Raw genomic sequence first — 72089 nt, forward strand, 5'->3', positions numbered from 1 at the left:
AAAAATTCCATTTTCAAAATTCTTAGTCTATGTCGGCTACTATAGAAACATCATAAATTGGGAGGTTTATAAACAACAGAAACTTACTTCTCACAGATCTGGAGTCTGAGAACTCCAAGTTCAAGGTGCAAGCCGATCTCTCTTTAACAAGGGCACTAATCCCTTCATGAGGGCTCCACCCTCAGGACTTAATTGCCTCCCAAAGGGCCCTACCCACCTCCTAATGCCATCGTCTTGGGAGGGAGAATTTGAGAATTTTTTTTTTTTTTAAGAGAGAGAGAGAATTTTTTTTTTTTTTTTTTTTTTTTTTTTTTTTAGTTTTCGGTGGACACAACATCTTTATTTTATGTGGTGCTGAGGATCGAACCCAGCACCCTGCGCATGCCAGGCAAGAGCGCTACTGCTTGAGCCACATCCCCAGCCCGGGAGAATTTTAACATAAACATTCAGACCCTACATAGCACTTGATATGGGGACCAGTAACAGGGGAAGACCAGCTCATTTTAGGAGGCACCTGAAAGGCTTAGGTAGGAAATAGCCCTTAAGTGGATGTTGAAGAGACACACCTGCCTCTCCATTTGCCAAGGAAGGAAGGATTGAGGACTCAAAGTTGTGCAGGTGGTGGAAACAGTCACCAGGTAGAGGGGGCACCTCTCTGAACACCCTGATGCGACAGACAGCAGACAGTCTCCTGAATTTGAGAAGCAGGGTCCAGGGAAGGGAGAAAAGTCAGGGTGGGCACAGAAATGCACTCTCTTTTACCTTCAGCCGGAGGCTCTCCCTGGTTCCTGCCTGACTTTGGCCTCGCTGCCGTTGGGTAGAGGGTCCTTGCCAAATGCAGCGGCCCTTGGATGTCTGGGTGATGATTTATGGATGAAAACTCAGCCCTCCTGAGGTCAGAGTCCTTGTGAATAACAAAACATTTTGTCCCGCTGCGCGCGTTGCGCTTGACATGTTCTGAGGCTGTCAGTGCCTCATCAGAGAGATGAGAGAGAGAGAGAGGGAGAGAGAGAGCAGAGGAGGAGAAACAGCTGGGTTCAGTTACACTTAAGATACATATAGTTTAGAAATAAATTATCTGTCAAAGCATGTTTTGTTTCTTGCTTATTCCAGCATGTTTGAAAACCTTTGAATTGTTTGCTTGAGGCCCGAATTCTCTGAGGATCAAGAGTTTCATTTTGCTGCGAGTGTCTATTAACACTTGGTGCTTTTCTGCTTGGCTTCCTGTGATCCAAAGCAAATCGAAAAAATGACGAGCTTCCCATGGATCCGATGAAGCCCTAGATCTCCTACATGAATTCTAGCTGAAGTGTCGTGGTGTATCCAACGTCAAATTCAGGTGGCTGTGTTCTCAGAGAGAGAACAGGATCAGTGACTATAAACTAAGAAAAACAAGAGAGAGAATTATAGAGGATTTAAGTAAAGCAAGTCATAGAGGAGATTTAATAGATAAGCTATTAAACAAAAATGGTAGGGGCTATGAATTCTGATTATGATCCTGTGCTCTCTCTAGAAGATACATTAGCTTCACAAATGTTTTTTTTTTTTTTTTTGCCGGGAAAAGATTGCAAATGATTGCCCTATACATCCCACCCTCCTCCTTTCTTATCTCCTCCCTGCTACTAGCTGGATCTAGTCCACCATTAACTCTTCCCTGGATTATTGCAACGGCCCCCAAGCAATCTCTCTACTTTGACCCTCAACCTCTCGAGGCTATGTTCAGCACAGAGACTAGAGATTTATTTTTCAAGGATTGATCAGATCCAATTTCTGCCCTATTTATCCCTCTCCTGGATCAATCAGGTTTTTCTAGAAAAAAAAGAACCACAACGAAGCGTCCTTATATACAGATTGATTTGAAGAAATTGGCTCCTGCAACTAAGGAATCTGGCAAGTCTAAAAAGTGCCAGGTGGGCTGTCCGGGCTGGAGACCCAGGGGAGAGCTGATACTGTGGTTTAGGAGTTCAAGTCCCAAGGCCATCTGCTGGCAGACCTCCTCTTGCTCTGCAGCAGATCAGTCTCCTGATCTTTCCAGGTCTACAACTGGTTAGGTGAGGCTTCCTCACATCACAATGGGCCACAGGCTGTACTCAGATTCCACCAGTTTAAATATCCATCTCATAGAAACATCCGGAATAGTGTTTGGCCATCTCACCTCCGGATAGCCCAGCAGGCTTCCTCCTTGCAGGTTCTCATGCTTGGTAGCTACATTGGAATCACTGGAAGGGGCTTTTAAAACCATTTATCTCTGGGTCCCCACCCAAAAGTCTGATCTGGAATAAGGCTTGAACGTCAGGGTTTTGGGCGTTGTTGTTGTTGTTGGATTTTGTTTTGTTTTGTTTTAAGCTTCACAAATGGTTTTTAGGTCCAGAAAAGTTTGCAAATGATTGCCCTATGCAACCCACCCCCTCTCACCTCTATTGTTGGTAAAGATGGCGCCAGGAGTGCCTCTCTTCCGGGAGCTCAGGTCCATGACGCACTGAATGGCGTGATCCATCACCTCCAATCCCTGTGAATGGTGCGAACTTTGAATGGCGCATCTCCAATCCCTGAAGTGCCGAGAACTCTCAGCCAATGAAGAAGTAGCAGCCCACTCGCCTTGCTCCTCCTCATCCTGTGTTAAGCCCATAAATATCAACACCCTGTGTTCCCTCTCTCTTACTCTTACTCTCTTACTCTTACTCTTACTCTCTCTCTCTTACTCTTACTCTCTTGCTCTCCCTCTTACTCTCCCCTCTCTCTCCCCCCTCTCTCCCCCCTCTCCCCCCTCCTCTCTCTCCCCTCCTCTTTCTCTCTCTCTCTCTCTCTCTCTCCCCCCTCCTCTCTCTCTCTCCCCCCTCCTCTCTCTCTCCCCCCTCCTCTCTCTCTCTCCCCCTCCTCTCTCTCTCCCCCCTCCTCTCTCTCCCCTCTTCTCTTTTCTTCTTCTTCTTCTTCTTCTTCTTCTTCTTCTTCTTCTTCTTCTTCTTCTTCTTCTTCTTCTCTCTCTCTCTTTCTTTCTCTCTCTCTCTCTCTCTCTCTCTCTCTCTCTCTCTCTCTCTCTGTCCTCCCTTCTCTTCTGCGACTGGCTGCTACAGTCCTGCTAATAAAATCTCAGACAGGTAAACGGTTGTTTTGGCTTGTTGAGTTTACGGAGCTTTTCCATCGTCCTATACAACTGTGACCTCGACTCCTCATTGGATTCCCTGTGGTCACTCTGGCCTATTTCTCAAATACTCTAAGCAAACACACATACACACACACACACACACCCTCATACCACAGACTCTGTGCGCATGTGTGTGCCCATGCACGCATGTGCATTGGGTCAGGAATGCATGGCTCACCTCCTTCAGAGCTCTTCTCAAATGCCATTTGTGCCAGGTGCTGTGACACAAGTCTGCAATCCCAAGGGCTCGGGAGGCTGAGGCAGGGGGATCACGAGTTCAAAGTCAGCCTCAGCAATTTAGTGAGGCTAAGCAACTCACTCTCCAAATAAAATATTTTTTAAAAGGGCTGTGGATGTGGCTCCATGGTTAAGCACATTGGGTTCAATTCCAGGTACCAAAAAAAAAAAAAAAAGAGCCATTTTATCTTGGACACCTCCCTTGACTAGCCTATAGGAAACCACACCCTGCTCCTCACTCTGACTTGTTTTTCCCCATCACACTATCCCCCCTAAACCACAGTTAGGTTTACTTATTTGTTGTGGTCACATCTTTCTCGAGTTTATGTGTCCCACGATAGTGGAGGCTATATTTGTTCTACTCATTGCTGGATCTTCCTTTCTTAAAACAATGCCTGGCAAGTGTCAGGGACTGTGTAAACATTTGTTGAATGAACCAATGAGTGATGGATGAGGTGTAGAATTTTTTCTCTAACAGTTCAACTGTTTGATCCCCTGGAACATGTCATTGTTATGTGCTGAGCCCAGGCCTGCTTTCCCCCAGCAGAGGATTTCTCACATAAGCCAGGTCAATCATGTGGGTACTTTGGACAACCCAACTATTTGGTATCATAGCCAGACAACAAGATGCCATGCCTTTAAACTGGAGTCTTAGATTATTTCATCGGTACTTATTTTGGTAGGAACTGGATCAGAGACAACTAACTTTTTCAGTACTATGCCTGAGCACCACTTTCTTCAGTTCCAAAGGAGACACATGGTTATGTAAATGTTATGTTGTTATGTAAATACTCACAAGTGAAGTCCTAAATTAATAAAAGGCCATATTTGCGTTTCAATCCAGCATTGATTGGATTCTGTCAGAGACAGAGTGGTTACTACAAGAACTCAAGGATCCAGTTTGGTTATCATAGTTGGGAATCTCCAGAGGTAGCAGTGTTCAGTTCTGCAACAACTTCTTCAGGTTCTTATCCTGTAGAAGGTTCTCTTTGTGACTTTGTTCAAATTATATGTTATATTACCTGATTGTTTCAAGAGATTTCAGGAAAGTTTTGAGAGAACTAATCTAGAGTTGGACCAAAGCTTCTTGACTGTCAGTTTCTTGCGTCTTCAAAACAGAAAAGGAAATTTCTGTGCTAACATAACCCTAGAACGTCCACTGAGCTTCTCAGAAACTCATAGAATCTACCTCTGGCTTCAGGCTATGCTGGGAAAACGTTCTTAAGAGGTGCAAAAAAACCCTTGACTCGGGTCTTCTCCAGGGAACCTAATTTAAGACATCCAACAGCACATACAAAACTGTTGTTCAGTGTATTTCTTGTATATGAATGCACAAATAAATGAATGAGTCTTTTTCCTTAAAACAATATCAGTGTCCCCTCATAATAGAATTCTTCTGCTTCTTAGTTGGCACAGCTGGGCGCGGTGGTTCATGCCTGTAATCTCAGGGCCTGGGGAGGCTGAGGCAGGAGGATCACAAGTTCAAAGCCAGCCTTGGCAACTAATTGAGGTCCTGAGAAACTTAGCAAGACCTTGTCTCAAGATAAAAAATAAAAAGGTAAAGCACCCCTGGATTTAAGCCCATCTACGCCTTCCAAAATGTTGGCATATATGATTATATACTTATAATCAAAGAAGAGGTACTTTTCTCACAAGCTGCTCATGAATAGGTACAGCTTTCTTGGAAATTAACCTTCTCATTCTATCCCTTGTTTGCTCTTTTTTGGTGCATCAAGCAGGTACTGAAAGGTCTACATAAAACTGTTTATTTGCCTGAGGAAATAACTGAACTTGTGAAGCCTAAAACTTTCTGGAGAGTTGTAAACTACTGGGTGTTGAAGGTACCTGCCTTCAAATGCTTGCTCCCGTGCTCCTCTGATCTCCTTTGATCCTAAGACTTCAGGGAACCGTCTTGGACCTTTCTCCCACTCTCAGCTCTTGATGTCTTTAAGCAGTAGCAATTCAAGTCAGATAAACCTGGATGGCTCCAAAGTCTACCCCTGTGCACACATGTGTATGTTGGGGTTGATGTGAGGATAGTTAACAATGCACGGGGGGAAAATGGCTGAAATGCAGAGACTCAAGGTGACCAGAGAGTATGGAGAACAAGCCATGAATTCTTGATTGGGATCTTGAAGGAAAAGATGATGTGGGTAAATATAAAAGGGAGAGGAGATAATTTTTAGGATGAGTAATGATATGAGCCAGGATTCAGATGCCTAAGGGTGACAGGGAACTTAGGATGGGATAGAAGAAAGATTAACTAGAGTTACTCATAGTTTCATTTCTGTTCTAGTAATCCATTCTTTTCCATCTTAATTCCCTCCAACTACTCAACTCCACCTTTCATTCTTACCTCCCCACATTCAATTAAGTCAATATGGGCTGAGCACACATTTTTTAAAAACCATACCACTTACGATGTGGCCCAGATGACCCCTTCTGGCTTCTCAGCACAAACCCAAGACTCACCTCCACTCACGAGGATAATGTCCAGTATCAAATCCATATGGAAAGAGAGACAGTGTAGAATAAAAAATGGAAGAAGAGACCAGCCAGAAGTTTGCAGCTATCATAAGTTCAGATGTACAGTAAGATCTAAAAAAGAGAAAACCCTGGTACGTGAGAATGCAGAAAAAGAAGAGTTTGGTATCTAATTGGAATAATCATAGTAGGAAATTAAGAAATGACATGACTCCCAATGCAAGCTTTCTCGGGATTGAGAAAATGAGGGGTGATTAGAAACGAATACAAAGCAGGATGGTGGACCTCCCCATTTCCTACATCAGGAACAGTCTGAGGAGTAAAAAGTGAGAGAAAGAAAAAAAAGAAATGAGATGCAGGGAATGGCGGTGCTTCTTTAGTAGAGGGCATCAAAGGACTGTAACTTGGTGTGTCCATGATTTACAAATACCTGACAGAGTAATCCAAAACTCAGTGGCTGAAACAGCAGTGCATCCATTGATTTGCTTGCAATCTTCAGTTCGAGCAGGGCTCAATGTGGATAGCTTGTTATGGATTGAATTATGTCCCCCCCAAAGATATGTTGAAATCCTAACCCTCAGAACTGATGAATGTGACCTTATTTGGAAATAGGGTCTTTGTAGATGTCATCAAGATGAGATCATGAGGGTGGGCCCTAGTCCAATGATGGGTGTCTTTATAGAAAGAAGAATCTTGAGACACAGCTAGAGAGGGAAGGTATCCATGGGAAGATAGAGGCAGAGATTGGAATTTTGTTTCCACAATCCAAGGAAGAGCTGGGGCTACCTAAAGCTGGAAGAAGTGAGGAAGGATTCTCCCCTAAAGCCTTCAGAGGGAATAAATCTCTGTGGTCTTAGGTCAGCCATTTTTCGTGTCTTTGTTGTAGCAACCCTAGCAATCGGGTACACTAGCCATCTGTTCCACATGACATCTGTTGAGGAGGCTCCAGTGGAGCCCTGGGATCCATTTCCAAGATGGTTCCACTCCCGTGGTGGAATAGTTAGTGAGTGCTGAGTGATAGCTGTGAAATGCCTCTGTCGGTTGACTGGAGACTAAGTTCCCTTCCACGTGAACTTTCAACATGGCTGATTTGATCTCTTCTCAACAGAATGGTCTCAGGTCCTAGGAATTGTGGCTTGCTGAATGGTTTCCCCTCAGACATGCAAGTTTCTAGGCCCTCTGAAGACACAGGTGGAGAACCAAACCAGTGTCATTTCTTCCACATATTATTGGATAAAGCAGGTTTCAGGGTGGCCATAATTTAATGGGAGGGGATACACTAGCGCTGGGTTTCTGTTCTCACGACTAAAAGGCTCAGGGGTCACTCCAGGGAATCTGGGCTGACTGGGCTGTGCAAAATAACCACACAAGAGACACAAATACCTTTTTATTTGGGGTCGATGTGACGGTTCCTGTGACCTTAAGGGTCTGCAGGAAGAGAGAGTGAGAGAGAGAGAGAGAGAGAGAGAGAGAGAGAGAGAGAGAGCGCACGCGCTGACCCCTTTATTGAGGAGAAGCTATTTAAATGAGGCAAGGGGTCAGGTTTCAGGGGGCTGAGTCTATCTTCATGATGTCCACTGCCAGCAGGTTGACTGACACCTGGGTAGGCCACACCCAAGGGTACAGTAAGAGAAGGGGACACACACAAGGCACTTCCATGGAAGATTCTATCCTAAACAGGGTAAGGGATTACATTACAAAGGAACAGGTGAGCATAGCTCCACTCATGGGGCTGTAGGAAGACACAAGTCATTGGAACCCTAGAAGAGCAAGGCAGTCTAGCAACATGGATGTCTGAGACCACATCGCCCAGCAGGGGAGTTAACTCAGTCACCTGCAAGGTTGGTCTCCCACACACTAGGACATGGAATCCAGGACCCATCCAAGGAACAGTCTACCACACATGGATTTCAATATACTAATAAATACTATTCCTTATATCTTCACAGAATTTTAATAGCTTACAAAATAAATCCAAATCTCTGCAAGCCCCTCTTTCATGCCCCCACACTTGAGTAGATAGGCTATTAATAAACATTTTCAACTGATTAATCTTTGAGGGCTCCTACTTAGCTGGTATAAATATATTTGTATATGAGACACTCATTGGAACTATTACTATCAGTACTTCTTTAGGATTATAAATAAAAAAGTATGTTAGGGTTGGCCTGGTGGATCAAGATGAGAGGTCTGTGAAAATGGCAATGAATTAACTTTTTTTGTTGTATTGATTTGTTTCCAATAAGAAAGAAGATCAACCATAGAGCTTACATAATGAGAAGTTTCTCCAATAGTTGGCATTTTTAATCAATGCCAAATGATAGATTTTGGACTAAAGAATGAGAATTCATTGAGTGTTTCCCACATATTGAGCTCTACAAATAAAGAATTTGATTTATTGGGATAGTTTGAAATCCATGATAATTGTCATCACCTATTTTTTTTTTCTGGGGGATAGGGCTGGGGGGCGTGAAGCATCAGTCCTCCAAAAGAGATACCAGCATCCTTGATATTTTTTTTCTCTCGTTTCCTGGGGCCTGTTCTCCCAAGGTGAATTCTGAATTCGATGTCAAACAAGAATCATGCTCTTTTTAAAATTTCCAAGATAATTGAAGAAGAAGTTTTTTTCATGGTTTTTGTCAACTAAATTTAGAAAACATTCATTGCTAACAACGAGGTGTCAGGTACCAGTATATAAGCTCTCCTTGGCCAAAACAAATACACAAATCCTGTCTGCGGTGGCATCTAGCATCCTCAGAGTAAGAAGTCCATAAAAATTTACTTTTCTATGTGGTGATTGCCTTCTCCCACCAGCTCATAAAAAAACCCATTTAACATAAAATGTGTTCTTGTTCCACATGAGTGACTGACAGACAAGTACATTTTTGGCAGAAGTCAGGGTTTGCCTGTGCTGAGAACGGGCCAGGCCAAATGTTTTTGAACTCCTTGTCTCTCTCCTCCCAGCTCAGCAGGACCACCAGAGACCCCCAAAATGTCTGTTCTTTCAGATCCTGACAACCAAGTGCGGTGTGTTCCCAAAGCCTGGTACAAATGCAAGAGATGATTTTTCAGAGGTACGTGGACAAACATTTTCTATTTTGATAGTTATGTACTTATTTTAATGTTTACCAAAAAAAATTATTACTAGAAATTTAAGTCAGTTTTATCTGGAATAGCATTATTTTGAATGAGGCTAAGGAAATTTTCAGATTTATACCAAGAGTCTCTTGAAGGAAGAGCACTGACAAAGTAATATTATAGATGGTACACACATCAAATCAAGAAGATAGCATATAAATGAATGAATCCTGGGAATCGTAGATGTGAGGATTTATCAAAAGTTGTGACATGATGTTGGCATCTCTCACAGGGTCCCTGTGATAAGAACAGAAATATCTATAGTTATGGTCATTGTTGAAGACAGATTTTGTTGAAATGTCTTGATCCCAAATATTCTGTGTATTGTTTCCAGACATTACTGAAGTGTTCTGGAAACTTTCCAGCATTTCTGCAACTAAACCGTACTTCTGAGACCATCTCTGAGGCAGATGTGCCAAGTGGCACAGGCACCTTTGAAAAGATCATGCATCCTGCATTTTGGAACTAGAGGCACAACCATCCACATGATGCCTTGAGACACCTCTTGTGAGGTCTGGAAATGAAGTTCATTCTCGTTGTGTGTGTGTGACTAAGCTTCATCTGCTCATCCTGGGAGTTTGCTGCATCTGCTCCTCTTATGCAGAAGATAAAACGATTTTAATTCTCTTTTCTTCCAATTAAAATAATATTTGTTTTTTTCTTATTACAAAAGCAACAGATAGTCAGCATAGAAAAATGAGACAACCCATATGGACAAAGAGGAAAGAAATTATTTAAGCCACCCATCATTCTAACACCCATTAACCACGTTAAAGACCTTGGTGATTATTTTTTTGAGATCTCTCAGGGCACATATATTTCATATGAATGTATTCATACAGATCATTTTAATGAGGCCCCAGTGAACTTGCTGCATGTAACTGGCATTTTTTTTTTCATTCAACAAAATATTGTGAAACTCTTTCCATGTCTTTAAATATGTATGTATAATAGATTGATGCCTCTATAATATGGGCATACCATAAATAATTTAAGCAGTCTCTCCTGTTATCGAATTCATTTCAGTTTTGCCCTATTATAAGCAATATGTCAGCTAAATCTTTGCATCCCTACTTATTTCCTCTTGATAAATGCCTCCTTGTACGATCTCTGAATCAGAGGTTGTGGTGGGTTGGGTTCCCTGGTAAATAGACTAAGAGAGTGATTGAAGCCGAAAAAGATGATGGGGGTGTCTTAAAAATCATCCCATTTCGGGTGTTGAAGAGTGAAGGCAAGTAGGATGGGTCAAAGGTAATTGTTCAGCTGAGATGTCGCCACAACAGAGGTGTCAGCTGAGTTCACAGGGATGACCTTGCCAAAGGACCCCCCATTGAGGCAAGATGGTGGGCCTTCATACTGACTTCTCTCTGAACAATCGGAGGGTGTGGGATGCTTCCAATGAGAGGGGGCTCTCTTTAACTGAGGATTCTTCCCAGAGAGCAACTCCTCTGAGAAGCAGCCATGGTGACAGCTCTCCAAGCAGCCAGGGAGCTGAATGCTTAAGTCCTGCAGAGGTAGGGGTCGGAGGTAGGGGTCTTTGAGCTGTGCACTGCAATATGACCAGATGGAGGAATGCAGATATGTTGGAAATTTGACCTAGTCCAACTGATCCCCCAAAGCCCTGTCAATTCCCATTGAAGTTAATTAGAGTGGGAATATAGCCTATTCCCTGTTCCCCTATATCATAGTATAGATAGATAGGGTAGAAATACACCCAAGGAGAAGACAGCAGGGGATCCTAACCTGCCAGTATCATTGACTCCACTCTTGTGTCTCATTCTTTCATGATTGCTTTGTGAGTTCTACCTACTTTGCTTAAAAAAAAAAAAAAAGGTATTTATGACCATGAGCCTTAAATGGACCCTGCATGAAGTTTTCTGGCAACTATACAATTTTCCACTGGTTCATTCTCCCTGTCCCTCTCTTAGGTAAATGTCACACCTCTGTCTTCTCAACATCGACACCAAGGCCTTGTGTCTGTCTGCACCGAGGAAACTGAAGCAATCGGAAAAGACGTCCACAAGCTCCTGTCAACACATCTCTGCCTCCTGCAGGATCTATAGCCCATATCGCTCTTGTTAAAATGATGAAATACATTTTTCTGATCCAAGGCTACAATGCTCCTCAAGATTTATACCCGTCGCTTCTTGATTGCAGTCAGTAGGATGTGGATCCAGCAATTCTCCTCTCTTCTCTATCTTCTTTTTTTGTCCTCCTTCAAAAAAGAAATGCCAGATCACTCTCATCAGTAGAAAAATTATTATCACTCCTCAAAGGAAAAAAAAAAAAAACAAAAAAGACCCTCCCTTGTCTCTACTTCCCATCTAGGGGCTCCATGTGTCAGCAAACTACCTCCAAGTAGTTGCTTTTAATTCCCTCTCTCAGATTACTCTCTTCCAATTCCCTCTTAAGTCGCATCCAATCTGGCTTCACAGACACAACTTTCTCTTGGCCTCCCCGCCCTTCACTGGCCACACTTTTCTCCATCCGCTCTGTTGGCCTCCTTTTCTCCCTGACTTAGAAATGTTGGACGGCCCCAGGGCACGCTCTTTGGAGAGCTCCTCTTCTGCTGATCTCATTCAGTCTCCTGGCTTTGAAGCCTGTCTGTAAAGCTAAGGGTTCCCACAATTGTATCTCCAACCCCGGCTTCATGCTCAACTCCAGATTCGGATCCGGATCCAATTTCCTCCTTGGCTGCTCTTTTTAATTTTTTTTAACACCAAATATCCACTTCAAACTGTAAATGTCCAAATGTGAACTCTGATCTTTCTCCTCCGATTGGTACCTTCTCCTGCCTTTTCCATCTCACTTAACAGCAATTATATTGTTCTACTGGTGGAGACCAAAATACTCATACTCCACCTTCCCTTAGCTCATGGTTCGTATCCAAGCTACCAGGAAAACCTGCTGGCTCTACCTTTGGAGCATCTCCTAAATCCATCTCCTCCTCACCAGTCCACAGCTCTACCCCGATCCCAGCCAACTCATCACCCTCCCCCTTACAGTCCATTCTCGAGTAGCAGAAAGAATAATGGATTTTCATCTACGTTAGGTCTCTCCTCTGTCCAAACTCTCTAATGGCTCTCCTGTTCTTTTATGGCAAAAGCCAAAAATCATTACAGTAATCCACAGGTGTACGTGATCTGGTCCTCTGCCACCCACTGACCTCATCCCTTATTACTCTCATTCATGGTCACTCTATCCCAGGTCTATTCCAGGTTCCTTGACTGTGCCAGGTGTTCTCCAATATCCTCTCCCACGGGGGCTTCCAAACTGGCTCTGCATCTGTCCAGGATGCTGTTTTATCCAGAGAGCTGCTAGGCTCACCCTCACCCTCTTTCATATCACAGAGATCTACGGGGACGTCCCTATGCTAGGTCAATGGCTCTGGGGCACTGAACTCAGCATGCTCTGGCCATCTCTGCAGCATCTGGTGCTAAAAGCATGTACCTGGCAACTTTCTGTTTTTCTGCTCTGAAGCACAGAAAACTTTCACTCTATGCAGACACAACTTGAAAGTTTAGGGATGTGGACACTCCTCAGGATCAACCTTGAACCACTGAAGTCCTAAGCTTCCCAATATGCTGTAGGACATATGTGTGTTCTAGGTAGTTCTTTAGAGAATTTCAAGGGAAACTGAGACCCAGTTGTCCATCGTGATTAATCAGTTCTCTAATTTGTCATTTATGGGCCTTTCTCCCCCCTGCATTCTGGATCACTTCTTCCCAAATAGACTACCCATTTCCAAGATCTTGTTGTAACTCTGCCGAGGGGAACCCAAACTAAAATAACCCTCCTATGACATTCCTGAATCCAGAGCTAGTTCTTTCACAGCAACCATCCCCTACATACCTACAAGATAACTTGTGTGTTTATTATTTATCGTCATTCCGTTGTGCTAGGTAAGCATATAAGTGCATCGCTCTGCCTTTGTTATTGCATGAATGCAAGCTTCATGAAAAATTTTATCTGTTTTGTCCGTTGATCTATCCTAAGTACCTAGAATGCTTCCTAACACCTAGTAGGTGCTCAGAAACAAAATACTAGGTGAATGTTAAGCTACCTCCTTCTCTCTTAAGAAACAAGGCCGCCACATTCTAATACAATGTTGGAGACAAGCCTCCGTTCAAATGCCTGTCTTATTAATTGGGCAACTTCAAGTAAATGAAAATCTCTGAAACTTAGTTTCCACCCTGATGAATGAGGACAGTGATGTTCCCTTTCTCATCAATGTCTTAATCTGAAAAAAAAAATCATCCAGGACAGTTCTGCCCCAGTAACACAACCAACAGGCTTCCCTGGATCAATGAATCCTGGCTTAAGCCAGCTAAACCCATTAGTCAGCATCTTCTCCTCCCTATGAATCTCCACTCAGGGAAGATTCTTCTGAAGCATCTTCTTACGCCCAGTGGGAGGTCAGGAAGCCAGGGCTTCTTTCAATCCTCCAGCAAAATGCCAATTAGAGGGACATTACCAGCAGGAAGAGCTACTGGAGAAAACCACACACTTGTTCCAAAACAAAGTTCCCTCTGCATGTCATAAAAGCTCAGCAATGTCTTCCAGATGTTGTATACTGGGCTTGCACAGATGTTTCCGATGTCAAACCATAAATGTTGGAAACATAAAACATTTGTGCCCCACAGATGTAGAGATTTCATTATACAATGAATGTGATAAATCTTTGGGTAATAAAAGGAGACCACAAACTGGCCCCATTACTTTTTTTTTTTTTTAAATCTGATATTTTTTTCCCCACAGTGAATTTCTACTAGGCTACTCCAAGTAGTTTTTGTGGTTTTTTTTTTTTTTTTTGGTTTTTGGTTTTTGATTGTGGCTTTTAAATTTGACTAGACCCATTCACAGAGGAAAAAAAAAGATCTACATGAAAATATGCGGTAATAACAGTTTCGAATCCTTCTGGTTTGATGTCTACATGGTCATTGACAGCTGGGAAGCCACATCATGCACTGATGATAGATGGCTTCTAGGCTTCTCCTTCTGTCAATGTCCCTTAGAAGGAGTGCTGAGTGATGCATAGCAATCATCCAAGTGAACTCGCTGGGTGCACTAGGAATGAATTCCAACTTGAACTCAACACGGCGGCTATTGATTCCATGTTGAAGCAACTCTTTTTCTGGCATCTGAAAAATGAGAGCTTTCATCATCTCCAACTGTATTAACATGTGTGTGTGCCTCTGAGGAACAAAGAGAACAAAAGGGTATGTGGCGTTTGGGTGTGCCCATACCCACACAAACACACTTGCACACGTACAAAGGCTCCACTTGGAGCCCAAAGAGCTAAAGAAATTTTACCTGCTCTGTATTCATAGGAGGGTGAAGACAGGTGTACCAATACTGTCATGTGATCTAGCACATTTTCCCAGGATTCCCCCTCTATCACAGCACATTCTCTTCTTCCTAGGCAAATTTAGTAGGCCTAAAACACCCATTAATTTTTATGTGATGTTGTACAAAAATAGTTTTTAAATAGTTGATATTATATTGGTAGCTGAAGGAGACACCATATGTACCCTCAGAAAGGTTCGATCACAAAAGAAGCATCTAATGAAGGGGCTTAAATGTCTATGGTCCATCACAAGCCATATTCAATTTCACTTACAGGGTTTATGAAATAGTCAAAAGTAAATAAAGTAAAAGGCTTACTGTAATTTTGCATACGGAGCTGGGCGCCGTGGTGCGTGCGAATCATCCCAGTGGCTCTGGAGGCTGAAGCAGGAGGATCCTGAGTTCAAAGCCAGCCTTGGCAACTCAGTGAGGTCCTAAGCAACTCGGTAAGACCCTGTCTCTGAAATAAAAAAATACAAAAGAGGGCTGGGCCAAGGATGTGGCTCAGTGGTTAAGTATCCCTGGGTTTAATCTCTGATACAAAAAAAAAAAAAATTACATGTGGATTTTAGGTCCTGTTTCAAATCTTTTCAATGAGCATAATTTTAGGTCACTCTAAGCATGTCTAAGAATTTGCTGTATTATTTTGTACTTAGAAGTATGTCATTTGTTTCTTTTTATTCTAAGTAATCAAAAATTTATCTTAGAACATTTATTCAAGGAAAGAAAACCTTTTGATATAAAGTGGACCACATTCAGTAAACATGTTTGATGATATGAATGAATTTTAATTTTTTTTCTCTAATTTCACTAATTCCAAAGGGAATTAATCAACATGCTTATGATCTGGTTCTATTAGACTTAGTTATGTTGACTTGCAGAAAATACATTTTTAAAACTGAAGAGAAAAAAAAAATGTGTAGCTGGGAAATGTGAATGAGCCTTCTCTCCACCATGAGAATTCTATTATTTTAATTTTGGGTGTTTATTTAAAATTGGATATATATATATATAAAATATAATATATCTCCAATGAAACACACATATAATACACATATGTATTAGGTACATATAATGTGTATAATATATTATTATGTAGAGTATGTATAGAATTTACATATCATACAATAAAAATAATATTAAATATTCTTAAACATTAATATATAATGTTAAATCGAACATGATATTAAATATAATATTTATATATTCGTACATGATATGTAAATATATATTATAATATAGAACATTTATATACTTATTGGCATTTCACATATATAAATCTTCAATGGAGATATATATATATATATATGCATTTAATTTTAAAATCCAGAATAGGAAACATACCTTTTCAGTAAATTTTATTAATACAATGAAAATAATTCTCTTGTTTTTTTATTAGAGTAAGTTATATGGAAGGAAAAGAGAAGATAGGGAGAAATAGAAAGGATATGTAAAGGATGGGAGAAAAAAATTTAAAAATCTATAAGAGATAACAGTAATGTCTGCCATGGATTGTGCCAGGCACAATGGGAAGAAATGAATAAGAAAAATCTCATTTATTTCTCCAAAAGCTCTGATTTAAGGCATGAGGAAAGCTTTTTACAGAAACTGAGGAACATTACCTAATAAAAAATTGAATAATTTGCCTCAGTGACACAGTTGAAACAAAAAAGTGGGACAAAGAAAGATGTCCCAAGAGACAGCCCTTCTTGTAAAAACATCCATATTCGAATATGTTTTAGAATATGTTAGCTAAGAACTTTCCTTATTGGGTCCTAATAATAGGAGTCAAGGAAGTTTGGCAGTCCCCAAGGTTTATGACCTCTACCAGGACTCTTCCTGTCTGTTATTCAACAATTCCCATTTCAGTAGGTTGCACATAATAGTCACTTAATAAATAATCATTGAATGAATAAAGTACTATTTTTTGGCCCTTCTTAAGTCTCTTTCAGTAGTTCTTGGTCCAGTTCTGCCAATCCTTCAGTAGTTCTTGGTCCAGTTCTGCCAATCCTTCCTTGGATATCCCTCAACTCGGATTGCATTTCCATTGCTATAGCAATCTATAAAATGGCAAGACCTCAAGGGTTCTGCATTCCGTTAGCCAGTAAAGCAAAGGAGACCACAGTCATGTGTCACTCAACAACAGGGATACCTTCTGAGGACTGCATCCTTGAGTGACCTCATCATTCTGTGAACATCGTAGGGTGAATTTACACAAACCTACAGAAGATGAACACAAGGTCACTAGGCAAGGTAATCTTATGGCACCACAATTGTACTTTCCAACCATCCTTGGCCAAAAACATTGCTATACAGCATAAGAGTGTATTTGATAATGATAAAATTATTGTCCTTAGAGTCATTGTTTCCCTTTTGGTTTGATCATGCCTGGAAATGGCTAACCAGATTTATATAAGAACAGAATCCAAGAAAGCTGTAAGGGCAGTGTCAAATATGCAAAGAATTCCTTGCACTTCCATGCTAGGGCATTCCCCCATCTCCAACCCACATACCTCAAGGTAGAAACTTAAAATCTTAAGTAGATATTAGAAAAAAATAAAGGCTAAAATTCAATTATCTATTCATACCAACATGTAAAAATATATACCAATAAATTGAACTCAAAGACAGTAAAGACTGGAAGTACTCAAGATAAAGTCAAAAGATCCTAAGTCAAAAATAGAATACAAAAAAATCACATTAAAAAACTTTAAGGAAAAAGGGAGAAATTCCTAGCAAAACCAAAACCTTCCAAATGCTTATAAGATATGCAAAACATTTTCTATCAACTAAGAAAACATCTTTTCTATCCACTAAGTCTATAATCTTCCAACAAAGAAACCCCCAGGCCCAGATAGATTAAGCATTTAATATTTCCAAATATACAAAGAGGAAATAGTACTAATCTTTCCAATTCTTACAGATAATTGAAATTTAATTACTTATTTTAAAAAAATCAGCAAAAGGTTGCAGATAAGAACAATGTCAGAAGAAAAAAATATAGGCTAATATGTTTCATGAACATTGATATGATATCCTAGATAGAAATGTTAGGGAAAAATAAGTAAACAGTTGTACAGACAAACAATAATAAATTTTAAACAAATTGAGTGTATTTCAGAAATATAAAGTTGATTTAACATTCAAAAGTCAATCCATATTAATCACATCATTAAATTGCTAATTTCAAAAGATGCAAAAAAATTGTGATAAAGCTCAATAATCCCTCTTGATTTAAAAAAAGAAAACTTGACAAGCTTGACATAGAAAGTGATGTTCTTAATCTAATAAGAGGTATATATCAGAACTTACAGCAAGTATCAGACTTAATAGTGAAATAATGAAACTTAAGAATCAAAAATAACCCAGCGGCTCGGGTGGCTGAGGCAGGAGGATTATGGGTCCAAAGCCAGCATCAGCAAAAGCAAGGCACTAAGCAACTCAGTGAGATTCTGTCTCTAAATAAAATACAAAATAGGGCTGGGGATGTGGCTCAGTGGTCGAGTGCCCCTGAGTTAAAAAAAAAAAAATCAAAAACAAAACAAACACATCTGTTAACATTGTATCAGGGGTCCTCTAGTCCAATAGGAAAAGGAAAAATAAGATGCAAAGATTAGGAAGAAAGAAAAGGCCCATTTATAATTTTAAACTTAGAAAATCCCAAAGGATCTGCTTCTATACTGCCCGAATTAAGAACTGAATTCATCAAAGTTGTTAGGTACAGGGCTAACATGTAAAAAGTTAAATATATTTCCAAATGAGTAACACAACAATTCAAAAAGTAAACTTAAGAAAATAAGGAATATACCATGTTCATGTATCAGAAGACCCAAGAGATCAATTCTTATTAAAGTAATATATAGATTTATTGCAATCTCAATAATACCACAGCCAATTTTTGTGAAAATAAGCAACCGTGTTTTAAAACTCATTTAAAAGATAAAAGGTTAAAGGTAGAGAAGACAATCAAGAAGTACAAAGTTGGAAGACTGTCACAGCCAGTTATAAAACAACAAGATAAATTAGAGATCCAGAAAGAGAGTTATTCATATAGAAACACTTGATGTATGATAAAACTAGCATTGAAGACCAATAGGGAAAGAACAGTCTGTCTCTTCAATTAGTGATTCTGAGTCAAGCTGACGTCAACACGGAAACAGTGATGTGTTTAATGAAATTCAATATCCAAATCTTTTCCTTTATGGTAAGTGCTATTATATCCTGATTAGGAAATCATTGTTTATGCCAAAGTTAATGAAGCCATTCTCCTGTGTAATTCTTAGGAGAATTGTGAGATGTCCTCATTGTGTGAACATCACAGAGCATACTTCCACAAACCTGGAGGGAAGAGGCCAGTCAGTTGACATGACCACTTGATATAACCAAGAGAAACAATGGCAGGATGATTGCAAGTTTGAAGTCAGTCTCAGTAACTTAGTGAGGTTCTAAATAACTTAGCAAGACCCTGTCTCAAAATAAAAAATAAAAAGGGCTGGGGAAGTGGTCCAGTGGTTAAATGTCCCGGGTTCAGTCCCCAGTACCCGCCCCCCCCAAAAAAAATTATAACCCTGAAGGTAAGCTTGCTTGATTACAGCCTTACAAAACCCTAAACCAAGGACGTGAGTGAGCCAAACCCAGTTTCCTGACCTACTAAAACTGAGAGATAATGTTATTTTAAGCCACTGTTGGAGGTAATATTGTTGTATAGCAATTGGTAACTCCTATGATATGTGTTCCAAAAAGACAGGACTACAGTGCAGCACTATCCGTCTCTTGAGGTTTATGCATGTATCAGTTTTGTTTTAGACAAATAAATGTACACAAATGATAATCAATGAAGCTTCACTAAGAAAAAATGGGGAAATTTGTCAAGAATAGCTGACATACCCCTTCTACCTGCTTGGTGGCTTACTAAAAAGATAGAAGTGATTTTAAAATAAAAAAAAATCACACACTGATGATAGCAAAGGCTACCCAAACTGTCTTTTTATTTCATACTGTCACATTAATCTTGTCATTCATTTAACAAACATTTAATGAGCACCTGCTTTGTACAAAGGATAATGGATATAATTAAGTCTTAGTCCATAAAAGTCAAATCTTGGAGAGACATGTCACCTTATAGAATGGTGTGTTTTGGGGAGAGAATGCACAAAAGAATGCAGAAAACATTGTAAAGTTAACCTTAGAGGACAGAGCAGGCTTACCTGAGGAGGAAAATTTTGAGACGTGCATGATAGATGGGCAAAAAATTGCCAGGTGATAAAAAGAGCATAGGAAGGACACCAAGCAGACAGAAGAGTATGTTCAAAGGCATAAAGCATGATGCATCTTGGAATGATAAGCTACATCCTCATCCTGTCTGTAACAAATATGGAATTCTGCCAGGTGTTTCCTTAGTAGGTACTCAATAAACATCTGATAGCTTGACCCACAGTGAGTAGGAATTCTCTTAGGAATGTTCACTTAAATAATGTTCCACATTAACTAATAACATCTATTCTCCAAAACATATTTATTGATGTCCATGGCACTATGAACTCAAAGATTGTAACATAGGACTTACTATTGTCAAGTGTCATATATTGTATATAATTATATGTGCTGTGCTTTGATAGGACAGGAAGCACAGTAGGTTTGTTTCCCCCAGCATCACCACAAAACACTTAATAATGTGTCGCGCTCATGGTCTACAATGTTATAATGTCTAGGACATCACTAGACAACAGGAATTTTCCAGATCTATTATATCTCAAGGAGAAATGCACTCTCACTGAAATAGTTAATTTTGTGGGTTGACTTGAATGGGCCATGGGACGCCCACATTTCTGACTAAATAGTAGTTCTAGATATAAATGCAAACCTTAACTCTTTGCAGTTAAGAATAGCATTTATTCTGATGAACTCACTGTGGAATCTTCTTCTACAAAGTCCTCCTTGACTGAATTTTACTAGGAAAACATTGAGCGAAAGAAGACAGACAGCAAAAAATCTCTATGTTGTGACATTTATAGAAAGCTCAAACACAGATAAAACCAATCTGTGTTGTGTTAAGTGAGAATAGTGGCATTTTGGAGGAGAAGATTTGAGATAATGATTCAAAGGGCTAATGGTGCTCTCAGATGCTAGCAATTCTATTTATTGAATACCATGATCAAATGGTGATATAACCTAAATTTTTTTTTTACTAAACTCAAGCCATTGAATTTTTAGTTCTCTTTATTCCCTGTAGTTTATCCCAGCAAACGAACTTTCCTAGTGTTTCTTTGAAAAGAATTAAAGTTTTTTTTCTTTTTCTTTCCACTTTTTAAAAATGATCCGTTCCTCTCTCTCCTTTTCTCTTTTTCTTTCTCCTCTTAGCTTTTCTTTCTTCTTATTATTCCTCCTTCTTTTGTTTTGTTTTGTTATCACCGCTGTGTTGCACTTTTCAAAGATCTGATTTATAAAACAGTTCATGAACTCTTCCGTCACATCTAATCTGCTATTAAATTCACTGATTTAATATCTTATTTCAGTTATTTTATTTTTTCTTAATTTCCAGACGTTCTATTTTGTTCTTTTTAAAGCTGTGTCCTTTTTTTTTTAGTGTTTCTTATTCCCTGAAGCTATTTCCAATCTTGCCTTTTTTTTCTTTAAACACAGTTGAGAACAGTAATTTTATTACTGTTCCCTGTCATTCCAGTATCTAAACACAAGTTTGTACCACTAGTTGTTTCTGCTCCTTGGTCCCTTATTTACTAGCATGCTCAGTTACTGCTACCGTAAACTCATTTTCCCTAGAAAATTATTTGTGAAACTTCTGTAAGGCAAAGACAAAGAGAGAATTTGCTCTTATCTCTGTCAGGTGCCTGCAGACATGGCCAGTCCTGGAGAATTAGCAGATCAAGTGTTATTGACCACTGGGTATTAGAGACACGTGTGGAAAATCTACACAAGGGTAAGCTCTGGTTTACAACTTCCCAGGAATACTTTCCTCCCCTCTGCTTAGTTCCAAACAAACAAATGAACAAAAACACAAATAGAACAACAGTCAAAACAAAATAAAACTTTCCCCTGAAGTTCCCTGGGTCCAGAGCAGAGTGGAAAGTTTATATCTGATTCACCTTCCTCTAAGGGCTTGACACTTTGGGATTCCCACTTTATGACGAAGCATCTTCTTTTAGATTGAGGAAACCTATTAGTTGGCTGGGGGGTTGGTTTATTTTCTTGCCGTCTTTTCTATTTTGAACACTCAGCAGTTACAACCAAAGCAGGTTTGCCTGACGTCAAATGCTTTCAAGGACAAAGTTGCTCCAGGGCTCTTCTTACCTCTCCTGTCCCTTGAGTTGGGGATTCCTAATGCCTTACTATTTAGTAATTTATTTGATGCTGTTCAGAAATATATATATATATATATATATATATATATATATATATATATATATATATATATATATATTTTTTTTTTTTTTTAAACAGGGATTGAACTCTGAGCACTCAACCACTGAGCCACATCCCAGCCCTATTTTTTTTTCTTATTTAGAGACAGGGTCTCACTGAGTTGCTTAGTGCTTTGCTTTGGCTGAGGCTGGCTTTGAACACGAAATCCTTCTGCCTCAGTCTCCTGAGCCACTGGGATTACAGGTGTGTGTCACCGTGCCCAGCTAGCATTAATTTTAATGAATATGTCCTCCAGAAATTTTGAGTTCCAGAAGAAGAATGGGTTCCAATAACATACCCTCCCATAAATACCAAAAGGGTTAAAAAAATTCTTTGGAAAAAAGCCAGACAATAAGAAGAAATCTAATACTGAACTGAAGTTTAAAGATCTAAAGTATCTTATAACATAGGAGTTAAAGGATGGGGGGAGAGAAAAAATAATACATATTCTAATTAGCAATGTGGAAATAAATGAGGTATAGAATATACTAATGGATAAAAGTAGGAATTTACTGCTGTAGAATAGTGAAAAATATGTTTGATTATTAGAATTAAAAAAAATGAAATGGTACCACAAGCAGAATGAAAAAATGGCAAACTTTCAAACTAATAAGAAAATAATACACGAATGATAGTTAAAATCAGCTAAAAAGCAAAAATACAAAGGAGAACCACAAATTCTAAATAAACAGTAAACATAAAGATGGGTATAATAAAATGAAGTGTCATTGTGTTAAACTAAACATGAACAAGATGAAGAATCCCATTAAATTATTGAGACTGTCATATTGTGTTAAAAAAAACAAAACCCAGATATATGTTGTTTATAACCATCACACTTGAAAATGGAAAGGAAACATTGAAAATATAGGGATGAGCAAAGAGATGTCAAGCAAATGCAAACAAAAAGACAGCAAGAATGACAATATTAATATCAGACAGAGTGAAACTTAAGGTTAAAAGCACTACACAAAATAAAGAGGAACATCATGCAACAATACAAGGCAATTTATGAAGAAACAATGATCATAAACTTGCATATCCTGTCAAAATATAACACCTGAGGATATAATATTAATTATTGAAGATTCAGAGAACCTTGGATTCCTTAAAAACAATTATGAAGATGTTGATGTATTTCCTTAAGAATCAGAAGTTCTGGTATGTCAACAACAACAAAAAAGTTTTTGGACACAAGATAATTGAATATATACATTGTGTGTGTGTGTGTGTGTGTGTGTGTGTGTGTGTGTGTGTGTGTGTGTTTCCTCATAACCCTTTACAGAAATCAATTTTCATGTTCAGCCACACAGAAAGTTTCACAAACTTAAAGAAGCAGAGGGTTTGCGGGGGGCAATGTCTACGATCACAGGATCACAATCCAGCAGTTGAAAAATGTATGATGGAAAAAATTTTTACTTCTTGGAAAGTAGTAAACACTCTCCAAAATAATTCCTGGCTCAAACAAATGGGAAATCAAAATTGAAAATAAAAGCTACCTAACTAAATGAAAAGAACACATTATTGCAAAATATGCACAGCAGTAGAAGCTATACTGGAAAAAAAAATAACTCCCAATGATTTTATTGCTGCAGATATATATTAGAATTAATTTATTTCAAAATAGAAATAGAAGTAAAGTAATAAATAAGTCAGCAAGTTTGATCTTGAGGTAAAAATAAACTACAATAGTCCAGCTTCTAGAAAATCTAATTGGAAGAAATGCAGAACTTCAGCAATGTGAAATTAGATTCGGTATGAAACATAGCAATAAACATGGAGTATATGTAAATAACCACATTCCAATCAGTCCCTGAGATTTCTAACTCTGATGAAATCAGCCATAATATGAAAACAATAGCATAACTAAAATTTTCCCTTCAAAAGCCCTGGCTAACTGAATAGACTGGGAAAAAATTGAAAAGGTTGCAAAGACTTTACTATCTAACAAGGCTCAGAGCTAAAAAATAAATTGCCAGGTGAACATGTTAAAGACCCAAACATATGCATTTCAAGAATATATAAGTATTTCACAGTAATGTTTGAATTTTTTAAAAAATACTAATTATTTATAGCAAATAAAGAGAAATTATTGGCCCACCTAGTGTATAAAGTTTAAAAAATTCTTAATAAAAATAGAAAAGAATTCATCAGAATGTTAGAAGGTTACTTTTCCTTAACTAAATAGGATTTGGTTTAAAAATATGCAATGATATAATTTTTAAGTCTAATGATTAAATTCATCCCTATATTTCTGAACAGTGATAAGATGATCATAAAATTAACACATACAACTAACAAAAATAAAATCTAGTAATGAAACGGTTTTTCCTTCATAGGCAAATAGTAAAATGCTCTATAAAGATTACAACTCTCTGGTTACTTGGTAAAAATCTCTGCATATGTTGTGAGTACCCAATAATGTTGATCTAATTGAACTAAATGCTTAATGGCAAATGAATGGTCCATACAGTGAACAGTGGTCAATTTCAGAAGAGAGAAACTCACCAAAGATTACATTGGTCAGAGATGGGGGAAGAAGTCTGATTTTGGACATTAACAAAGCAAAGAGGATGAAATTAATTAGAAAGGTGTATCAGAAGCACAAAATTCACAGTAATAGAATCTAGAAACAATGATGAGCCACTGTGTGAACCAGTTACCCTACTCTTCGGCATATACCCATAGGACTTAAAATCAGCATACTCTAGTGACATGGCCACATCAATGTTCACTGCAGCTCAGTTCACAACAGCTAAGCTATAGAACTAACCTAGGTGCCCTTCAATAAATGAATGAATGAAGAAAATGTGGTACATACACTCAATGGACTATTACCCAGCCAAAAAGAAGGATGCAATTATGGCATTTGCCAGTAAATGGATGGAACTGCAGGCTATCATGCTAAGTGAAATAAGCCAGTCCTAAAAAAATCAAAGGCAAATGTTCTCTCTGATATGCAGATGCTGACTCATAATAAGTGTGGGGGGGTGGGGCAGTTGAGGTTCACAGAATTGGACAGGGGAGACTGGGAGGGGGAGGCAGGGGAGATGGGAATGGGAAAGACAGTAGATGAATCAGACATAACTTTCCTATGTTCACATGTAAATACAGGACCAGAGTAATTCCACATCATGTACCACCACAAGAATGAGAGGTTATACTCCATGAATGTCAGATAACATACAAATACGTTCTACTGTCATCTATAACTCTTGTAGTTATAAAAAGAACAAATAAAAGAAGAATCACAAAGCCAAAACAAACAAAAACAACCAGGAGACAGTTACTAGTTACTTATCCTGCCAGTACTGAAAGCTATTGATATTTTTGGTCTGGGTGAAAAGAACCAATGTCTATATTAGGGATACCCATTTGAAAGGTGTACGGATTCCAACACCAACTGGCAGCATGATGTACTAAGAGTATCTATTTTAATAGTTCAGGTCAAATTTAATGGTTGAAAGAAGAGTGCAAGGGTTTGAGTGTATTCCCCAGAATGTTTTTGTGACTACCTATTTTTATCGGTTCTTCTTAGTTTTCTAGTGACAGTAGAATCCATTCTTACAAAATTACAAAAGCATGGATTATATCTTGTTCTAACTCAGTCCCCAGAACCTCCCCTTCCCCTCTCCTCCTCTTACCTCTCCTCCCTCCCTCTTCTCCACTGGTCTTTCTACCATTTACCCATAGTTTTTTTTTTTTAAATTAGTTTCTTATCCCCCAAATTATTTGCTGATGGTATTTGGAGGTGTGGTCTTTGAGAAGTAATTAGGTTTAGATGAGGTCATGAGCATGACCCCCCCCCATCAAGTTTTTAAGTGGCTTTGTGAGAAAAGGTTACCTGACTGAGCCAGCATGCTTGCCCTGTTTCACCCTGTGATCGGCTCTGCCATGTTATGGCACAGCAAGCAGGCTCTCACCAGATGCGGAGCAGATGCTGGTCCATGTTCTTGAACTTCCCAGTCTTCAGAACCATAGGTAAATTAACATCTATTCTTTATAAATCACCTGATCTCAGGTGTTTTGTTATAGCAATAGAGAAGGGACTAAGACAGAGCAAGAAGAGAAAGGGAAGGGTAGAGGAGGAAAGAGGGGTGCATGTGAAGAACTGGGTAGAGTCTCTGGAAAAGGCTATGGTGCTCTTCCTCACTGCAATTCTCTGCCTCCATTTTTCTACATCAATTCAAAAAACAAGCATCCCAACACTTTCCTTTCTGGTTTCTAGAGCCATGCCTCACCAAGTCTTGCTGTCTTTATTTTCTAAATCTCTCTCAAATCATCTTCCACTTTTCTTTATGTCTTACTACCTACATCTTTTCCCATCTGGGAAAAAAAAAAAAAGTTCGTAATTCCTTTTCCATATCCATTCCAGTCCTCTTAAAATCTGTTCTTCAAACCAAAGGTGGTATAATTTTAACAGAGACTATAATATTTCCCTTCTTCCTCTCTCTCTCTCTCCCCCCCTTTCCCTCTCCCTCTCTCTCTCTCTCTCTCCTACTCTCTCTGACACACACAAACACACTGCAACTAGGTTGTAGCTAGCAGTAATTATTAACAAATATTTGAGCTACTAGTCTATTAGTCAACTTTCCATTACTGTGCCAAGCACTGAAAGTAAATCAAAGAAAGGAAAGGTTTATCTAATGACCCCCACTCTGGAAGTTTCAGAACATGGTCAGTTGGCCCAGTCATTTTCGGCCTCTGACAAGAAGGAACATCATGGCGAGAACATGAGGTAGAGCAATGCTCCTCACCTCCTAGCAGCCAGGAAGCCAGGTAAGAGGGGACAAGGGCTCAGGTCCCAGTATCACCTCCAAGGGCACACCCACTGACCGAACCTCCCTCCACTAGGCCCTAACCACTAAAGGCTCCCGCCATCTCTCAATACCGCCCGGAGCAAGGGACCAAGCCTTTAACACACAGGCCTCCTGGGGACATTCAAGATCAGAGCTGTAGCAACTGGTATGTTCCAAGAAAAATTCTAGACACTGGAAATTGCATTTATTTTCCTGCTTCACAGAAGTCATATCTAATAGAGCAGCAGTAACTGAATCAATGAACATGAACTATTCATTTGTGGATGGCGAGAGGGATGAGCAGTCAAGCAAGACAGAGGAACTGAGCAGGGTAAGAGACATTCTTTTGGACTGGGGACTTTGAGGTGATTTCCAGGGGGTGATGTATTTGAACCAGGGTTAATTAAATGCTTAATCAGGAGGTAGACACAGATGGAAAGAGAAAGGAAACTGAGGGCTACAGAAGAATACCCATCTTTACTTTCCCGGTGGAGAACTTGTGGTTTCGTAAAGGGATCACCTGATATCAAGAGATTTTTTTTTTTAAACCTACCGCTTGGCTTCAATCGCTATAACTTCAATTATGTTCTGAGCACAGAAAAGATCAACATTCTTGTGGGGATCAAGTGATCAGGTTTGTCTGGTTAATTTTAGAATGCTAAAAAAAAAAAATGTTGGACTACAAGAATAGGAACTCTATTGCAAACCGCATTCTTAAGTAGACCCTTTTTTAGGTAAATAAAAGTCACTTGGCTCTTGGTGACTGTATTACACATAGTTTCCTCGGATTTTTCTAGTACTAAACCCTTTGGAAATAAATATAACTGGCTTAGAAAAATAAAATATGGCTTTCATTCTGCCTAGCCCTTTGTTGTTGTTGGTTTGTCCACATCCAGAAACTTCTATAAACAATTCTCAGGGCAATTTAAATTAAATAGAAGGTGCCTCAGCTTTCCGTCTAATTCAAGTGTTAAAACCAATTTTTGCCTCCAGGTATATAAGTGAAATATAAATTTGAACACTTTATGTGCAAAGGTCTTGAGAGTTTTAAAAATCATCTGTTATGCAAAATAAAAGTAGGACTTTTTTCCCCGGGAGTTGACCTTCGAGTAGATAACATCACAATAAAACTCAATATTCTATTTTTTAGAATATCCCCCCAAAAGTCCCTTCATGGAGTTTATTCAAGTACCAGAAAAAGAACCATAGTAAGACATTGGGTTTAGTTTTTTAAAAAAAAGAGAGAGAGAGAGAGAGAAAGCAAAGAATGATTGTGTGAAAAATTCATTAATATAAGGAAATTTGGAGGCTGTTGTAATCCTTTATAGCTGGGAGGTATGTATTCCAAAAGCTAGGGTCTTCAATAAGTTATTCCAGACCTTGAGAAGAAAGGCTAAATGAGAAAGAGATTTTATAAGTGGAAATACAAATGTGGACAACAGAAAAAAAAAATCTCCAGAGGTGTTGTCTTATAGTTACACGGCCCTTTGCAGAGCAAATTTTATCTTAAAATAAAAATATTTATGATTGTGGTCTGTGGAGAGGGGTGATCAGTTTTTTCCGTTTTAGAAGCAAGTCATTTTCTGAGTTTAAATTTGGATATTTTTCTATTAATATAGTATCAGTAGAAAAGTTATTCCAAAAATAATTTTAGGAACAGTTTGTAAGAAAGACTCCAGAGCCAATAAGAAAGTGTGATTTTTTAAAAAAACATCAAATTAGTCTGCCTTTTGGAGGAGATGAAAACATTCTAGAATCAATTGTGGCTGGTGGTTGCCTAATTCTGAGATTATACTAAAAACCATCAAATTATATACTCTTTAAATGTTTTTCAATTAGTGAATTGTATGATCGGTGACATTTATAGCGCATGTGCATTCATTGCAACTGATTTTGTTTTATTTTATGACTATTAATTGACAGTATTATGGGCATTCAAGATGTATAGCACAAGGATTTGATATAGGTATACAGTGTGTATTGATTATCACATGAAAATTAATTCTTCCAACACCACCCATAGTTACCATTTGTGTGTGTGTGTGTGTGTGTGAGAGAGAGAGAGAGAGAGAGAGAGAGAGAATACAAAAACTGCTCTCATGAAATTTCAAGTAAACAATGAAGTATTACTAACTATAGCTACCCGTGTACACTAGATCCTGAGAACTAACTGAAAGTTTGTACCCTTTGACCAATGTCTCCCTCATTTTTATATGCTCAGAAGCACAGACTGGGCTCTTACCATTTCAAAAACAGACAGAGATGAAATTTTAGCCATCCTCTGGGTACAGCAGATATTGAAGGGAGGTGGTTGGAATCCAGAGACTGGGTAGGACTTTTTAATCTCTTATTTTCTCTGTGCTTTGCCTTCTTCTTTATCCTGGATATCTTTCCTTCACTGCACACCAATGCTTTCCACAGACTTCCAGTTAACATGTGGTGCTGACTGATCTTGTCTCTTAATTGTTCATAATATGGCACTGAATCTGTACCATTTGTTACAATTCTGAAGTTCTCAATTTCCTAGATAAAAACTTTTGAGTTGAAAAAACTTTTATGATCTTGATTTTTTTTAAGTGGAAAAATTATGTTGTCTTTTTGTTCTGGAAAACTAAAAAGAGAGAGAGACTGCGTGTATGTGTGTATGTGTGTGTGTGTGTACGTGTGTGTGTGTGTGTGTGTGTGTGCGTGCGTGTATGTGTGTGTATTTCAGGAAACTGCCATATTTAACATCTCTGAATTTAATATGTTTTTTTAAAATCCATAAACCAGTTATGTCAGCTGGGGAGTTCCATTAGGAAAGCAGAAACAGACCGGTCATTTTTTTGATTTCTTAGAAGATGTCAGAATTATTTCTGGGATTGAAAGGCTTGTGGAGAACCATGAATATTTGAGCTTTGGCTACACCAAACTCATTTTGTATTATACTAAAACCTCGTAGGGCTCCTCCTTAAATAGGACCATCCCTTAAAAACCCAGAGTTCAAGTTGAGAGAACAATTTCAACCCGAGGGAAAATACTTATGAGGTCAAAGAGACACAATGTCATAGGCATCTGGGGTAGTGAACTTGTTTTTATAAATCTTTGTCATGTAAATGAAGTCACTCCACTTACTGGAAAACATCGCTCCAACCCCCTGTTTTGTAAGATTGTGGTAGATTTGTTGGAAGGGGAATATGAGGTTGCTCCTCTCCCTTTCTCCTCCTTCCCTCCCTCCTCCAGCTAGAAGAAGCTGGCTCCAGGAGAAGCACTCCCCAAAAGTCCATCATTTCATTAAGCCTTTTTTTTTCCAGGCATGAGCTCATCACTTTCAGTTAAATGGTCATAAATGATTTGTAAGAAGCAACTTACATCAGTCCTTATAAATAACCACCGACGGTTGCATTGGACTGACTTCCTTGAAATGTTGACTCAGACGCTGGATGTGCACTGGGTACCAGCCCTGCATTCTCTCAATCTCTCTGTGCCAGACAAGTTAGAAGAAGCCCATGGAGCCTGCCAAGGATGAGGGGGCATTGCATTCACCAACCCAGAACCTCTGTAGGCAATGTCACTAGGCTCTGGGCAGGACAGACAAAAACAGAGAGGACCCGGTTCCTGGGGTCATTCAATCCCCAATCATTTTTTTTTTCCATATGGATTCTGTTGTGAACAAGTGAAAAGGAATCTTCTTTCTACTCTCTAAGCCCTTTGTTTACAACATTCCTTATAGGCTGCTCTCAAGAGTCCCCAGATGTAAAGGGGAGACTTTATCACTGTCTACTATTTACATATCTTGGTTTGGATATAAGATGTGCCCTAAAAAGCTCGTGTATTAGGCAACATAGGAATCTTAAGAGATAAAGAGATTAGATTATGAGAGCTGTAACCTCATCAAAGGATTAATCCAGATTGACATAGAATTAATAATTTGAATGGACCCCTGGATGGTAAATGTAGGCAGGTGGGATGTGGCTGGAGGAAGTAGGTCACTGGGAGTATAGCCTTGGACTATAACCTGTCCCTGGCCCATGCCTCCCTCTCTCTCTCTCTCTCTCTCTCTCTCTCTCTCTCTCTCTCTCTCTCCCCCTCCCCATCTCTCTCTCTCTTTCTTTTACTGGCTGCATGAGCTAAGCAACTTTCCTCTACTATACCCTTCCACCATGATGTTCTGCCTTACCTCAGGCCCAGATCAATGGAGTCTGCTGACATGGACTGAGACCTCTGAAACTGTGAGCCAAAAGAAACTTTTCTTCTACTAAGTTATTCTTGTCAGATATTTTGGTCAAAGCAATGAAAAGCAGACTTCAGGAAGGGATGGGTGTCCTTGTTGGCAAACAGAGCTAGAATTGGAGGATTTGAAAGGACAGAAGATGGCTTTTTGGATTAATCCTATCATCCAACAACCCCTAACTTTCAGCAAAATAAATTATTATTTAGAAAGAATGTAAATTATGGAAGCTGAGAGCCAAAGGACCCTGGCTTGAGATTTGTCTTCACCCTTTACAAAGCCAGGTTCTCAGTGGGCTTACTCCAACTTGTTCAAGACATGTGAGTCTTGGACACATCATTTCCTCAACTCTCAACTGAGATTGTCTCCTACCCATCTCCCAGGCTTACCGAAGGAATCATGTGAGAGTAAGAACAGGCTTTAGATATATAAAGTACTATACAAATGTAAATGGAAAGACCACATACCTATGCAGGATGGGAGGTCATCTGAAACAGATAGAGAATTCCTAGCCCTGAAGTCATACCTTCCACCCTGTGTTCCATTGAATTATCTGCCCCAATCTCTTACCCATATCTCTAATCTGTGGTCTCTATTATACAACTTTGTGATTCTTCCAAGTCAAATGGTCCCCAACCATTCTGACTTTATCAAGACAGAGATTTCCTAGGAAAACTTTCAGGGCTAAAGTCAGAAAAGTCCCTAAGAAGCTGGGATGGATTCTTCAGTATAAAAGACTTTTCCCAGTGTATGAATTGCCAAGATCATTGTAATGTCATGTGTAGCTAATAAAAAAATTAAATTAAAAAAAAAGACTTTTCCTCCTCTTGCCTTTGGGCTTGCTCATTTAACTTGCTGTGGCCAATGAGATTTTAGCAGAAATGGTACAAGCAGAGTTTGAAATATGCTTGGGTGGTGAACTTTAAGCTCTCATAGACCTCTCAGCAGTCCCCTGTCCATCATACAGAAGAAAATGACATCTTGGTGGTTACTCACTCTGTGATCTGAAAGAATGAATGTATCTGTGGATGAATGTCAATTTCAAAGACACTTGGTGGTGGTATAATATATTCTTCTTAAAGAACTATTCTAAATATTGGAGATCAACCCTGATACAAGGCAAGCTTATGTTTTCCAAAAGTGGTAGAGGCTAAGGACACATGCATTCAACCTCAACTTTATATCCTTCCTAAAAGGCCTAAGAAATGTAAAAAATATGGAAATTTTCTCCTGAGGAGCTACAGCCCCAGCCCTCAATTCTAGCTTTAATAACAAATTCCTATAAACATTATTTAGCATTAAAAGAGAATAAAATCATGGCATTTTCAGGTAAATGGATGAAGTTGGAGAATATATTGCTAAGTAAAGCAAGCCAATTCCCAAAAAACCAAAGGCCAAATGTCTTCTTTGATATGAGGATGCTGACTCTTGTAATGGTGATGGGGGGGGGTGCGGAGGGGGGGCCATGGGAGGAATGGAGGAACTTTAGATAGGGCAAAGGGGAAGGAGGGGAAGGGAGGGGGCCAGGGGGTAGGAATGATGGTGGAATGAGTTAGACATCATTACCCTAAGTACATGTATGAAGACATGAATGGTGTGAAAATACTTTGTGTACAATCAGTGACTTGAAAAATTGTGCTCTATATGTGTGATATGAAATGAATTGCATTCTGCCATCATGTATAACAAATTGGAATAAATACAGAATTTAATTTAAAAAAATTTTCTATAAGTCTTCCAGTACCTAGTAAGCATACAATACGATTAATGATGACCACCATATTATTACTAAATCATGCCTTAAATGCAAATGAAATAATGTTTGGGGATATTTATAATATATTCAGAGAAAAGTAGATTATAAAACAGTACGATTTCATTTGGAGGAACTACCTGTGCGTGCACATAAGCACAGACACATTTCAGTTAAGCATGGTTATTACTGGGAACTCTTGAATTTATGTCATGCTTATGTTCTTCTTTTTATATGATTTTATTTTTAAGTTTTCCAAAAATTATGAATTTATTGTCTAGGGGAAAAAATGAAATAAAGCATTTTAATGAGTTAAGATCAACTTCTTTCTCTTCTTCAGGATTCCTGGAGGATGGGAACCTTCCTGCACACCTGCCTAGTATCCTAGGTCAGGCCTCTCTCTTAAAGATAGGGCTCCATTTTTCTTAACCTCCCCAGAGCAGGAGATCCTGAGCTTGCCATAGCCCAAGACAGCCCAGACCTCAGACTCCCTTAGGCTTCTTGATGGAACTGAAAGCCCGTGTGCAATTGCTGGCGGGACTCTCTTGTCGATGGAATGGGATGTGGCAAGAGAAGAGAATATGAGAGACGGGACACTCAGATCCTGGAATGAAACATTCAGGCTACTGAGAACCTAACGCAACGAATCCAACCAGGACCTTTGTCTTTGAAGGTGTGTGTGTGTGTATGTGTGTGTATGGGGGGGTGGGGTGGAATGGTGTGTGTGTGTGTGTTTAGAGGATTAATTTGGTGTCACAGAAAATTGTTAACATTGGCTTTGTTTCTGGGTTATTGGATCCCCAACAAAGAGAAAGGGAAAAAAATCTGTAAAGGCTCAGCTCAACTGTGTAAAGAAACACAAATTACAGGCATTTATGTGATCCGGTCACCATTCATTCGTGAGAGCCTCCCAGCACAATAACAATTATCCATATTGTTAAATATGTGGATGCTGCCAGATGAGCTCTGTTGTAAATTTTAATTAATGGCAACCCAAGACGGTTGGCGTGGGCTCAGTCATCAGAGTTGGCTGTCCCTGAAGCATTATCATTGGCTCCCAACTTTGAGAAACTTCAGAGAGCATTGGTCATGATGGTGAGACTAGCTGAAATGCTGAAGAACTCCGAATGGCTTTCTGTGTGGTGATCACGACGGTTCTGACCCGGTACATTTCTCCCAAGTTTTAAATAACAAAGCTGTTACTATTTCTTAAAAAGCTGAAGTGCCTTTCTTATTATTTTCAACATTTCTCCCCATTTCTTATTGTCTTCATCATTGTGCACCAATATACCAACCAGATGGCTTATATTCATCTTATTTACACTATTTTTTTTCCAGCCAAACAGTATTAATCCAACAATATAAACTGATCCATGTAAACTTCTTGCTGCCCAAGACCTACAGCAGCCTATTCTCTTCCGACTTGTCCCTGGTTGGGTCACCTTGTAGTCCTCTATCCATCTGTCCAGTCTCTTCATCCTCGGAGTCTTTTATCCTTCTCCAGTGTCTACTCCTCTTTCCACTAAAGCCTTGTGGGTGGTCTTCAGAGTCTAAGCTTGGCATCATCTCTATTTCGGAACATGTCCTTGTCTTGATGGGGGCTATTAAAAAGATTGTTTGCTGAAACAGAATCACCCACATGTATAGATGACCTGACCCAGCAGATGGATGATTCTGCAGCTCAAAATGTCTATTGTTCCTTCTCTTATGTATTTACTGCCCCTACGGATTGTGATGTTTAGTACATTGGTCAATCCATCCATTGATATTTACTGAGAGGTGTAGATGTGCCTAGTCTTTTGATTAGACTATAGGGGATACACTAAAGAACTAGAGGACCATGTGTTGATCTGGGATGGGGAAATGAGAGATGGGGAGAGGTTGAGAATGGGTTTAACCTTTAAGAAGCAAATAGAGAAAAACAAAATAACATACACACTTACACTCTACCTTAGTCAGATTGACTATTAAATAGAGTAAGATACAGTGACATGGGATCAGACACTGTAAAAGCAGGTGAGGTGTGGGTGGGGAGGAGGCTCTAAATGGACTCTAATGGATGAGTAAGATTTAGATGTGAACTTGCAAGGGGTTCTCTCTTGATAGACATGGTAACAAGGCCACTGTGGACCCTCTGGAGAGTAGCAAGGATTGGCATATTGAAAGCTGTGTCTGAAGATTTCTGTGATCATTCTCTACCCATTAACCTAGGGGGTGTAAGAGTTAGGAAAACCAACTTTAGACAAACCCCTACTGAAAAAAATTCTACCTGCTTCTCATTGCCCACCTGTCTGAACTCTGTCTCCCAGCATTCAAGATTGAGGGAAATTGAGTTTTTTTTTTGTTTGTTTGTTTGTTTTGTTTTTTTTTTTGTGGCTTGAGAGTGAAGCAATTAGACTTTGAGCTTTTACAAAACATCATTTAAACCATAGAGATTTGGCATTAAAAAATAATCAACTGACGTATTCATCTTATTTATAGTGTGTAGAGGCCTAGGGGATCCTGTACCCCTCCGTATTCCCAGAACAAGTTAACCTATGAAAGAACTTTCCTTTCAGAAGGGAAAAGCATTCTCAAGCAAGAGTCCTCTAGTGGATCCCTATCACAGAATGTTTATTGGGTTTTCATAATTGAAAACCATCCTACGTGTTCTCCAGGAAAAGGCAACAGGAATTGCAAGTCTGTATAAGAAGAGAGGATTTTGATGTAAATACTGTTGCTTTGCATTAAGATAAATACACACAAGCCTATATCCAAGGGTTACTTCTCGAAAAGAACAGATAAGGGAAACAATTTTCCACCAACCACCGCCCCCCCCAAAAAAAAAAGGAGAACTATAGATTAAATATGAGAAAATGTGGAGGGTTTAGACAAGATAAAGTATGACAATTTATTCTTATTAGTCGATCAAGATGATGACAACTTATTAGTACCTTACTCCATTTTCTATTACTTTAATACTTGAGACTGAGTGATTTGTAAAGAAACCAAGTTTCTTTGGGTTCCTAGTTCTGGAGCCTGAGATGTATAGGATTAGGCTGCCACAGATGATGTGGGCTTCTTACTTCTTCAGAAAACTGAATACCAAGTGGGCATATGCAGAAGAGAGAAACCACAAGAGCTGGTCTCATTTGATAAAACCCACTCTTGCAGTAGCTAATCCAGTCCTGCAAGAAATCACGCACAAGAGAAAGGCATCCATCTGTTTGTGAGGTCTGTGTCCCCAGGAGCCAAATACCTCCTGCTAGACCCTGCCTCCCAACACGGCTGCTTTGAGGAATCAATCTTCAACACAAGTTTTGGTGGAGACAAACCATTTTCAAATGATAGCAGTACTTCACTGAGACAAAGTGCCAAGAAGTAGAATTTTTCTCCTGTTAGCTACTCATTCTAGACCAGAGCACGTTTGAAAATTGTTAAAAATTCTGGAAATCCAAACAACAAACTCACCCTACAGGCAAAACCTCTCCTGCATCTGGCTGTATATCACCCATCTGCCCATATCGCCTCCAAATACCCCATTGACTCTATCCTCCATCCAAGCCAGGGCTTGTTACCTGACTCCACCTGTGGTCTGCTTATGTTTCTAAGACTTGGTCTTCTCTTCCCACCCTGTTCACTCTCTCCACCCTGCCTCTCTAAAGCTCCAGCTTACAGTCCAACTGAAATCTACCACATTGGTTCAGTTGGTTTAGTTCTGCCATGCTGCCATCTTGCATTACCCTTTGCATAATTCCTTCTGTGTTCATCTTTCCTGCCCAGCTTCTGAGCTCTTTCAAGGCTGGACGAATAGCAAACACAGTTTTCTAAGTCCCCTGTATCATGGAGCCTGGTATTAGCCTTTTAATTCGCTCGGGTACACTCCCTCACACAAATCCCCTCAAGATCTCATCTCATAGGTACTCTCTAAACAGAAAGAAATGAAACTCGAGCAGTCTTTAGTTTGCTGGGTTTTCCTCGTCTTAAGCATGGCTTATTGCAAAACAAATCATTGAACTGGATCCTTTGTTAAACCTGTTTCAAATCTACTAAATTATACTTGGCTCCTTGTTCTGGATTTACAGAGAAGTAGCTGAATTCAAATGTCCTTTCTTTTCTCTGCAAGAGAAGAAGCACTGTCGAATGAAAAGAAGATAGTATTTTGTTGAGGGCTGTGTTGAAACCCTTTTCCTAAAGGTCTGTTTTTGGATGGCACTGATTTTCTGTTTAATTTTTTTTTTCAAATGTAGTCTGTAGTTTTTTCAACTTTAAGTGTGACTTTTTATATACATGCATCTTTAAAAAATTGAGAGTATTATTATTATTATTTGATGGAGCAGCAGAGTTCCTGATTAATTGTTTTAATAGAGAGAAGGAGGCAAGGAAGGACAATATATTGTAAAGGGGGCCACGTGATAGGCAGCAACTTAGGACAGTGCAGGGCACTGAGACCAAACAGAACTGACCACCCAACAGTCAAATACAAAACCCCTGGGGAATGGGAGCAGACATGGGAGCCTGGAAAGAGAAAGACTTGATAAAGGAGGGTTCATTAAGAGGGAAGAGAAACATTATGTCAATATTTAGACTACCACAGAGAGACAGTTGAAACCTGGAAGAGCCGGGTAGATTTGTGGTCCAGAAGGAAGGAACCAAGCCACCCAAGGCCCAGCATGAAAGGAATTAAGTTGATTGTGCTGAGGGTGACTTAAAGTTGGAGCAGTTCCTATCCACACGTTCGTCTACACTAAATGAGTTCAAGTGCTGACGCTATGGGGCTACTTTCTACCTCCAAGACTTTGACTTACTAAAATGCAAATATTTTCTACATCCTCACTAACAAACTCACTATCTCTGGAGAAGAAACCCCTGGATCTTGAGATACTCCAATTTGGGGGTTCCCTACGGAACATAACAGCCATTTCCTCCTAGAAGTATCTGTTCAGAGCAGAAATAACAGCTGCTGTATCTCTACAATGGTATTAATGTTCTAAATATTGTTCTGGCATCGGCAATTAGGGTTTTAATACCAAAGAGGACCCTGGGCTGCTCCGTGTAGCCCGCATTGGGGTGTCTTCAGACTGGCTGGCCCTTGTCCGGAGAGGAGCTGGGCCTTAAGAGCAAACTACACAGGCTTTGGCAACCCAGGCTGGCCACCCCAGGGCAGAGTTCTGGGGGAAAGAGTCTGTGATGAAACCACTATAAATCTCTGTTTAAAAATCCTTGTTAAGTTTTTTGTTTTGTTTTGTTTTGTTTAAATGTTGTTTAAACATCTCTGGTTCTGGAAGGGAGGCAGAGCTCTTAGAAATCAGTTCTGAGGAACTCCTTCCTGAAGCCGAGTGGGTCGGATGAAGTATTAGAATCTTGATAAAGGAAACATTAAACAGAAACTAAAGTGTTTCCAAAACCTGGCAGCTGTGGGTTCCTTCTCCCTTGTATCTACCTGTGGAGAGATGGAGGTTTTCCCTCTGTTTCGGTTGGAAAATTTTTCTGATTGGAAAAACATTGTCACAAGGGGATATTTTTTTTCCCCCGGGGGATGTTCAGTATAGAGATCCATCTCCTTTACAGTCCTGTGTCCTATTACACAGGCCATCTCAGGAACACTGGGACATAACTAAGTGCCAATTGATATCTGCTCTAACTTGCAGGTAGAATGGGAAAATGCACCCAGAGCTAAGGAATAGGAAAACATACAGGCAGCTATAAGAATAAAATCAAAACAGTGCAAACTCTTTCTATGCCAAAAGGAGTCTGGTGGTAAAAAGTCAGGAGTCAGTGGGAGAACCCCACAGAGCATATGGTGGGTGCTCAATAAATGTGTGTGCATGAGAGAGGTTGATGCCTGAGCATGGACTATATGATGTCATACTAAGCCAACGTCAATAGAAATGCGTGAGATTCTCAGAAAACACTCTGTATATCCTCATGTGTAGAAATGCTTCCCAAATGTTTCCATGGGGAGGCACACACAAAGCAATAATAATAGCATACTGGGCTAGAGAAAATGTAATTCATACAGACAAGGGCAACCATCCCAGGAAATGCAGCCAAACCCCAACCATCACCATAGGAGCTAAAGATCCACAGCCTGACAGATGTCTATCACTCTTCTGCAAAATACCATGTATACACAGCACACTGTTGGGAAGAGCCAGATCATGATGGGTCTTTAGCTATTGTATTGGATGTAAAAAAAAAAAAAAAGAGAGAGAGAGAGAGATTATAACCTTTTGGTGCCTAAATCCCCATTACCACCTAATAAATGCTTCTGTTTCTGATAGGAAAAATATCTTAGAGGAAATTCATTGTCTCCCAATATGAAAACATACTAGTTCTAATATTATTTGGGTAATCCCCCTCCCAACCATCCAATTTGCTGTACATAACATTTTTACCAAGAAAAACTTTAGGATATTTCTACTTGTAACCTTCTAAACCATCCTTTCTATTTCAAGTCTGAGCTTCTGGGTTAAGGTCTGAAGCCTCTGTTTTTTCATGCCTAGTACTTACTCAACTCCAACAAAGATGTCCGTCAAATCTTGGTTACTCTTCCACCTGGCACCTAGCTGGTCCTCATTCCCCAGCAAACTCTCCTGTAATTAATGTGGCTCCATGACTGGATTTTCACCAATGTGAAATATATACTCAGCTGATTTCATCTGGTCCCAAAATGTTCAAGAAATCGATGTGCCTCCTCTCTTTGTGTGAGCTGAACTGACACGGCAAGATAAAATGAACCTAGAACCCTGAATCACCACATGGATGAAAACTGCCCACCAACTAGAAATAACCACCTTCAACTATCATGTGAGTGAAAAATCCTGCCTTGGAGCCATGGAACAATGTGAGGTTTATTTGTTATAGCAGCGAGCATTGCCCTAACAAATTCAACTCTCCTGAGCCATGGATTTCGAAGCCCCATTCTCTGGGTGACTTCCATCCATTATTCTCTGGGCCTCTCACAGAGCATTTCAGCCATTCCACAGTGTACCTTAACAGCCTTCTCCCAGATGTCCTGGACCCAAGGGCCCACTGTTTAGACCAACCACAAAGGGTGACTGCCTCAATTGCCCCTGTTACCTGGGCCAGAAGAGAACTCCCAGTCTTCTGGCTCCAACGACTGACAGCTTTATCCCAGGCCCATTCAAATGAGTGGAATCTCCCATCTGCTTTATTGGCTGACACTATAAAATGTCCCGACCTCAAATGAATTTTATGTATTTCTACAAACATAACATTTCTTGCCATTGTTTAATTTGAGATGTCTTAGGGATTTATTAATAGTTTCATAAAGATATTTTCTGTTTTATCTGACTGAAGTATTTGCCTTGGATAAAAAAAGTATTCTTTTTTTCCATGCATTTTTTATTCTCTATTTGCTCTTGGCATCCATGAGGATTTAACCCCTCATTTGACTCTGATCCCAGGTAGAACACTTGTTCCTAGGAATGTGAAGCAAACAGATCAGACCTCAGGAGGAAGGAAACAATGAACATGGATTACTTATTTTTGTAGGATCATAGAACCACATGGAAAAGATATCAGAACTGGCTGAGTCCTCACTACTCAATGTGGACCAACATCACTGGAGAGCTTGTTAGAAATGCAGAACTGAGGCCAGGCTCCAGAACTGATGAATTAGAGTTTGCCTTTGAACAAGAGCCCCAGGCACTTTGTGTGTGTGTTCAAGGTCTAGAAGTACTGGTCCACCTATCATAAAGAACTGGTGGTGTAACTCTATCTGAGTCACTTCCTGTCAGACTTTTTTTGGGGGATGGGAGGGTATTGGGAATTGAACTCTGGGGCGCTTAACCACTGAGCCACATCCCAAGCCCTTTTTGTATTTTAAATTGCTGAGATGGCTTCGAACTTGAGATCTTTGAGAGGCTACCTCAGTCTCTTAAGCATCTGAACTCTCAGGCATTTTCAATCTGACCCATTAAAAAAAAAAAAGAAAAAAAAATGAGGCCAACTCTTCCATAATTTGACTGATTCTTGCAAAACTTAACTCTTTTGTGGATGCCCACTTTCTGAGAAACTTCCCTGTTAGTCATTTAGGTCTGCGTTTGCTTCTTAAACTTACATCCACCTAAAAATGCCAAGTGACTCATTCAAAGCCAGATCTCCCATGTATTTGCTGTCTGTATGAACTTGCCAGAACTGTAACCCAGAGCTGCTGAGAGGGGTGGGGGTGGAAAGAAAGGAGGGAAGGAAGTATATACAAACATGGTAACTTGTCTTTCTAATGTTTTTCTCATCTGAATCATTAAATGGCTTAAGATGTACATAGTGTTTAAATTATTTTTTTTTTACTTGTTGATATAAAACTAAAAATTCCCATAAATAATTATAATTTTTTAGTGGCCCAAATGGTATTTCAACCTGTTGACTATGATTTCTTAATCCACACCTTTAAGTTACTAATTTTTCACTATTATAAACATGCTTCCTAGCCAGGTATGGTGGTGTGTACCTGTAATCCCAGCAACTTGGGAGGCTGAGGCAGGAGGATTGCAAGTTTGAGGCCAACCTGGGCAACTCAGTGAGACCCCTGCAATTTAGTGAGATTCTGTTTCAAAATGAAAATGGCTGAGGATAAGTAGTAAAGGGCTCCTGGTTTCAGTCTCTAGTACCAAAAAACAAAAATTACAAAATAAAACAAACAAATTAAAAAAACTTCCTGGATTATCCTTGTAAATAAATTTAAGGTCCATACTGCCGATATCTACTTTGAGATAAATGTTTAGAATTCTTGATAGCAAAATCTTAAAGCTATATGAGATTTGCAGTATGGAATAATCATCAAGTTATTTCTGAAATGCTTGCTCCATCACTATTATGAGATAACCCATGAAGTTGAATGACAGTCACACACCGATTTCTTATTCTCTTCCAACTAACTTTATGCTATTCCCATTCTGGTTTACTTATTATAGATTTGTGACCCATTTTAATTTCTGATAATTATTCATTCATTAGATTTTTCCCAAAATATTTTGGCTATTTTTTTCAACTCCTAAAAATATTATTAGAACTTTTCATAAAATTACATTAACTCCACCAATGAATTTAAGGTATATTTTAAGACTATACCTTCCCATCCAGAAATGTGATATCCCTCAACATAGTGAAAGCTATCTAACAATATGTGGTTGTTTATATTTAAAAAATTATTTGTTTTAATTATTTATACATGACAGTAGAATGCATTTATGCACTTTTATATATCATACATAGATGGGATATAATTTCTCATTTTTCTGAGTGTACATGTTGTACAATCACATCAGTCATGTAGTCACATATGTACATACAGTAATAATGTCTGTTTCATTCTACTATCCTTCCTATCCCCACATTCCCTCCTCTCCCCTCCCTTCATTTCCCTCTACCTAATCTAAGGTGACTCTATTCTTCTCTAATGCCCCCCTGCTTATTGTGAATTGGCATCTGCATATTAAAGAAAACATGCAGCCTTTGGTTTGGGGGGATTGGCTTATTTCACTTAGCATGATATTCTCCAACTCTATCCATTTACCTGAAAATGCCATAATTTCATTCTTCTTTAAAGCTGAGTAACATTCCATTGAATAAATATACCATATTTTCTTAATTCATTCACCTACTGAAGGACTTACATAGTTTAGCTATTGTGAATTGAGCTGCTATAAACATTGACATGGCTGTATCACTGTAGTGTGCTGATTTTAAGTCAATTGGGTATTAACCGAGGAGTGAGATAGCTGGGTCAAATGGTGGTTCCATACCAAGTTTTCTGAGGAATCTCCATACTGCTTTCCATAGTGGTTGAACCAATTGGCAGTCCCACCAGCAATATATGAGTGTACCTTTTCCCCCACATCCTTGCCAACATTTATTGTTGCCTGTATTCTTGATGACTGCCATTTTGATAGGAGTGAGATGAAATCAATTTTAGTTTTGATTTGCATTTCTCTAATTGCCAGAGATGTTGAGCACTTTGTCATATATTTGTTGATTGATTGTATTTCTTCTGTGAAGTGTCTGTCCAGTTCCTTGGCCCATTTATTGATTGGGTTGTTTGGTTTTTTTGGTGTTAAGTTTTCTGAGTTCTTTATATATCCTAGAGATTAATGCTTTCTCAGAGGTGCATGTGGTAAAGATTTTCTCCCCATCTGTAGGTTCTCTCCTCACATTATTGTTTCGTTTGCTGAGAAGAAGCTTTTTAATTTGAATCCATTCCATTTATTGATTCTTGATATATATTTTTATGTATCCTGGAGAATCCTTCCTTAAACTTAATCCTAGATGTTTTATCTCTCTTCTGCTATTGGATATGAGATTATTACCTAACATTTAATGCTAACATGTAGAAAAGATGCTGATTCTTAATAGTTACTTTATAACTTTAGTGAACTCTTTTCACAAATGTAATTGTTTTTCATTTGTTTTCCCAAATCTCCTGTAAATCATTCCAACCTGCAAAGCAATGACAATACCATTCCTTTCTAGTGTTTAACACTCTTCTCACTTCCTACCTTTGCTTTTCTCAGTTTGCCTTTCACATTTTCACCATATTTATTTAATTTGGTTTTCAGAAATATGATTTATAACTGGATAGGGCATGGGTCATTGTGTTTGTTTTTCAAGATTTGTTACTAGGATTTGGGTTTTATTGGAAACATTTCCACTTTTATAAGCTTAAAAGTGCATGGCACTAATATGAATTTCTTTTTTTTATTCATAGAACATTGGGAAGGAATTGTCCAAAATGTCATTTGTCTGTATTTCAGACATGGAAAATGGGAAATTTCACATGTAAAATGTTATTTATGGTTTCAGTCCCGGATTCCTCCACCTCAATGTGGTTGATAGAGGTGGACTCTCATCTAAATGCATTTGCACAGTGACCACGATATATTTCAGTGTCCTCCATCTGTGGCTCATTCCCTTGACCACAACAGTCCTTCCTCTTGCCCTCCTCTCACCGCCTGTTCCTTGCATTCTTCTTCTCTAGATCTTTCCTTTTCCCACAACCCACCATACATTTTTATTTGTTTGCATTTATCAGAGGATCATGCTTAGTATTTATTTCCCTTATATTTTACACATGAAATATTAACTTATACCATATATTTCAATTATGGATTCTCTTATATTTTTGTGACATAAAGTTAGTTGTATTATTAAATGTACACCTTACCCTTCATTGATTCCCCCCACCATCCCCAGGGGAATCACTCTTAATAACAAAAGAATTTCTACCTTCATCGAATTTTCTAGGCTCCTGGGAGAAGTACCTGGGCAGGCCCACCCCAGATCCTTTTGTACTCTTGGTAGCCTTCAAACACTTGATTTACTCTAACCACTCAGCTTAGAGCAAGCTGTTTATACCTCAAGGTCAAGGTTTTTAGAAAGCAGGGCCTCCTTGGTCAAGGTCTCATCAGGAATGCCGTAACACCTCAAGTGAATTAGCAAAGGGAATTTGACATGAAGAATCCTCTGCAAAGTGATATTAGTTCCTTCACAACACCCAGTTAGTATCGCAGGGAGCCAAGGACAATCCTTCCTGGAGAGACACAGGAGAACGTGGTGATCTGGGAGGAAGTGGACCCCAGAAGGTCCATCCAATGAGATCTAGAACTGGGGGAGGGTCAGCTTTAGAGGTCAGTCACTCTGTGATGGGGAGTGGAGGAGGCCAGAGACCAGGAAAATATCCAAGGGCAGACAGGCCCAGTACTGGCACAAGGCCTTAGCAACAAAAGACTATTTTTGTGTTTTTGGCTTTCAATACTTAAGGGAAGGATTCCGCTAGATACTAAATCAACTCGTAGCCCATTCTGCTTGATGCAATGAAGTCAGAAGTCAGTTTTGCTCTTTTCCATTAGTTCTGCATTACATGGAACCAAACCAGGGAATATGCGTCAAGAAGCTGCAGCTCAACTAAGCAACCATTACCTAGGCAAGCTCCTTCCCCCAAGTATACCTGGTTGCTCATTTTATGATACTGCAAGCTCCATCTGCGGCACACTGACTTCCCCATCATCATGCTGGATGGTGCTGAATGGTACTGGCTGGCATTTTTAGAATAGTGCTAGAAGGGATTTAGTTGGGTTTGGTTTCTATTTAGTGGGATGTGTTTGTGAGGTCTATGTCACTTGCTGGCCATCCTGGTGTGGGAATGGCTTTGAAGACTACTACTGCTGGCTGACATCCTACTCCCTCAGCATCCTAATAGGAAGGCATAGGACCAGAGGTTGTATCATGATGTATATCTGTGCTACGACACTTGACACAGAAATAAGTAAACAGTGAAGAGAGAGAAAGTCTGAAATGTCTGTGCAAACTTGAACCTTCATGTGTGTCAAACTGTGAGAGGATCCAATAATCTTGAATGGGTGGTCCCAACAGAAGTCCTCTCCTGTCAGAATTATACAAATGCAACATACCTATTTGTTAACTTATTTTATGGGCATGATGTGAAGAATAATTTGCAGAATGCCTGTGCATCGAGGATGCAGGAGCAAATGTCAAGGGAAAGCACAGAGTGGTCAACACCGTTTATCAGCTGAGAGCATCAGGGTCCCAGGAAGTAACAGCAGCAGCAGCCAGATCACCCTAGTTTGAGAAGCAGTTGGGAGAAGGAGCATGTCTTGATAAAGAAGGATGAGAAGTTGAGAAGTCACGTGGCAATGGAAACTGAAGGGGCACAGAATAGAGGGGTGTTGGATTCCCTGGAATAAAGTAATGGTGGCTTAAGCCTCTCTTTAGGTTGAGGTTAAGGAGCTAGTAGAAAAGGAACAATTGAAGGTACAGGTGGAAGGCGGGGATCTCAAGGGCAGCCATTCCCTGTGTGTGAACTGGGGCAAGTCACATTTCTCTGAGCTGATCCAAAAACACAGACCATAATTTCCTCCCAGCCCTGTGATGAGGATCAAATAGCATATAATAAGAGCAAGTACATTGCCATGATAACGCACCTTATCATTGCTCACTGTGGACCTTTCTTGAGTTGGGCAAGACTTCCTTTTATAGTTGACCTGAGAGGTCAACTCTAAAAAATAAAACCAGGAGATCAAAGCATAACTGGCCCAGTGAGAGTCTGAGAGTTTAACTTAGTATCTCAGGTCATAGCTCTCATGAATTGATTGAGCTGTTGAGTCTGGAATAAGGATCACGTTATACAATGTTGGCCATTCTCCTCTGAACCTTACCTTCTCAGGAGGATACCCTGATCCAGACTTTGGAATAAGAATTGATTCATCGTAGAGACCAGAAACATCATGACTCTGTTATCCTGTTTTTACTAAATTCTCAAGTGGCTGTGCACACTCTAGGAGACCACTGGATACAGTCTGGTTTCCCTGACATGGTGCGTACGAAGAGAGCATATGTCAACCTTGCCAATGGAGGTTGCTCTGGTCTGTGTTTCAGTGATCACCGGCCGTAATCTGCCATCACCCCTCATTGTTCTAACAGAAATACAGGAATAGAGCCACCTTATCACACAACTTTAGGAGCACAGTTTCTAAAAAAGCCCATGTAGTGGTGGCATCCACCAGACCCCAGCTGTAACGGCAAAGGCTGCTGAGCAAACTCAACGTTCTCTTTCTCCTGACGCACAGCCAGAATACATTCCTAAGCCTTGCTTGCAGCTAAATGTGAGTTCTAGCTAATGGAACGGGGGTCCAAGTGATGTGCCTCCTTGCATTCACGTTTCGTTCACAGAAATCTCCCATAGACTTCCCTTCATCTTCTTTTCTTCTTGGCGGAATGAAGACCTCCTTCAGATGACTTTGATTAATAGGATTAACTCCTAAGAAACATCAGTAAATATACTGACAAAATTAGGATTCTCAAGCCCAAATCTAGAGCGCGGTATGTCACTGCCTTTGATGGATTCAACTTTGTGAAACCACTTGGTAGACTGCTCACATCACCTGGTGTCCTATATTTGATCTCCATGGTAATTTGTTGCACTAAAATTGTTAGGATCAGAACCACCAACAGGCTCCATGCTACACTGATGCTGACAAATTCCCCTGGGTCTCTTTGAATACTCCCTGGATATGAACTGCTGAGTCTCTACGTTGGTTTCTCCCATTCTGATTTTGCTGAGTCACAATGCTGTGGTGTGGGCTACTGAAATTCCGTGATTGGTCTTACATTTCATAAGCTCCAATGGTCTCAGAGCCATAGTTTTTAATCCAAACTAGGAGGCAATATGAGAGAAGTGATCACTAATACCTCTACACATTTCCCCATGTAGCCAATGATTAGCTTTTCCTACTGTGCCAGAAATTCAGTAGCATGCTTAGGGGGCCCATAGACAAAGGCATGACTTCATACACTTCTGGGAGACCTCTCTCTCTCTCTCTCTCTCTCTCTCTCAGATTTAAGGAGAACTTCCTAGTTTTCTGTCCCACTGCCCTAGTCCCCGACTCTTTGTAAAAAGACAAATCTGGTGGAAAAATACCCTCTGACCACAAACTGAACTCCCAGGAATGACAATTCAGAGCCAACCACACTTAGGACCTTAGGCAAGTTTTTAGTTCAGTGTTCTCTGGAACAGATTTCCAGGCCCAAATGGTGGACTCCACCAAGGTTAGGACCTTCCCATCACATGTTCTCTTGTTTGGAGTTTTTATGTGAAATATCAGCAAGAATGTACAGACCACTGGCCTTTTTCTCTCTCAGGGTCCTACCCATCCTACAAAGCTAAATGTAGATGTCATTTCCTCCATAAGGCCTTTCAGGAGTCCACCTATTAGGATGAATCTCAACCTTGCCTGTACTTTTCTACTCTTATCAAAGATGGTGGCATTTAACAATTATATGTCTGCCATTCATGGTTATTTTCTTCCAGACGACGAGTTCTTGAGGCTAGCAATTATATTTCATGGCTCTTAGGTCTACTGGAGTTCATTTTTTATAATGGGAATTCAAAAAGTTTGTTTTGTCAAATTACAATAATATTTTAAAATTTGGTCCTAGAGAAGCATTTAGTCCATTTATATTGGTTAACATTTCTTTATCAATGTAAATACAAACACAAAGCCACTATTTCATTACTAGGCAAATCTTGGAGAATTTGGATATTTTTGTTTTTCAAAATATTTCCTTTTGTATTCAGGGTTTCAAAGTCACATATTTTTTTTAACTCTTTGAGCATCTTTACTTGTATAAGGGAAATATTTATGCTGAAGGCTATGCAAAATGTCCAGGCTTTGAATTTATTTTACCAAATGACATTCAAGAAAAAGTTATAGTAATATAAAGTACCATCAACAGGCATTAAGAACGCATGTATTCTGGCAACAATACTAAGAAGTTTTTTTGGTCAAGATTTTGCCAATTTCACATGCAAGAAAACGGTGTCTTTTGCTTTAATTTGCATGTATTGATGTGCAATGCAGTTTAAACTGTGGTGTACTAGCTATTTGTATCACTTCTTTCATGAATTGCTTATTCATGCCTTTTCTCCATGTCTCTTTCTATTTCTATAAGGGAAATGGGTTGCCTGAGGACTCAAAATCACTATAAGAGGCAAAAGATTTTTAATTCATCCAAATATCTTGCTTTTGTTGTCCAGGTGTAAGGAAAATATGTATTGTGTTAGTAAAATTCAGAAATTCAATCCAAACTAGCCAAAGCAAAAGAACAAAAGGGAATTTGTTGATTGTGTAGTAGAAATGTCAAGGAAATCCCCTAGCTTCAGGGTGGCTTGATCGAGTGACTCGAATAATGAGTCAGACTCAATATTTCTCTCTCCCTTGACTCTACTTTCAACAGATTCCACTTGAGGGATCTTGATAGCATCCACGACATAGACCTTTTAGCTCTTTCCCAATCAGTCCTAGTAAAGTTATTGCATTTCATTATCTCTGATTGGGTTGTGCCAGTACCTGGACCAAACACTGAGGGCAAGAAACCACATCTTTCTTGTTGGCCATCGTATTAGTCAATTTTCTATTACTATAACAAAATGCCCTAGATAATTAACTTATAAAGAGAAATGGTTTATTTTGGCTCACAGTTTTGGAGGCTTCAGTCTATAATCAATTGGGCTGAAGGTGAGGCAGCAATGGAGAGAGAATGTGGCAGAGCAAAATTGCTCACCTCATCATGAGCCCAGAAGCAAAAGAGCCCAGGGTTCCACAATTCCCTTTAGTAGCACCAGACTTTGGGTCAAGTCGTTAGCACATGGCCATTTGGGGGACACTTACCCGAACAATAGCAGTTATGTTTAAGTACAATGTCCACCCCGAGATCTAAAGTAGGGTTAGTTCCACTGTAGCACACATTGACTTGGGAGTTACCCAAAGAACACAGGGTGAATGCATCCTGGGTCATCACCAACCAACCCACACCAATTACTGAGGCTGTGGCAAGTGAGCTGTAGAGGAGAGAATTTAGGAATCAGTAGAGAAGAAGGCATTTTTTAAATAAAAGGAACATATTCAATCTACCAGCAAGAAGAGCCATTGTACATCAGCTTACCATGGAAAGAAAGCATGTCAATCCAGAGAGGGTGTATTGGAGAATCAGGCAAGATTTTGGGAACAAGAGTTACTGTGAGAAGACAGGAAGGGATTTGAAAAAATGGTGAGACATCAAGTATGCCTACCAGAGTAAAGAGAAATAGTGAGTGCACAATAAAGTCAAGGACCTGATAGTCCAGAGAACTAGCACCCTGGGCCGCATGGAATCAGACTTTCCCAAGAAAAAATGGCACAAAAGAAGACTGGTTCAGGGGCAAATTCATTGAGAACAGTTATCTTGACCTTGGAGACCACCACCAAGATCAGGGAGACAGTCATTTGAAGGGATGAGGAATTTCCAGAGCCAGGACTTGGAGAGGCTAAAGTGGAATACTGTTTTGAAAATATCAGGAGTGAATGTTGAAAGATAGTCTTTCTACTCCAGGTAGGGGAAGAAATCAAATGGGAGGGAATGGAATGAGTAACTCAAATTCATAGGAAAATAAAGAGATCCAGAAGTCAGGAATAAGGTTAACATAATACGCTCTATAAATACATCCTTGCTCCCCTGTCCTCGCCTTAAAACATTTAATAAAGTAAAAATTGTAACAATAATATTGTTGGATTTGTAACATAAACGCGCTTTATAAGACAATGATAACACCAAAATGGGGGTGGGGTGGGGAGAATAACTAGAGCTATGTAGAAGGAAAGTTTTCATGGCCAATTATCTATGCTCACTTACTGAATGTAAGTGAGTCTATATCATTGAAGTAGATTCTGATACATTAAGATGTACATTGTGAGCCCTAGAGAAACCATTAATAAAATACTTTAAAACATTGGTAAAAGTAATTAGAGGAATTAGAATGTTATACTAGAAAAAAAAACAAATATTAAAAGAACCAGATGGTGATACCAGTACCAGACAATACAGATGTTAAAACAAAAACTGTTACTAGAGAAAAGAGGGATTTTATTAAAAAAATGATAAAAGTGGTAATGCATGAGGAAGATACAAGGAATATAAGCACATAGGCACCTCATGATAGAGTCCCCACCCCCAAATCCATGAGGCATCAAAATGACAGAATTACAGGGAGATACAATTCAACAATAACAGTTCAATAAGGATAATACCTAAGACATCCAGAGAACCAGCACCCTAGGCCACGTGGAATCTACATTTGCCAAGAAAGATGGCACAAAAGAAGGCTGGTTCAAAGACCACCAAGAATACAGACTATTTGACACTACAAAACAGACAGATGAAAGAGACACCTATATAGGACATCCATCAGTTAGCAGGATACACAGTACTCTCAAGAGCTCACCGATGGACCAATTGTTAAGTCATAAAACCAACCTTAGACGGTATAAAAGGGTTGAACTCCTACAGAGCATGTTCTCCAACCATGATGGAATTGAATTAGGAGTGAGATGGGATGAAACAGAACTGAATTGAATTCAGTTCAGAGTTCCTGTAAGAGAGACCTATGTGGAGAATGGTACGTGATACAAAGAAAACATCACTCATTAAAGGTTGGGGAGGGGGGAAGAAGTTCTAGAATGAGCACTGCAGCATACATCAGGGTCTCAAGCTGTAACTCATGCATGGCCTTTGGTAGCCCCAACTTGTTGAAGTTATGTACAATGCTTAGTGTAGACGCTGCTAAGAGGCTCCTCAATCTTAGGAAATTTTTATTTCAAAAGGCTCCTTACTTCCAATAGCATCATTCGCACAACAGAAGCAGAGGCCCCTAGAGAGAGAAAGGGAGAAGGAAGAATAAACTGAATAAAGCATCAGAGGGGAGAAGAGGGTGTTTATGCTAGATGTTGGGTGTAAATCACAGGATTAGAGGTGATAGGGAAAGAAGGATGTAGCCCAGGAAGATTTTGGAGTAGAGAAGAAAAAAAAAAAATCTTCATGCCACTCAATTCTATGACCACTAGCAAACATTCATGCAGGTCTGTACTGTGTATTTTGGAAAATATCACTGCCTCAAGAGTCCAGTGACCATCCACTTAGTATTTTTGCAGGTCATCAGTCCCCAGTCAAGAAAGAGGCACCACCCAGGACCTCAGCTCTTATCTCAAATGTCAATTTTTTTTTGTTATCTTGACATATAGAAGGTGAAGAAAGGTTTAAAATATTTATAAAATGTGTCAGTAGCCATAGCTGAAGAACACAAATGAGGACATGGAAATTATTTCCAGTCCTTTCATCTTTGAGCCAAATTTATTTTGTTAAACATTGAAATATAGAAAACTTGGAAGTCAGTGAACGTCTTGGAGTCATGAAATCTGTAGGCTGCACAGGCCCTCCGTGTAAACATGTGTCCAACAAATCACAGAGCCCAATTTTCCAAGCCTTCGATCCAAGAACAGGCTTACAGGAGCTGGGGGCCCCGTGGCTCTCTGGAGGGTGCCGGGGTTGGAGGAAGGGGCTTTGCCAAGGCACCTCCCAAAACTGTGCTCAAGAGTTTTGGCTCTATCTTATCAGGAGGGTTTACCAAGCAGGGTCTAACCAGAAGCAGAGCTACTTGAATACTTAAATCAGAGGGCCTGTAATGCAGGACCATGTTTTCTGGGGTGATAGATGAGCTGAGAAACAAACAGCTGGTAGTAGTGCAACCCAAGATGAATGAAAAAAAAAAAAAAAGTTCCTACTGCCCCCAGCTGCAGGGAGCGGCACAATCACAGAGCCCAGAGTCCAGGGCAACCTGTAATGGCTCAATGCACCGTGGGTCTATGACAGCTGGATCCAGGAAGGAAGAAGCTTCTAGATACAGAGAGGGAAAGAAATACTCCATTTGGATATGGTTTGAGGGTGTCCCTCAAGGGTTCCTGTATTGAAACCTAATCCCCACTGTGAGGTATTGATTCGACTATGGTGTTTTAAGGTGGGACCTTGGGAGGGGGTCAGGATTAGATGTAGGCATCTGGGTGGAGCCTCCATCATTGAATCCTTATGGATTTTTAGGAAGAAGGAGAGACATTAAAAAAGAACAAAATCATGGCATTTGCAGGTAACTAGATGGAGTTGGAGAATATAATGCTAAGTGAAGAAAGCCAATCCCCCCCCCAAAAAAAAATAAATGCCAAATGTTTTCTCTGATTTAAGGAGGCTGATTCATAAAGGAGTTGGGGGTAGGGGTTATGGGAGGATTAGACCAACTCTAGATAGGGCAAAGGAGAGGGAGGGAAAGGGAGGGGAAATGGCGGTAGGAAAGACGGTGGGATGAGATGGACATCGCTCCCCTAAGTTCATGTATGCAGACATGAATGGTGTGACTTTACTTTGTGTACAACCAGAGACATGAAAAATTGTGCTTCATGTGTGTGATATGAATTTTAATGCATTCTGCTGTCATACATAACAAATTACAATTTAAAAAGTAAATTAAAAAATAAGAAGAAGAAGGAGAGACACCAGACAGACATACAGACTCACATGTGTATGCTTTCTCTCTCACCTTGTGATCCTCTGCACCACCTTGGAGCTCTTCCCAGAAAGAAGGCCATTACCAAATGCCTAAATAAACCTCAAAAGCCAAAATAAACCTCCCTTCTTCATAAGGTATTTCATTTCAATAAAGCAAAATGGAACAAAATACACCAAACTTCTTATTTCTCTCTCTCTCTCCATCCTTTATTCTCCCCCTAGGAGTCTTAATGAGAGGTCTTGGCCTGGAGCTGGCTCACCTGGGACACCTGAAGGCACAGAGAACAGGATAGGCCCCTCTGATGACAAGTAGGAGAATAAATTTGTGGAGCACAGAGGGCCTTGGCTACTCTCAGAGACCTATGGGGTCCCAAGTCCAAATATTGGGTGAGAAAAAAAAATGTTCCATAAAGAAAGAGGCTGTGTCTTATTCCTCTCTGTATCTCACCCCATCAATCTTGTTTCCAGTGTCCCCACAGGGCCACTTATATTCCTGCATGCAGCATGTGCAGAGTGTCATTCAACAGCGGCTCCTTGAGACTGCCTCACCTGGTGACGTCATACTGCCCTTGAGTCGTGTCAGCACACTCTGTGATATTCTTCCAATGACAAAGATCACGTAGCCACCTATTTTTCAGAAGGTGTTCCCATCATTCATACTCTGGAAATCTTTAAGTAAATTGTCCTTTGGGTCGTTGGCCACCGCCAGAGCTTATATGAGAAAGGACGAGGAAGGGCTTGTTCATTGTCTCTAAGCAACGGGCTCCAGAACTGGGTGCAGAGCTCTGGAAAGGGCTGAGACAGGGCCAGCAGGTCAGCTGCCTTTGCCAATCAAGCTCCCCTGTGGCCAGGCCTTCTTATCCCACAGAGGAAATCTCTTGTCCATCAGCCTATTACTTTTATGATTTGAGAGGTTATTCCTCGCCCCCCATACACAGCTCCTTCATATCCACCTACCTATAGAATAACTGCCTTCTCTAATTATAAAGTTGTCACCGATAAATGAAAGCATCGTCTAGACCTCAGGACACCATACAAACACAGGGTGTTGTTTTCATAGTCACTGGTATTATTCTATGGAGTGAACTTGCGAGAAAGAGATTTCGGTTTTGTCCATAGCCCCCAGATTAAGGGGATGGGATGGGGAAAAAATTCTAGCCACACCAGCAGGAAAGCTGACAGATGAAGGAGAACGCTCAGAGCTCAGGAGGGGGACAACTGCTTCGAGTCCTGACCTCTCCTCATCCAGATATTTCTCCATCCCCCTCTTTTATGCAAGAATATTTAAAGGCACATGAAAGTCTGGGCCCTCCTCAATTCCACCCCACGGTGTGTATCTTGCAGCCCTTCATTGCACCCTGACCTCAGGCCAATCTGACTGACACCTTCAGGTTTCCTCCAGCTAGAGTTCAGCGAACCTTGAAAAGATCTTTGGTACTTCGCTTCTCCTTTTTGGTCATCCATTTTTAACTTGATTACATGATTCCAGTATTGGGGAACCAGAAGCCAAAGGAAACAGCAGCAGGCTAGAGGGTGTACAGAGGAGAAATGAGTATCAGCAATAAACGGAGGGGTCTAAGCTGAGAGGGGACGGTGGGATCCTGCCTCCAGCCCCACCCCAGCACTACACTTTAGGCACCAGGCTACTTCTGCTTTCCACAATGTCCCCAACCCCTATTCACTGGTTAAATAACTTGATGGTGTTCACTGGAAGTTTCCCAGGAGGAATTTGAGAGATTCTGAGCTGGCCTGGCTTCAATCACGGGAGGCAAACTAGGAATTCTGATCTCCTTGTGGAAATGCATAGGCTAGTCCCAAAAGGCCGAAGAAGAAAACCTTGAGGATTTGTGGGATCGAAGGGGAGAGTCTAAATATTTTCCAAAATCACTAGAGAAGCCCGCCATATCAATTGTGCAGCCCTAGGCATCTGCCTCTGGGCACAGGAGAAGGATTTCAGATTCTTGGAAAGTTGATCATGGAATCCAACTTGTCCTAGGTGAGGGAATTCAGGCTGAGCCTTGGGCTGAAGGGTGTGCCTCCAACATGATATCTGGTAGGCTTCATCCCCAGGATCTCAGATCTCCCTAATTGGGCGATACGGTCTTTAAGGAGGTGATGATGTTGATATAATAATGAGGTCAGTAGAGGGAGTCTTATAGCAATTGACTGGCGTCCTTATAAAAAGGGGAAGTTCAGACACAGACACAGATATGCACAGAAGGAACACGATGAATACAGATACCAGGAGCATGTCACAAGGAGATTGGGGGTGAAGAGGACAGGGGCTACCAGCCCCTGAAGTTCCATGGAACAGTTCTTTCCCTAAGGCCCGCGGAGGGAGCATAGCTCTGCCAATACCTGCCTGATGGAGGTCCAGCCTCGAAAACTATGAGATAATATATTTCTGTTGTTTTAAGCCACCCACTTTGTTCTTCAGTATAGCAACCCTGGGAAACTAACATAGGCCTTAAAGATCAGATGTAAATTAGTGGAAAGGGTTATAGGCTAGAGAAATAAAGAAAAAAAAATAAGAATGACAATAACCACAGAAGTCAAGGGTCAAGTGTGTACAGTATGTGAAATTTCTTCTCATGTCCTTTGACCATTTTTCCCCCTTGGGGTGTTTGAATTTTTCCTAATAACTTTGGGGAAAAAACTATGTTTTCCCCAGAAAAGTGGTGCTAATTTACTTACAGAAGATATTAAGTATGACCTTTTTACTTTTAATACACTGAGTGTTCTCAGATGCTATTGGGCTCATGTGTTCATTTAAGTTTTTTTATGTTTTGTTGATGTATGTAAAGTTAAATGTCTTTTCAAGTCCTTGGGCCATTTTTTTTTCCTTTGAATGTTTGTATTTTTCTCAACAATTTTAAAAAAAACCTTCCTATATTTTATCTTTGCTATGTATGTTGCAAATATTTCCTACCCATGTGTTGTTACCATGTTTCGCTTATTGTTTAGACCCAAAGAAGTGCTTGATTTTATACAGCAATCTTTGGTCTTATGGTTTCTACCTTTGTAAATAGGTAAGAGCAGCTATATGATTTGCATGGTCCAGTGAAAAATAAAAATGCAGGTTGTCTTAGTCCATTTTCTGTGACTATAACAAAACATCCGAGACTGGTTCATTTATCAAGAATAGAAGTTTATCTGGCTTACAGTGCTGGAGGTGAAGGAGTCCAAGAGCATGATACCAGCATCTGATTGGCACACAGTGAGGGCTTGCTTGATGCATCATAACATGGCACAGGGAATCACATGGCAAGACAGAGCATGGAGGGCTACTCCTATGATGTCATCTAATCCTAATTTCCTTATCAAAGCCCCACATCCAAATTCTACTAAAATGTGAATTTGGGGATTAAGTTTCCAATACATGAACTTTTGAGGAACACTCTCAGACAATAGTAGGGGTCCTCATTAAATAATTATAAGGTGTTCAGTAGTAGAGCATTAAGCCAAACACTGGGCTTTTTGACTTTTCCTGGTTGAAGACCCATAAAGCTGGCCCTGCATAAAGCATAGGAGGACAACCCTGCCATGCCTCAATCAGAGTCTTTTATATTTTGACTTAGATCTTTTGTGACTTTAATTTATCTCAACCTCTTTCGTCAATCTGGAATTTATTTTCTGTTTAGCTTCATTTTTTCAGGAGTAGTTAGATAAATATCCTGATGCCTCTTCTATAAAAATGAAATGTACTTCGTTACCATATACTAAATGCTTGCCCTAGTATTCTTTTCCCCTAGTCATTCGCTCCTGGTACTTGTTCATATTATTTTATTGTATTTCTGTAAAGCCTTTAAAATTCAGCAAAGTGTATGTCCCACCCATCATCTTCTATTTTATTTATTTATTTGGTCAGGCTTGACTCTTATTCTCTCTGTCAAACTTTAATGTCACTTTTCAGGCTTAAAAAGAAGGATAAAACCTTCCCAGGTGTGGTTGTGCATGCCTATAATCCCAGTGATTTGGGAGACTGAGGCAGGAGGATCATGAGTTCAAAGCTTACTTCAGCAACTTAGCTAGGCCCTAAGCAACTCAGTGAGAACTTTTCTATAAATAAAATATACAAAAGGACTGGGGATGTAGCTCAGTGGTTAAGTGCTCCTGAGTTCAGTCCCTGGTACCAAAACTAACTAAATAAATAAAGCCTGCATTTGTTTACTAGAATTTCATTAAGCTTTCAATTAATTTAAGAAAAATAAATATGTCCTTTAAAAAAATTTTTTTAGTTGTAGTTGGACACAATACCTTTATTTTATTTATTTTTATGTGGTGCTGAAGCTTGAACTCAGTGCCTCTCATGTGCTAGGCGAGCGCTCTACCACTAAGCCACAACCCCAGCCCAATAAATATGTTCTTAAATTGACACATAACCCTTGTAAATGTGCAGTACAGCATAATAATTCAAGACAAGCGTACAATGCTTATTGATCAAATCAAGATAATTAGCAATTTTGTGACAGGGCCTCACTAAGTTACCCAGGGCGTTGCTAAGTTGCTGAGGCTGGCTTTGAACTTATGATCCTCTTGCCTCAGCCTCTGAGTCATTGGGATTACAGGTGTGCACCACTGTGCCTGGAAGCAATTCTATTTTCCTAAGCATTTATCATTTCTTTGTGTTGGGACCCTTTAAACTCCTCTCTTCTGGGACTTTATAGAACATATAGTAAATCATTGTAAACTATAGTCACCCCGTTATACTGTAGAAAACTAGAATTTATTTCTCTAATCTGCCTATATTTTAGTGACAATCCTCCCTTTATTCCCTGTTCCTACCACCTGCCTAGCTTCTGATGACCACTGAGAAATAAACATTTTCACATTTGCCTTAGGTTCATTTCAATCTGTTGCATAAATAGAGACTCCTTATAATTGTCTCCATCAATGGCCTGTCTAATATAAGCATGCAATGGAAGAAAGAATTTCTTTTTGGAATTGAGACCTGCTCTCTATGGTCAGACCTCATGGAGAGTGAAATGACAATCAGAGCCGGCCTTGGTGACACACAACTCTCATGGCAGCAGCTCCAGAGGCTGAGGCAGGAAGATTGTAAGTTCAAAGCCAGCCTCAGTAACTTAGCAAGGCCCTAAGCAACTTGGGAGAACTTGTCTCAAAATAAAAAAATAAAAAGGGCTGGGTATGTGGCTCAGTGGTGAAGTGTCCTAAGATTAAATCCCCTGTACCAAATAAAAGAAGAAGAAGAAGGGGAAGGGGAGATGTCAATCAGTTACTGGAGATGGCTTTGAAACCCAGAGAGATTTAATGACAACTTCACACACCCTGTCATTGAGGTAACTCAGTTCCTACCAAATTACGCTTCTACCTCCCCTGGGGTAACATAGCAATTGCCTCACAGTCACTCTCTATTCATTTTGGCTTTCACTTACCTGTGACTTCTGCTGAGCTCCTACTTCTGCTTAGTCCTCGTTCCTCACTGGTCCTTGCATCATCTGTCTCAGAATTTAATAATAGCTTAATAGGCATCATAACTATTTTAAGATGACCTTTTATTTATGCCAAGTGTCCCATTAATGGCACTGAATTTTTTTTTAAGAGAGAGAATGAACCTTGTTTGTAGATGGACACAACACAATGCCTTTATTTTTATGTGGTGCTGAGAATCAAACCCGGGTCCCGCCCATCCTAGGCGACCGCTCTACCGCTGAGCCACAATTCCAGCCCCCAGCACTGAATTTTTAAATCGATGCATTTAAGTTTTAAAAAAGGATGAATTTAAATAAAAGTCTGAAACAAAAACACAGGCCTTACATGACTACAGGAATAAAAACTGTGAGAGTAGATGATAAATGATTGCAGTTTGGAAAACACTTGGTGGTCTAGTAAAAAATCTATGGAATAAGAATTTAAGAGGATTGGGGGGTCTTTCCCTTCCCTTAGCAACAACAAGCTATGCAATTCCACACAAATCATTTAAGTTTTTTCTGCAAACTTTTTCTCCCCATCCATCAAAGCTGGGAGGATTATACCGGCCATTCTCTTTCCTCATGCAGGGCATTTAATGAAATAGAAATGACCGACAGCGCTTTGGGGAATGATGAGTGAAGTGGAGGTGGGTGGAGGGCATTGGCAGCAGCAAGAGAATGATTCTCCTATTGTCCCATACCAAGGACATTCATAAGGATACACCTGAGGCAGCCTTTCCCACTCCTGCCCCCTGTATGCAAGAAAGTTACCCCTAGTCGAATATCTTTATAGGAATAATGCAGATCCATGGGGACATGTTATGAGACAAATTAGTAAAGTGTATACTAAGAAGTTACATATTCCCTGCAGAAAAGAATCAAGAGTCAAGTTCAAAAAATAATGCAGTATTCAGCAAAGCCCTGTACTAAGACAAAGCTGGTCTAAAAAGGTGAACCATGGGATCTTTGCACTCACGGAGATTCTAACTCCACTTTAAAGAAGATAACCTATTTTAAATTATCCTAGAATACAAATATGGTAAGTGACACAATAGAGGAACAGACTAAGAGTTGAAGGACAGCAGGAGGAGGAAGTCATGATGTCAGGATGAAGAGTAGCATTTCAGCTATGTCATGAAGGTTGATTGTCATCTATACAGAAGAAATGGAGAGAAAAGTATTTTTGCTAAGGGAATACTATGGGCAGAGACAAGCATGGTCCCTCTGTGTTCACAGGCAATTAGTTCCAGGACCACTACCCCTTGAGCCTTGTGGATACCAAAATCCACAGATGCTCAAATCCCTCGCATAAAATCGTGCAGTATTTTCATGTCACCTATGCACATCCTCCCCTACACTTGAGATCATCTCCGGGTTACTTTAATACCTAATACAATGTCAACTCTATGTAAAGAGTTGTTATACTATATAGGGAATAATAAATAAGTGTGTATGTCTTCAGGACAGGTGAAAATTTTTTTTCAAACATTTTCAATCTGCAGTCTGTTAAATCCACAAACATGGAATGAACCCACAGGCACAGAGAAGGCCAACTCTAATAACTGAGCCTCTGTGGCCAGGGAGGTGAGTTCGGTATTGCAGTAGTACAGAGTGCTGAAGCTGGAGAGGGAGGTCAGATCTAGATTGTACAGGACTTTGAACACAGGACTACAAAGATACTGGCCCTCAAGGAGGTGTCTGACTAGAGTAATACCAGGACAGACTTGTGTCAGGAAGATTAACGATGATACAGGGTGAGAGATAGAGAGAAGGTGTAAGAGTTAATAGCAATGTGAATAAGACACTTCTAGGAATGGGGATGATAATTAGGATAATTGCAATAATAGTCAGCAGCAGAAGGTAGAAGAAAAAGAGAAATTCAATATTTCAAGATCTTTTACTTTTCAAAATTCATCCTTATGACACTTGGAATAAAAACTCTCATATCTGTGATTTGCATATCAAATAAAAAGGGAAAAGGCTTGCAAATATCACACGAACTCTCAGTGGTAAAGAAGAAAAATAAATTAGCAATGAGGCTTCACTGAGTGTAACAACCTCGATGTCTAATTTGTCATCTCCCTTTCCAAAAATCAAGGAAAACGACATCCTAGAAGCTATAGCTTTGTGTTGTTTATTCCAGATAAAGTATATTTGTATTCCCAGCTTTGCCATGTGCGTTATGAAAACCATAAGGCCGAATCTCTCTGGAACAATTTTCCTCATTCAAATCCCCTTGTCCTTCACTAATGTGGTGATGAAGTTTGCATGATAGCAATTGGTTCTACTCAAGTGCACCAGTCACCACCCTGCAACCTCCTGTGGGGAGTCTGGCTTTGATTATTTGGAGACAAAAATAATCTCAGCTTGAAGAGAGATACCAATCACAACTTTCTAAATAATAGACACTAAAATACCAATACTCTAAATAGACAAACTCAACCCCTTCTCCTTCTGCAAGAGGCAACTGACGGACGTCACCGTGGGCTGTGGTGCCAAGAACGTATTATGCTTCCCAGATGCACAGATTGACACACTAAGCAAACTATTTATGAAAATTCTGGAGGAGTCAAGGAAAATAACAGCCTCCCCCTACCCACCACCACCACCATCAGGACCAAAGTCGATTGGAGCAACTCTGGTCAGACTGACAGTGATAGCAAGCTCATGTACCATGGTGAGAAGGGACCTGTTATTCTCTACAATTTCTCTTTCCAACATTCCAAGATTTTCCTTTGTTCCAATAGCATAGTTATCTCCCTTAAAAGGTAGCATGGTCACTTCCAACAGAACAAAAGATTCACTTTGACTTCTCAAAGCCACAAGAAACTGTCATTTTGTGCAGGACCTAGTAGTAATAAATATGGGGTCCTATCAACCCCAGTCTCCCAAAACACACACACACACACACACACACACACACACACACAAATACACATGCACAATATACCAGTGATGTATATTCAATAACTCATAGATGTTGTAAACTCACAATAAAGAGAAGACTTCATCAAATGGTGTTTTAAAGAACTTTATTGATTACATAAGTCACTAGTCACTATTGGCCCCACACTGACACTTTTTACCTCTTTTTCTCCTTCAGGATACCCTGGAATAAGGGGATAGATGTGAGTGTACAGTTTGCTATGATCTGCCCTTGGAACATTTCCTCCAAACCATGGCTTGCCTGGGTTCTCTTCCAAAGATGTTCATCCTACTTCTATCCATCTATCACTCACTACTGCAAACCAAGCCATCGGGTGAATTCAGGATAAAAGACTCCAGTATCAAGCAAGGAAATTTCACAGGGGAGATACTTTCTCTGCTGGCCCTTTCCCTATCATGACATTTAACTATCCTGGAAGGGGAAGAACTCGGAGCATTAACATGACCATGGTGTAGATAAATATAAGGAGTGGAAGGAAAATTTTATCATCTCATCTAGGGCTTCTTATTCAACACTTCTTCACCCCCTTTTCTCCCAGACTCATCACCAAACCTAGGGTAAAAGTGTGAAATGGTTTTTAGACTAGTTAAGATTAGACAAATTTCCCAGATTCATTCGGCAAATGCCAAAAGCATCCTTCCCCACCTTGGAGTATCACAATGCATATTATGAATATATGCAGTTCTCTGAGAAATGAACCCAGAGATAAGCTGGTATAACTTTTGCTTTGTGTTAATCCAGCTTTCCTTTCCTTGCTTATCATCTCATACTACACATCCCTGCCATCTAACATACTGATCATGTCAGGAAGGACTGTCCACTAAACACTTTGAGCAACACTGCCCTATTGATTTCAATGGATTATCCAAAGCTCATCACTCTTTAGGCAACTGTAGTTCTCAGCCTTATTTTGAATAAAAACAAAAGACTCCTTTTAGCCACCATAATAATAAGAAATACCTACCTGCACTTAGCTCTAAACCACCACTACAAATAGAATAGAACTTCCAAGACCATTAACCAAAATAAGCCTTTTCTCTTTATAAGTTGATTATTTCAGTTATGAAAATCTGACACAAGATTTCAGAAGACAAAGGAACATCATCCTTTAAAGGATTGAAAGAAATAGAGATGAACTCAATTACCTTTACTGAAAGATGAAGTATATTGAAATAATATCATCAACAAAATTTTTCCAAAATGATACTAAAAGATGCTCCTGTGGGAAAAGAAGGCAAAATTATGTCAGAAGAAACCCTGCATATGCAGGAGGAAATCAGAACCAGCAGAAAAAAATGTATATTTAATATATCATTAAATCTAAATGGTTATTTAATATATAATAATGATAATACCATGTGGGGATTGATATGTGTAAATTAAATTACATGAGACTAACAAAAAAGGGGGGAACTCTCATCAAGAAAATATCAGTCTCATGAAGTGTGTAATTCTGTATACTTATATGTCAAGGATGCATATATTTTTTTAGATGTTGATGGATCTTTATTTTATTCACTTATTTATATGTAGTGCTGAGAATCGAACCCTGTGCCTTTCACATGCTAGGCAAGTGCTCTACCACTGAGCCACAACCCCAGCCCAAGGATGCATACTTTTCAATATATGATTGATAATAAAGAAAAATTAAATAAGAAAAATGCTGAGTCATCACAAAATCAAGAAAATAAAGAAAAAATAAATGAATTTACAATAAAAGTGGTAGATTTAAATACATTTCATATAGTAACCAATAAAACAAATAGAAAAAAAGTAAATTAAACATGGAAAACTTGAAGAAAATTGACCTATTGACAAATATGTTATGGAACTCAACAATTGCAGAATACATTTTTTTAAAAGTTCACATGGAGTATTATAAAATTAACCTATGTATTATACTCTAGGCTATATAACAAGCTTCAATAAATTTATACAGTCTGAAGCCATACAGTGTATATTTTCTGAGATCAGTGGAATTACAATAAAAATCAACATATATGATGATAGAATATCTGCAAATGATTAACTATTAATCAAGAGTCTTCTAAATAACCAAATGGTGAAAGAAGAAATTTAAATGGATATTAGAGAAAATTTTTTTAAAATGGTGATGAAAATATATCAAATTTAGGCTACCATTAAAACAGCACTTGAAGAAAAATTGTAGCCTTAAATAAAAGACTAAAAACCAGGGATTTAAATATCCATCTCCAGATTAGAGGGATAAAAAGCAAATTAAAATCAAGAAAATAAAAAGAAGAAAATTATCTAGAAGAGCAAAATTGATAAAAGAGAAAACAAGTATAAAATAAAATCAACAAAGTTTCTCCTTTGAAAAAACTAAAATGGCCAGGAGTGGTGGCACACGCCAGTAATCCCAGCAGCTCAGGAGGCTGAGGCAGGAGGATTGCAAGTTCAAATCCAGCTTCAGCAAAAGCAAGTTAAACATGGAAAAGTTGAAGAAAATTGACCTTATTGACAAATAAATATGTTGTGGAACTCAACAACTGTGGAATACACATTGTTTTACAAGTTCACATAGAGCATTTTAAAATTAACCTATGTACTAGATGTACTAAACAACTCATGTGAGATCCTGTCTCTAAATAAAATACAAAATAGTACTGGGGATGTGGCTCAGTGGCCAAGTGCCTGTGAGCTCAATCTCCGGTGACCCCACCCCCCAAAATAAGAAAAAAAATAAAGAAAAAAACTAAAACAACTGATTTTTTTTAAGTAATACAAAAATGAGTGATCATAAATCTATAAAGGAAAATATCACCATAGATCTTACAGATAATCAAGAAACAGTAAAATAACGTTTTTCATAATTTATGCAAATACATTTGAAGTTTCAGATGACATTACACATTCAAAAAAAATACAATTTACAAAATTGGCATAAGATGAAATAGAAAATCAAAATAATCCTAAATCAAGTAAAAATAAATAAATCCATAATTTAAAACATCTTGACAAAGAAAATTCTAGTCTCGGAGAACTTTATTGCTAAGATCTACTGAACATTTAAGGAAGAAATAACAATTTTAAACAAAACTTCTAGGAACTAGGGGGGGAAAAAGGAACATTTAACAATTGATTTTATGAGGCCAATATAATCTTACTACCAAAACTTGGCAGGAATCTAGCAAGTAAGGAAATTATAGGCCTGGATCCTTCATGAGCAAAGTTTCCAAAGTTCTAAACCAAAAGGCAGCAAATAAAATTCAGTAATAAATAAATAAATATGTATATACATATTATGAAAATATATATATTCATAAATAAATATATATATATATATTGCATATGTATATGCAAAGCAGGGCTCATTTAAGCAAACAGAGTTGGCTTAACATGTTCAAAATCAATCAAAATCAATCAATGAAATTTGCAAAAATCATATGATCACCTAAAAAGATGCAGAAAAGCTTGGGATATCCCTTAACATACATTCACAACAAAATGCAGCAAAGCAGGAACAGAAGGTAATTTTCTTAATCTGTCAAAAGATATCTACAAAAGGATCTATATCAAATATAATACTTACAAGTAAAATATTGAAGTAATTTCCCTTCACATCATGAAGAAAATAATGATGTCAACTTTCATCATATCTATTAAACACTGCACCAAAGCTCTTAGTCAGTACAGTAAAACAAATAAAAGGAAAGAAAAGATTGTCATTATATATCGATAGCAGGATTTCATGTATGGGAAATTCCAAGGAATTTTAAGCTATCTTTTAAAAAAAATTTTTAAGGTATAGATGGACACGATACTTTATTTATTTATTTATTTATTTATTTATTTTTATGCGGTGCTGAGGATTGAACCCAGTGCCTCTTATGTGTGAGGTGAGTGCTCTACCACTGAGCCACAACCTCAGCCCTTAAGCTATCTCATTTGAATCAATAAATGAAGTTAGTGAAGTCACTAGAATCAAATTCAATATACAAAAGCATATTTTATTACTATACCATAGAAATAAATATGAAAAAATAAAATTATAAAATGGTACCTAAACACCACCAAAAATAAATCAAATACCTAGAAGTAAGTCAAATGGAAGATTGAAAAAGACATATACCCAGAAAATTAATAATCAGCATTAAGAGAAATTTAAAAAGATCTAAATAGTAAATAGAGGGACATACCATGTTCATGGATTAAAGTCTCAATATTATATAATGCTTATGTACATTCTCCCAGTCTGAGTTATTATTTAATATATTCTTCCTCAATATCCCAGCAAGCTTTAATGTGTGTGGAAATTGATGAGGTGATTCTAATGTTAAAGGTCATGATAATCTTGAATAACTGTTTTATATCATCCGATATCAATATGTTTCAAAGCCAGCAATTAAAAGTATGGTTCTTAACCAAGGATATACAATAGACAACAGAATTAAAGAAACATACACATACAGTGTTAGGTCAATTTAATATAAATATGAAAAAAAAATCATTATTCTGCTCATCACATCACATATAAAAAATATTTTAATGGATTATGAATTTTAAAAAAATATGTATTTATTTTAGTTGTAAATGGACCTTTACTTTATTTATATGTGGTGCTGAGACTCGAACCCAGGGTCTCACACATGCTAGGCAAGTGCTCTACCACTGAGCCACAACCCGGCTCCTGGATTATGGATTTTAATATGAACAGTAAAGCAATAAAACTTTTAGATCTCTTAAACAAGATGAAAAAAAAACCTTCAAAGGAAAATAATGATAAACTGGATTTATTAAAATTAAGACCACCTGTTTATTATTTACTTCATAAAGGGTAAGAAGTTACATTCAGAGTGGGGGAAATACAGCACACATATCTCATAAAATAAATGTGCATTTTTTAAAGCCCTTCAAATCAATTAGAAAAAATAAACAATCACCCCAAGTAGGCAAAAGATTTGAACAGGTCCCTTACAAAGGAGGATATTTAAATGACCAATAAACATATGGAAAGGCTCTCAACTTCTCACCAATCATCAGGGAAGATCAAGTTATATCACAATGAGGAATCACAATCAACCTTCAGAGCAGCAAACTTTTAAAAAAACTGATGCTGTGGAGCCTGTGAAATTCTCTTTCTGTTGATGTTTCAGGCAATCCCTTAGAACATGGTTACACTTTGTCTTCTAAAGTTGAATACGTGCAAATCCTCTCACCCCAAAATTCTATTCCTAGAATGTAGGTATTTATGTTAAAAAAATATATAAAAATATTCACAGCAATGCCATTAGTCATAATCAAAATCTAGGGGGAAATGGTCATCAGTAGTAAGACAGAAATGAGTAATATTCATTTTTGGTTGACATTCTGTCATTTGTACAAGAGTCTTGACCAATAAATATGACTGGAAGCTACCTCCTAATAAAACTAAAACCTGAAAAGATTGTTTCCCTCCATTTGGAATGGAGAAAACACATTGAATTACAAAACACTAGTACAGGAAGTTTTTTTGTTTGTTTGTTTTTTGTTGTTATTGTTTGTTTTGTTTTTTAATCCAGCTGGGTCAAAACTTATACTTCTGTGGCCTTTGTTCCCTTATCTAGGAAGGCAGGAGTTTGGCTGTGTTTGTATCCAGTAAGTGAAGTGTCCAGGATTTAGCGTGGATGCAGGAAGTTCATTTTTTTTTCTCCATCAATACCTTCAAACCTGTCCCACTACATCTCAAACAAGAATTCCTTCCAGGAGCCTTTATCCAACCCTTTCCTCTGTTAGCTACATCACCAGCTTCAAAAAGCGTCTTCTCAGATGAACAAAATGAAGGCTTTGTCAATTTTTGAAAAAAAAATTAATGTAATAAGACCTCAGGGAGACTGGGGAAGAAGAGAGAGAGAGAGAGTGAGCAGAGAGGCCGTTTGGGTGGTGAAAATGAAAGGAATTTGGAGAATCAAAATCCTGGCAGGGATCTTGCAGCAAAATTACATTGGGGAACTTCACTTTTAGGTAAAAGAAAGGAGCATCAGGACCTGTTGTTCTGGAATTTGCCAAAGATGCTCAGGGTGGGGTGAGGATATGGAAGCTTCAATTCAACTCAAAACAAATTTCCTGAGCTCCTATGAAGCCCAATGCCATGCCAAGGTTTAGATACTAAGTGAAGAGCAGACACAGCCCCTGCCTTTGAGATGACCTTCCCATCTCATAAGGGAGCATGAGTCATGTTTCTAACTCAGGATATGAGGCAGAAAGAGAGAAGTACCACTAATTAGAGGACCAAATAGTTACTAATGCTTACGTTGAGTGCTTACCACATGTCAGGCACAATTCTAAGCAGTTTATGTCTACTCATTCCTTTTATGCTCACCACAATCCTCTTGTGCCATTATGATCCTTATTTTACGATTGAGAGCAGAGAGGTTAAATTACCTGCCTAAACAGCACAACCAGCAGACAGTTTGGCAGAGATTTGAAAGCCCATTGTCTCCAGAGCCAGCGCAAATGCTTAAACACTAAGCCACCTCTGACCAGCAGGGGTAAGGAAAGGGGAGGTCGCTCTAACAGAAAGGATATCCTTCGAGAGGTAATGAAGGCAGAGGTAAGCAACAGCAGCTCCCTGAAACCACAAATAAGAGAGGTCCTTCCTCTCTGTTGCAGGAGTCCTAAGAAATCTCATGCCATTTGGACATAGGGTGAGTTAAGGAGAAAAACCACCAGATAATGATCAGTTGCCAATGTCTCTTGCACCTCCAAGACCATGCATCTAATGAGGCCAGAGAGACAAAATTCATGGAATCATAAGGGAGCCTGGGGTCCCACTTCTGAGACCAAGAAAGTGAGCGGTTAATAGAAACATTCTGGTTTCTGAGCTGGTGAAACATATTGTAAGAATGAATGGATCTGAAGAGCAAATCACAATGCTGATGATCCGGCTACAAAAAAAAAAAAAAAAAAAAAAAAAACTGTTATCAGAAAATTGTCATTCTTTCCATGTTCATCTTTTCAGGTGAGTGTCATGTTGGAAAAATCAAACCTTAGAGGAACTTGTCAGCTGAGTGACATACATGAGCGTACGGTCACCTGATTTTAAAAGCATGTGTCCTAGGTTGTGACAAAGTCCATTGATTCGGGGCATTCTGAAGATAAGGAACTAGAAAGGAAGACATAGAAAATCAGAGGAGGCAAGTCCCCTTCGGTGTCATTTAGTCTAAGACCAGCTCTGGTTTGGGGAAGGGAAGGGAACTCTGAGTTCCTTGTTTTTCCTACTGGGTGGAGGGCCCAGTGCCACCCCTGGGTTGACATTAGCTCCAGTTCTTTATTTAGTAAAACGAAAACTCCACGAACATTCTGGCACTCAGAGGCACGAGTTGGCTCCTCCGAGCTAAGGCCTCTGCTATTTAGGGACTCTACAAAACAGAAAAATGTGTATTACCAAATAACTATTTAGAGAAAAATATTGAAAAAAAAAGATTTAGAGAGAACTGTTTGTTTTAATATGGTCTGTTTACAATGCATTATTACTGGACTGAGGCGTGTGTGTGCTCAGGGAACAAAAATGCATCTGCATTTTTTCAGGGTCAAAATAGCCATGTTCAGACAGCCCTCAACAATCTCTCTTGCAGTTATTTTTCTTCCCTCTCTTTTTCTGGCATTTGATGGATTCTAGAAGTTCATCTAATTTGACCTTTGGCTAAACTGCCATTATTGCTATGAAAATATATTCTCCCCTCCTAAGAGGCCTCTTTCTCATAGGGAGTCGGTTTCCATAAACCAATGATTCTCCGACCTTGAAATGCCCTCACAGACACCTGGTCAGTTTGTGAAAACACACACACCCCCCCCTGGGTTTTCCAAGTTCATAGGTCTGGAAAAGGTCTGGACTTCTGACAAGTTCCCTGGGGATGCTGATATCTCCCATCCAAGGACCACACTTTAAGATCCACGGCCCTGTGCCTAAGAGGAGGGGGTGATCATCAATATTCAGACTCAGAAAAATAACTGTGAGATGGCTACCTGAACATCCTGGGGCTGGAGTGGACAGTGAAAGATCATTCTAACCCACCTTACCTTTGGAATTAATGTAAAAATGCATTGATGATCTATTCAGATCAGAGGGGCAGGCTCCAGGCTTTGGTTTTGCTGTTGGGAGAGAAGGATTTCTTTTGCTCCCAGACCTGAAACTCAAAGAAAGTGATACCTGGATCTTAGACAACTATCTTGTGCCCAAGAAAGGACAGCCTAAGGGATAATAAACTAATACAGCAGGGAGAACAGAACAAGCTTGAGAATCAGACAATCCCAATGGTATTGACAACATCTGTACTTCTGTATGCACCTGAACCCTGGTCTTAATAATGACACCAGCCACTTAGGTCATTGAGCTGAGTGGTTTGAGTCAGGTTTTCTTTATTAGTTATTATTTGGTGTTGCCAGGGAAGGACCCCCACCCCCACCCCCGACTTACCTAAAGTCCACATTTAATAATTCATGCTTTCAAGTCTTACCATCTATTTTCCTTGTTTCCTCCCTCAGTAATTAGCCTAACTCAGAAACTTCTATCACAGATCTCTCAAGCTACTCAACCCTAAACTTTACTGTACCTAGGAGTATACTTACTTGTTTACCTCCCTGGATTAAATCACAGTCTGAAGCACCACACTATGCAAATATAATTCAAAATTGGGAACATTGAAGGTCTCCTGATGGAGATAAAGCTGAAGGATTCTGACAACTATACATTGTCATACTTGATCCAATCTGTTTCGTCAAAAGCACGAACAAAATTATCTTTTGAGTATTTCTGAGGTTCCTATCATTTTAGAATGTTGTGGCAGACCCAGTAAACATTTCAGTCAAACCGTATTATTCCTAAGAACATCCTGGTACACACCAGAGTTGGCATGAGTATTCTAGCAATCATGCCATATGAGCAGTAATCCATGAATGTTGAGATGCATATTGCATTCTTTTTTTTTTTTAAAGAGAGAGAGAGAGAGAGAGAGAGAGAGAGAATTTTTTTAATATTTATTTTTTAGTTTTCAGCAGACACAACATCGTTGTTTGTATGTGGTGCTGAGGATCGAACCGGGGCCGCACACATGCCAGGCGAGCACGCTACCGCTTGAGCCACATCCCCAAACCAAGATGCATATTGCATTCTTCAGAGACTTAATAAATATGGAATAAAGTTGATTTCCATTTAAGCCATAAACATATATGTCTTTGGTACCCAGAACATATATGAAATTTTAATACACATTAGCATAAACAATTAAGCAGAAGTCTTTTCTTAAGGAATAATGTCATCTAATGGGAGACCAGAATGCTATGAAACAAATATGGAAAGTGTGAATAAAAACTCAGCATTTTCAATAAAGTACTAGAACACATAGGACCAAATCAACACACTTTCCAAACAAAAAGGCTGCTGCTGTTTACTTTGCAACATCTTTTTGGAACTGTGTTCATAGCCCCCCCTACTGCCATTCACACTTGCAACAAACACAGCTGGTGGCCCACTCCATATCCATTTCATCCTTGTCAGCAGAACTCCGCTTTAGTTTGGGAAAGCAGTGGGCTCCAATTGGATTGTGATGGTCCAAACCAATCATGACTCGCCTTTCTCCTGCTTTCCCAGTGCTCTGGCCAATGGATGGCAGTGTGACTTGGTTCTGACCAATGGCCCAGAGACAATCTTGCTCAACTTGATAAGTGCAGAAGATATTAGGATGTTCTTTGCTCTTGCCCTTCTCCTTGGACATAGACATGATGCCTGGAGATAGACCTTTCCTCTTGTAACCCCAGAGCAGCAATCATGAGTGAAAGGCCAAAAAAAATTAAAAATAAAAATAAAAATTCAGCAATGCCAGCTCTTATGTCACTGAACAAATTAAACTCATGCCAGTAGCCTTGGACTTCTTAATATATCAGAAAAATTAACTCATTTGTTTTGGCTATGATAAGTGGATTTTATATTACTTGAAGCTGAATATAGTGATATAACATTATAGTTTTATTTTTTTGTTATTCAATTGTACCCAACAGGAATATTCCCTAAAACTTTAATCTAAATTTCTTTAGACTGTTGCCAAAACTTATATTCTCCCTCAAAGTATAATGAGCAAAAGGAATGCATTGTTGACCCTGAAGGCTATTTTATAAGACAGTTTTGAAAGATGCTTGCAACTATGGGAGATTTATGAAAATAAGTGGCTGCATTGAATGGAACACTCATTTGGTTATAATATTTGGTTCAAAAAAAGATTCATTAATTTTGTATCCCATTTCATATATATTATAACTGAAACTAAGTGCTGATTAAAGCCACAATCTGGAAACATCTATGAGTACATTCATTACTTCTTAGTGTTAGTTCACTTGTCAACAAAAATATTTAATTGGCTTCAAACCATATGTAAAGACTGTTGGGATGAATTTGGACCCATGTTTTCGTTCATTTTGTCTCACAAATGTCTCCTTTCTTTTTTGAGATGGAATTCAGGGCGGGGTACATAAAGCAACCATAAAAAGGAAAGAAGTATTGAAAATTAAAGTCATTAAATTGAAGAAATAACACCAATAAATATGAGCATGATGGATGCAGAGTAGATGGTGTTACAATCTCTGACAATATGGAAATTTAATATCCATCAACATGGTTGCTGTGCTGATTTTTCTAATCTTTCATACCCAGCAGGTTACCTATCAATTATAGGTGATTAAAAACCAAGAAACAAGAAGAGCATTTAAAATTTTAATAGCAATTGTTGAAAGAACAAAGAAAAATAATATAACCAAGTACACTGGGGTGTTAGAGAAAATGAAAGAAGCATTGGATGAAATGGAAACATGTTAACTGTTACTGTTATAAACAGGAGTCAAAAGCAAAATATAATGAAATAATGAGCTAAATAGCCAAACATCCCTCTGTATCTGTAGTGAATTCATTCTAGGACTCGTACAAATACTAAAGTCCACAGATGAACCACTCCTTAACAAAGCAGCAATGTTTACATATAACCTACACACATTCCCCACATGCTTTAAATCATCTCTAGATTTTGTGTAATACCTAATTAAATGCAATAGAAATAGTTTTCGTACCATACTGTTTATGGAACAATGACAAGAAAAGCATTTGTACATTTTGAGTATAAATGCAATTTTTTAAAAAGCATTTTGACCCATGTTTGGTTAAATTCGTGGATATGGAGGGCTAACTGCATCTCGTAAATTTTTAATTCTAAAAACAAGCACTAGAATAATAACAATAACAAGAAAAAATAAAATTATTGGAAGAAACACATTCACTCATATACAAGCACATGCAGAAACCTT

General features: G+C 39.1%; 1 long non-coding RNA gene across 2 annotated transcripts; it reads right to left on the minus strand.

Annotated features, from left to right (window-relative positions):
• Positions 1-8793: 8793 nt before the first annotated feature.
• LOC113184052 (uncharacterized) lies at positions 8794-57854 on the minus strand. Of its 2 annotated transcripts, XR_003300936.2 has the most exons (4): positions 57815-57854; positions 14669-14810; positions 11142-11219; positions 8794-9241 (listed from the first exon to the last, which is right to left on the minus strand). It is a non-coding gene; the product is annotated as an uncharacterized LOC113184052 (long non-coding RNA). The 2 variants fall into 2 exon arrangements; XR_013344025.1 differs by lacking the exon at positions 8794-9241 and having other exon boundaries at positions 11035-11219.
• Positions 57855-72089: the final 14235 nt, after the last annotated feature.

The sequence above is a fragment of the Urocitellus parryii genome, chromosome 7 (assembly GCF_045843805.1).
Source record: "Urocitellus parryii isolate mUroPar1 chromosome 7, mUroPar1.hap1, whole genome shotgun sequence".
Lineage (NCBI taxonomy): Eukaryota > Metazoa > Chordata > Mammalia > Rodentia > Sciuridae > Urocitellus > Urocitellus parryii.